Source organism: Chanodichthys erythropterus, chromosome 21, assembly GCF_024489055.1.
Source record: "Chanodichthys erythropterus isolate Z2021 chromosome 21, ASM2448905v1, whole genome shotgun sequence".
NCBI lineage: Eukaryota > Metazoa > Chordata > Actinopteri > Cypriniformes > Xenocyprididae > Chanodichthys > Chanodichthys erythropterus.
In genome coordinates this window covers 18,957,301-19,029,389 of record NC_090241.1, presented here as the reverse complement: position 1 = coordinate 19,029,389, position 72,089 = coordinate 18,957,301, and the positions used below count along the sequence as shown (strand labels likewise).

At 37.5% G+C, this 72,089-nt stretch overlaps 1 protein-coding gene across 1 annotated transcript; it reads right to left on the bottom strand.

The window, feature by feature from the left end:
* Positions 1 to 20,570: 20,570 nt before the first annotated feature.
* On the bottom strand, positions 20,571 to 55,576 carry tprg1 (tumor protein p63 regulated 1). Its single transcript, XM_067372760.1, has 6 exons — positions 55,443 to 55,576; positions 54,554 to 54,823; positions 53,442 to 53,533; positions 50,185 to 50,361; positions 23,517 to 23,670; positions 20,571 to 21,469 (listed from the first exon to the last, which is right to left on the bottom strand). Exons 2-6 carry the CDS (start codon positions 54,815 to 54,817, stop codon positions 21,275 to 21,277), a joined length of 882 nt encoding a protein of 293 aa, XP_067228861.1. The 5' UTR covers positions 54,818 to 54,823; positions 55,443 to 55,576; the 3' UTR covers positions 20,571 to 21,274.
* Positions 55,577 to 72,089: the final 16,513 nt, after the last annotated feature.

The window sequence follows — 72,089 nt, the reverse complement described above, 5'->3', positions numbered from 1 at the left end:
AGGAAATTTTCTGAAATGTTGCGCTTTCTTGCGCTTGAAGGATAATATGGCCCTCCTATGAGGTGTCAATCACAGAAACGGCCCCCCGACAATTTGAGTTTGAGACCCCTGCCTTAATGGTATATAGATAGATTCAGAGTTCAGGGTGATAAACACGTCAGCAGCTGGATTTACACCAGTCTGGGTCACCATGTACTGTATCTGTCTCATGGTTATCCTTGCCTTGATCTAATGTGCTAACTACACTTACTCATTATTATATTTGTTATTATTTGTTTGTTTGTGTATTGTACTTGATGTTAACTAAACACGAACACACAACATATTTAATTATATTATCTGGCTTAACATAAATCTGTTTTTGGTTATAATGTTAGGTATAATAAATCATTTTAGGTTTCTAATTGCTGTACATAGGATTCTCAAATGACATGAGCATAACACTACTGTAAATACAAATGGTGGAGATCAAAGAGCAGGAAATGATACGAAAGTTGATTCATTTAGTGTCCTAGTTCTTGCAAAGTCAGGCAGGTTGAATGTTCTTTTTAAGTCACCATTATGGTGGTTATGTTCTCTTTGGGTCGGCTCTTTAAATGTATTTTATTTTATTAAAAGTATTAAAATAAAATATCCTATCAGTGTAATGGTGTTACAAGATATTAGAATTATGTGTTTTCAAATGATGAACAGTAATATAAAATGGGTTTCTTTTAGATCATAAGCTAATGCACATTTGGCAGCTATGATTTTATTACTAAAACTTGTATTATAAATTTCATACTGTGAAACAAAACTATTAATGAGGTCAAAACAAAGCAACTGCTTAATTTATTCACGTTGCAGTATGCACTCTGAGTCAGCATAGTATCAGCTTAAGCTACACCAACATAAAAAAGTGAACATTTTCTTTTGTTTTATCACTTTTAATTGTCAGTGTAATTCAGAAATTAAGGTAAACAATTTATTTTTATTTGTTTTTTCAGTTTGACGAAGTTTATTTAATACATTTTTAAGGTAACTGGTTACCTCACTTTTTTAAAGTAAACTCAACCAGTGTGTTTATTTAAAACAGATGAGCTGCAAAACAGGTTTGCCTGGCTTCTTCCCGACTCTTCTTTAATGGCTGTGCACCCACAGGGCAAATTTAGCTGACTGGAGAAAAACCTACCACAGAAGACAGAAAATCATCAAACTTTCCACTGTATAATGACAGCAAGGACCTTTGGGAAAATAAATGTTTATGATGAAGATATATACACATACAGCAAATAAATGCATTTTGTTATGTCAAATTTGACATTACATTGTCAAATTCAAAATCATCTTAACTTGCTTTTAAAATGAAAGAAAGTTATTTGTCAATGAACCAATACTAAATATAATGAGTAAATCACACATTTTTCTAAAGTGACATTAAAATGTTATTGTATTAGTTTCTTATTCCTATAAGACAAATGATGACTAAAACACCCATACTCTATATACACAATATAGCCATGATTAAAACATGAGTAATGTACAATGTGTTTTATTCTTTCTATGCTCCATTTAGCTTTCTCCATTAAAAACTGTGTCAACTAGGAGTCAGAGGATGTGTCATCATTACCAGCACCCCAGTTGCACTCTTAGTCATGAAGTGCATGCAGTTTGCATATTGTGTCTCTTACAATAGATAAAAAACAAGACATTAATCAACAAAAGGTCACATGACATTTACCAGAGCCTGGAATCTGCACATGCTGTACTGTGTTGTTCTTCCTGGTCTTGATTATGTGTTAAAAAAAACAAAAACAAAAAACGGTCTCTAACAGTCTTTTGGTTAATAAAATTGTATTTTTCATCTTGTTTGGTCTTGTGGTAGCATACCTTTTTTTTTGGGGGGGGGGGGGAATTGCAATTGTGTGATATACAGTCACAGCTGGGAGATAAAAAGTCACAACTATGAGAAATAAATTTGCATGCAATATAAAGTCACAATTACCTTTTTTATCTTACAAGCCAACTCAGCACTTTTAATATTATTTTTTTTTTTTTATAAGTATATAAAAACATAAAAAGTCTTCAAAATCAAACACTGCAGTGGTATTTAAGATTTTTTATTGATCATTTTTATTCATCAATTGTGCCATTAAGTCACAGATTTTTTTTAAATTGTATTTCATGGCCCATATCAAAGCTCCAGATGCGAATCTACTTAAACAAGGCACCCCAGTCTCTCAGCACCACCCAGGTTATTAATGTAAATTATGAAACTACAGTCCATCATTTCAATCTGCAATGTGTCAAGCCATGCGAGTCTCGCCCGAGAGAATTCAACTCACTTCTCCTCCTATCCGTTCCTCCCCCCTGTCGTTCTGCGCAGAAAAAATATTTACCGTGTATCCCAAATACATCCAGTGCGCAAGAGGGAGGAGGGTCCAGAGTGGCTCATGTCTGACCGAGGGTTAGCACCCAGTGGACATCTGGTGAAACTGTAACCCCCCAGCTGTCGCTCTCATCTACTCACTCGAATTTATCTCCCACCGCACGGACATCTGCGAGTGGCATGCCAACCATTTCAAGGAGGACATATTTGCATGATTTGCAAGGGGTTGTCGGGGACACAGCAGTAGAGAAACAGTAGCAGTGCGAGAGAGAGAGAAAGCAATAGTGAGCAAGTACACAAAACAAGGCCAACAGATATGAGAAATAAAGGAGATATGCTGAAAGATGTGTTGTGATTCTCATTTACATAGATCCCAATCACAAGGCTCTGCTTCAAGAGGTCAGAAAGAGAAAAGCTCCAGGGTACAGGAGGGATGGAGGGAGGGTGGAGAGCTGGGGTGTGGGATATGGTGGCGTGCACTTTGGGCGTTAGCGTTCCTTGAACTCGTGCACCCGCTGACATCTTAACCCGGCTCATAAACTCTCCCACTTGTCAATAGGGGTTTGAGGCTTAAGGGCCACAGGGGCTGAGGGGTGATAGGATGGCCTAGTTCAGGTCAATACGCAGCCCGAATGTAAATACCTGAGCTTAAGCTGGCTCAGGTTTTATGAGTTTATGAGTATTTATTTCTATTTTTTTAATTGAGAATACTCAGACCATGAGGCATGTAAGACTGGTGGAGGAAAATGTTTCTACTGAAGTAAGTGCTTAGCATCATTGCAAAGTAAACACACAACATGACAGAATGATGTGCTTCTTTTTAAGGCTGCCTTGAAATGTGAAAGCGGTTTTTATGTGGCAGCATAAGGCCGGAATAACCGGAAGAACCACTAATTAAAAAGAATAACTGGTTCAATGATGTATACATTACAAATATAATAAATGATTGATTTATAAACAGTGTTGGGGTAACGCATTACAAGTAACTTGAGTTACATAATCAGATTACTTTTTCAAGTAACTAGTAAAGTAACGCATTACTTTTTCAATTTACAACAAAATATCTAAGTTACTTTTTCAACTAAGTATCGCAAGTTACTTTTTTCACATTTATTGACTGACAGCTCTCCTGTCCCCATGTTGAGAGAAATAAAGTGCAGAGGTGTTGTGTGCGCTGTCGAAACATGATGGTGATTGTAGTTCTAGACTAAATGTGAACATGCATTTACTCATCTCACTTGCACAAAAACATTGAATATTGATCAAAAATGAATAAAATCTGTGAGATGCAATCTCAGAATTTATGCAAACCTGTATTATAATAATTAACTATATTACATTCCACAAATATACTTTATGTATTTAATCTCACTTTATTAACCAATGTCTTTTCTGTTGACCTTCAATGACCTAATTTAACCATACTAATAAGCAAAAATTACTTTAGATTAGATTTAGAAAGAAGAGTGTTGAACTTCCTTCTCCTGTATCCTATTCTTCTTTAATCCAGAATGGCAGCACAGCTGAAAGGCTAGTTTGAGCTGCGCCCTCTACTGTGCAGGCGTAAACATGCATTTCCTTCAGCCGGAGGCTTATTCATTTCACTTTTTGGGCCCTATCTTGCACCCAGCGCAATTGACTTTGTACACCGACGCATGTGTCATTCCTATTTTGCACCCGCGCAAAGCGTGCTTTTCCCTCCACAGAAGCACGTCGCTAAACTAGTGAATGAACTTGCGCTCCCTGGGCGGTTCAGCGCAAAAAAGGAGGCGTGTTCCGGCGCAAACAATCCCTGGTGCTATTTTGCTGTTCCATTAAACAATTGCGCCACTGACCAGAAAAAAACCTAGTCTAAAGTCAGTGGCGCGTTGCGCGTTGTTCATTGTGCTATTTTAAGGGCGCATGCTTGACCATAATGTATAGCGTGCACAACGCGCATACACTTTGCTCATGTAATCTACACAGATGCAACAGTTATTTTTGCAAATCATATGTTAAACTAAAAAAATATTAACACATGAGATGACGGAAATCATTGTGGTGTGCCACGAAGATGTGAAAAAACCTGTTTAACCGACGCTATTTTGGGTGGGTTTCTCCCATTCCCATACAACACATCTTCTCTGTCTTTCACTGCTCTTACAAGAACATCAGTCTCCTCGGCTGTGAACCGCTCCTGGCGTGCGCCTGGTAAATACGCCATAATTATAGCAATCCATAATGGAACTTGCGCACCTGCTTTTAAAGGGAACGTTGGATGACGCTCTGATTGGTTTATTTCACGTTACGCCCAAACCACACCTATGAATAATGAAGCTACTTCAGACCAACCCATTTTAGATTTGCGCCGGGCGCAAGAGCCATTTATCCCGCTGGGAAAATAGCAACAGCGCCGAGACCCGCCCACAAAGTTACTTGCGCTTCGCGCTTTGACACTTGCGTTTCAGATCGTTAAAATAGGGCCCTTTGTGTGAAAGGGCCTTTACATTTGGCAAAAATGCAACTTTTTTTGTTGTTATTACAAAACAAACAAGCAAGCCCAGCCCAGGTGAGAAAAAGTAATGCAAAAGTAATGTAACATAAAATGTAACATTATTTTCATAAAAAGTAACTAAGTAGCACAATTAGTTACTTTTTATGGAGTAACGCAATATTGTAATTCATTACTTTTTAGTTTTCATTAGTTTTGGGTGGATTCGCACCACATGACATTTTATAACATGAACTTGCCTTGTCATAAAAAGGCCAAAAGATCTGATATTTTTCCACACAGACGCAATCGTGAATCTTTTCTAAAATATAATTTCCTGTTTTTTTTTTATTTTACAATACAATGTATTTTTTTCTCCATTGTCACATTACATGAATTTTATTTTGGTGGACACTATTTATAATAATAATAATAATTTGCCTGAGAAATGTTAAAATACTATGCCAAACTGCTTAAGATTTTTTTATTTATCTTTTTTTTTTAAGAATGTAATTCTTTAAATTGGTCTTTGTATCATTATGATATTAGGACATTGAGTGAGTGTCACTGATTCAACTGCTTGTTTGGTTTTCAGTGACTACAAACTTGCCACAATGCATTGCACTGGATTCCATTCCATTGCATTGGATAAAGGCATGCATTGCCCCCTGTTGGCAAGCAATCACATATATGAAATTTAAACATGTGGCATGCTGACTTCAAGTGGGATAAAAACAGATGATGAATTGCAGACATGTCAAACAAACATGCAGGTGCATTGCATGACAGAACAAGAGGTAATTAAATATCTGATATGTTCAACTCTACAATTCGAACACTATATTTACCACATAGAACTTCAGCAAAATTGTAAGAGATTGTGGTGGAATGCAATTGCATTGCAGCCTGTTCGCTAGCTGTGGTATCCTAAACACTCAAACCAGCTAGGCACGTAGGGGTTTTTTTGCGGGTGCATTTTTGGGGCTTCGGTTACAGTGGGGGGCATAAAGATTGAGATTGCTTGGAGTCACAGGAGGGATGGAGTGTGCACTAACGCACCTCCAGGGCTTAGGGTGGGCCCCAGAGCAGCGTCTGCTCTTTCTCTTACGGATCTTCTCCCATAAAGCGCCTGTCAGCAGGCCTCGCACTGGCCCCCTGCAATCTCAGTAGCTGTGCGGCCTATAGCAACAGCTTCGATACAGAGCAAATGTCACTAAGGACTATAAAACTGTATTAATCTGCCAGGAAATGACTGTTTGGAGGTTATTTAGAATTTTTGTGCAATAAGTTATGCAAAAAAATGCCACATCTATGATTCATTTAAAGGTCATAAGCATTTAAAAACTTAGCTTTTTTTTCAGGGCTAAAGGAAACATACATAGAACGACATTCTTTCCTTTGGGGAGCTTGAGAGAAAATAAATATGTGGGTATTTTCATGAGAAAAATGACAGAAGAAAACCCTTGTTTGTCATCTTGTAAATGTAGTGACTAATGTCTTTCTGGATCAAAGATCTTTATCGTATCATGGTGTGTTGTTTTTCTTTCCTCTTTTCCTCTTCTTGCTAAGATAACAGGTTGCGCAAGTGGTTATCATTCACGGGATGGGCCGTCTCCTCATGGGTATTGATTACAACTTGATTTCTGTGAAATCCCATGGGCTCTAGTTTAATCCCACACTGTAAAAATGATGTTTTGAATTCCTAAATAAAACAATTATATTACTGGAAAATGTTTTACAAGTAGTAAAAAAATATTTCAGAAATTCTACTTTTCATGTTTAATTCAATGTGTTACTTGCTGTGTCTTTGTAAATATTTGTAAAAGTCACTAGCAATTTCAGTGCAGTTATAATTTAATTGACAGAAAATGTCCTGAAAAGGTAAAGTGAATAAATATAGAAAACAAATCAACAAAGGTGTAGCCACTTTATATTACATAACACTATGTAATAAATAATGTGTACGTTACATTTATCATTTTATTGATCTTTAATGATGTATTTGATCAAAAGCATTTTTATGAGACAAAAAACAGACCTTTTTTTCATTTATCAATAAAAAATTATATATATATATATATATATATATATATATATATATATATATATATATATATATATATATATATATATATATATATATATATATATATATTACATATATTTATTTATTTTTTTCTTTTGGATATGCTAGGGTTTGTTAACCCAAAAATTTAAATTCTGTTAATTTCTTTATCTTCATGCTATTTCAAACTATATGACTTTCTTTATTTTGTGGAACACAAAAACTGAATTTGTGAATAATATTGTGGTCGTTCTTTTTCATGTAACTACAATAAATGGGAACGGAATATTTCAACTTTCAAAAATTATGCAAAAAACACAATGAAGTACTCCGCCTGACTCGTGGGCTTCATTACAAGTCTGCTGAAGAAGTCATATAGTTTTGTCTGATGAGCAGACTCAAATTTTAGTCATTATTCACTGAAAATCTCCCTCTTCGATTGGCTATGCCCAAATTATTGAGTTAGTGAGTTTAACTTGAGAAACATATCAGTAAATTGTGAACTAGATCATCGGATTCCTTAAAAAATATTTATATATCAAAATAATTATTTTCAGACACCGATACTGGTTTCTCACATGAAACTACTGTATGGCTTTAGAAGTCTTGAATGTAGAGTTAAAAATATTACATTCAGGTATTATTTACCAATTTAAAGATTTGAAAATGTTTTGACATTTTGGACCTTGACGGCCCCAGTTCTTGTTCTTGTTCTGTTTTTTCATTATACTGAAAAAAAAGGATAATTTATTAATATACTATTAAAAAAAATTAAAAAAAAAAACTTTTGTGTTTCACAGAAGAAAGACAGTCATACAGGTTTATAATTATATGGTTGTGTATATAATACATATAATATTTCCATATATTTGGGGCAATTTTTCCTTAAATATGTAGATCTTGAACCATTAACATTTTTTTTAACACTTAATAGAATGTTAACTAACTGTGATCTTTGCATGTCAAGAGGTTATACGTCTTCAAAAGAAAAATCCAAAAGAAAAAAAATGGTATGTAATCATAAATCAAATTTTAACATTTAGAGATTAATGAAAATAATTCATGGCTGTAAACAAAATGACAGGGGCTATTATTTTGCAGTGATGACGCCAAACCAGCAACTCAGCAATGGTGTCCTGACATTTTTGCCATAGCTATTGTTTTCCATGATCTGAATCCAGGGCGTGCTCCTCTCTCCCCTCTACATTCTGCATAGCTGAGAGGGCTAGCAAAGTTGAGTCTTTTCCAAGTGTCCCATTCCCCTCTACGTTTGAAACCACACTCCAGACACAACACTGACAGCTGAGGCAGAAACAGGGGGGTGAGGACGAGATAAATAAAAACAAAGTATCCCTATCTGCGTCGCCTGCCCCGGTACATGCTAACACACAGCTGTATGGCTGACAGATGGAAAGAGTAGAAAGCGAAAAGGAAAAGGTGGCTGGGGTCATTAGGCATAATAAATGCCACTGGACGGTATAGTTGGCAACCCGAATTCCGCAAACAGGTGCCTCGTGTTTACTGAACAAACAAGCAATACTCTGAGACACTGAGACGAAGTAGCACTAGTCTGACCTGAGGCACTGCATCTCAGAGCACTTAACACTGTGACTTGAAATTCACCACGAAATCAAAATGCACAATTCTTATTTTTTTATGGAATATTGCAGTATTTCTTATGAATTAATTATTAATTAAATTTTAATTAATGTGCCTTTGTAATCTTTCATCAAAATAACTTCCCCTCCGTTATGTAGCAACTTCTCTTCTCTGATGACGTCTTTACTGGTGGGAGGGCGGGACAACATGAGATCACAGCAATAGAGTACCTCAGGGATGACGCATTTTTGTAGGCAAAACCCGGAAGCAAGTCAGCATTTTAGGGCTTCCGGTTCCAACGCCGTAATCTATGGGTTTTTATAATGGGTTTTTGCTAAATCGCCTGAAGTAAGGTCTGTGGTTAACAAAGCTTCTAAATATTTTCACCTTTTGATCTATGACATAAAACACACCTGTTATAACCCGCTTGTGATTTTTTTAACTTTTACTGTGTCTTAAAATCGGCGGTTGCTAACAAATTGCTAAAAGGGACTACTTCCTTTGGCGGGGACTTTAGACGTCATCATTAAAAACGGGACATTTGGACAGCATTTCTCATGAAAAAAGTGTGTAAGTATTCATAAACAGCACAGATCATAACGTTGTTTTTTAAATACAGTTTGAAGAAGCTTGGTGGTGACGACGCTGATCCGTGACCATGGTGTGCTGTAGTCCGTTTATAGCTTACTGTTAGCCTTTTATATCTGACGACTTTATTTAGGCTTCAAAATGTATAAATGTTGTGTTAACTTGTAAAGATTATCTTGATAGACAAAATGTGTAAGTGTCATAACCCTTTGTTAAACACAGAGATTATTTTCTGCGATTTTCCAAAAGTCTATGGGAAAAATGCATAGGCTTTCAACCGAGGGAACCCGCTAACTTTCGGGTTGACCTACAAAAACGCGTCATCCCTGAGGTACTCTATAGCAAACCACAATGATCCAATGAATTCCCAGTGGACAAAATCAAGTCACACCCTACATTTTTGTCTTTAAATATACGTAGCTGTTTCATGTTGATTTTAAATCTTACAACAGAAACTGGCTTCCATACAGAAATGAGTGGTTATTCTGTTTTCTGTGAGCATGCAGAACTTTACATACAGCACAATTAATGATGGATATATAAGTTCTTCTCTAGAGCCGCAGATGTGACCTGAGTAAGTGTTTGTTAGAAGCTGCAGGCAATGTGCAACGTCAGGCTTGCGATTGACTGTTTGTATAGTATTACTCGCTCCAGGCATGCTGTGTTGCGGTGGTGTTAGACGGGTCATGTGGGGTCATGGGTGTCTTGAAAGTTTCAACTCTTCTCCACCCTCGGCCTCTTTGCCAATCAAATTCCACTCAAGGGCAATGGGGAGTCTTTTTTCATATCACAACAAAACCTAAAGCGGCTGTCTAGAGGACACGATTTACCTTTCCGCTGACGCTTGACCTATTAGAAGACACAAAACCCTCCAAGTCAATACATATGCCATACAAACACACTGTCTCTCATCTTAAATGATATATACAAACTATTATTCAAAGGTTTGCGGCCAGTAGGATTTAAAGGAATTCATACTTATTGAGCAATGACACATTAAATTGATCAAAAGTGAAACTATAAGGCTTTTTTTATTTTCAAATAAATGCTGTTCTTTTGAACTCTCGATTCATCAAAGAACTTTTAATGCGTTCTTGATCAATACAAGTATTAATTATCACAGTTTCCACTAAAATATTATGCAGCACAACTGTTTTGAACATTGATAACATTAAGCACCAAATCAGCAGAATAGATTTTGGGAGGAAGACTGAAGACTGGAGTAATTATGCTGAAAATTTAGCTTTTAAAATTACAGTTTATTAAAATAGCAAACAGTTTTAATTGTAGTAATATTTCATAATATTACGGTTTTACCGTAGTTTTCATCAAATAAACACAACCTTGGTGAGCAAATGAGAACATTTTTTTAATGTTTTTGAAAAAAATCTCTTATGCTCACCAAGGCTGCATTTATTTAATCCAAAATGCAGTACAACCGAGGGCGTAGTTTTGATATGAACATAGTGGGGGTTGAAGTGTGAAGTGTTTTAGCGGGACATGCTCCCTTATGAGATTTATACTTTTGTTTATTTTTGCAAAATGGTCTTTTGTGGTATCATCCTCACATTATATATTGGGGGAGGTGTGGGGAAGGGGGGTTACCTCACCCCCATCACTCTCACAAACTACACCCCTGAGAACAACAGTAATATTGTAAATATAAACTCAAGGCAGATAGTAAAATACAGCACTTCTATGTCAACTTTTACCCATTTACTAAACATGGAAAAAAACAAAAGGATGTCAGTTTGTCAGAGGCTGTGATTTAGTTTAAAAAAAATGATGGGAAAAAAAAAAAAAAAATTCTATAGCCATGGGCAACGTCTTACCTTTTCACAGAAGAATGCAGCTTGAACCTCTCTCATTATGAAACTTCATGATGATTAACTGAGAACTCTGTGTGCTACATGTTACCCACAAAGTACCCCACACCTAAGCACAGGAATTACTGCGGATGTTTATACATCCAGTAATATTCAAATACATATAGGGATACTACTTTTTCATGTGTCATACTGATATGGCTCTTGATAAGGTTATATAATGACTGTTAAGGACTACATTGATGGCCTTAAGCTAGAACATGTATAATAACTTATTTGTCAAATGTCTTTAAAAGACATAAAAGTTCAAAGATGCGTAGTCTCGTTTACAGTTTAGCTTAGAGGAACAAAATAACAATCCAAAAGGTGTTAATATATATACAGTTGCAAGAAAAAGTATGTGAACCACTTGCAGAATCTGTGAAGATGTGAATAATTTTAACAAAATAAAGGAGATAATACAAAATGCATGTTGTTTTTTATTTAGTACTCTCCAAGATATTTTACATAAAAGATGTTTACATATAATCCACTAGACAAAAAAATAGCTGAATCTATTAACCCTTTGATGCACAACATGGGTCAAAAATGACCCGGCTGAGTTTTTATTTTCTATATCTTTGCAAAAAATTATTTTAATCATTCAGTATTCCAGGTATTCCTCAATTAACTTGTTTTTGATCATCACAAATCCTCATTTTAATTTTTTCTTTCTTACTTTTTTAATAAAAATCATTTTTGTATCACTACCCTTCTAATGCGCAACTTGGGTCAAAAATGACCCGTATTCATTTCCTGTGTAATTTCAATCATGGTTGAGTGTTTCTTTGCTGAATCTTTGAAAGAAATGTATTTTATCATTAATTTATTCCAGGTATTCCTTAAATATCTTGTTTTTGATTGACAAAAATCATTATGTTCATTTTTTCTTTCTTACTTTATAAACAAACACAGTTTTTGTCTGTCTACATCAATTTTACACACATGGGTCAAAAATGACCCGTATTCATTTCCTATGTAATTTCAGTCATGACTGAGTGTTTCTTCGCTGAATCTTTGAAAGAAATTTATTTTATCATTTATTTATTTCAGGTATTACTTAAATATCTTGTTTTTGATTTTCTACAAATAATTATGTTTATTTTTCTTTCTTACTTTATAAACAAACACAGTTTCTACATCAATTTTACACACATGGGTCAAAAATAACCCATATAGAAATCTTTAAGATTTGCAAATTTTTGCAAGTAGGAACATATTTACTGCAGACAACTGTTCATCTGCATATTTCACACATTTCACATCTTAACAAGGCTACTTTTGTATATTTGATGGATGTAAATCTTATTATATTTAATATATTAGGCTATATATTTCATAATTTTTAATTTTTTGTCATAAATCAATGCAATTGGTCATCCTTTATGTCTGTCAGCGTTCCTGAAATGTAACAGTTTTGGACAAATACAACATGAGTCAAAAGTGACCCGAATTAGTTATTTTCTATATCGCATATATTACAATAAATAAATTTTATCATTCATTATTCCATCTATTACTCAATAACCAAATCCTTATTTTAATTTTTCCTTTCTTTTTGAATTAATTTTTTTGAATGTGTGTGTCATTACCTTTCTAAAGGCCAACGTATACTTCACTTTTTATGTGTACGTGAGGGTCAGCATACAGATTTTTGTAACTTTTTATAATTTCCGCCGGATTTCTGTAACTGTGTATGTGCAACCCTACACATTTAAATTGCGTTTGACTGTTCGCAAAGTACACTTTCAGCTTTTTTTACAGTGATGTCATCATCCACCTCAGTTCTGTTGAGGACCAGCCATTAACACTCTAGATAAAGAAATTCAAAATCACTGTTGATCGATACACTTATTATATATTTTCACTGTTGGACAGAAACCTTGTTCAAAACTGTTACTTTTCAGGAACACTGATAGATGTAAAAGGTGACCAGTAGCATTGGTTTATGACAAAAAATACAAATTATGAAATATAATATACAGCCTATTATATGACATATAATATGTCTTTCATCCATCAAATATACAAAAACAGCCATGTTGAGACATGAAATGTGTGGCGGATGAACAGTTGTCTGCAGTAAATATGTTCCTTCTTGCGAAAATTTGCAAAGGTTTCTATATGGGTAATTTTTGACCCATGTGTGTAAAATTGATGTAGAAATACAAAACATGTGTTTGTTTATGAAAAAAAAAAGAAAAAATAAACACGATTTGTTAAAATCAAAAACAAGATATTTAAGGAATACCTGGAATAAATAAATGACAAAATACATTTCTTTCAAAGATTCAGCGAAGAAACACTCAGTCATGACTGAAATTACATAGGAAATGAATACGGGTCATTTTTGACCCATGTGTGTAAAATTGATGTAGACAGACAAAAACTGTGTTTGTTTATAAAGTAAGAAAGAAAAAATGAACATAATGATTTTTGTCAATCAAAAACAAGATATTTAAGGAATACCTGGAATAAATTAATGATAAAATACATTTCTTTCAAAGATTCAGCAAAGAAACACTCAACCATGATTGAAATTACATAGGAAATGAATACGGGTCATTTTTGACCCATGTTGCGCATTAGAAGGGGTTTTCATAGCTTGTGCATCAAAGGGTTAAAATAACCCCATTCATAAGTATGTGAACCATTGATTCTTAATACTGTGTGTGTTTACCTGGATGATCTACGACTGTTTGTTTGTTTTGTGATGGTTCTTCGTGAGTCTCTTGTTCGTTCTGAGCAGTTAATCTGAGCTCTGTTCTTCAGAAAAATTCTCCAGGTCCTGCAGATTCTTCCGTTTTCCACCATCTTTTGCATATTTGAACCCTTTACAGCAGTGACTGAATGATTTTGAGATCCGTCTTTCCACACTGAGGACAACTGAGGGACTCAAACACAACTATTAAAAAAGGTTCAAACATTCACTGATGCTCCAGAAGAAAGCACGATGCATTGAGAATCGGGGGGTATATATATATATAAAATATACAGAATTTAAGAAATCTAAATCACACTATTTCATGCATTTAGAACATTTTCCCAAATCAGCCTAGATTATGCAACAGGCTAGATTAATATTTGGACAATTTAAATAGTTTCTTGTAGGTGGCACATGCACCCCTCTTGTTTATTGGTTTATTTTTTTTTAACAAAAGACAACTGAAAAAGAGCAATTATCATTCAGCCTCCATGGAAACACTGCTCTACAACACACAACACCGCAATCACAGGGATGACATAAATGTGCTTACAAAATGCAAGAAGAAAAAGAGAAAGCAGACCACAAAGAGCTCAATTGACGTAAGTCAAACTTTGAAAATGGCACTTATGAAAAGCGATATGATATACGATACTGGTCTGTCTTCTTTATTTCACCATTCCCAAGTGGAATCAACCAAGTGAAGTGAAGGTGATATATCTTGCCACCATGACAACAATAATAACAAGGTTTATTGCTAATATGGACACTCCCATCAAAAAGAGCAATGTTATTTATCTTTCACTTATCCTCTTGTGAAATCCAACTCACTTACACATAACAGTGTCATCACTCTGTTTTATTCTGTCTCTTTTTAAATGGTCTTAGTTTATTTGGCATATGATCCAAGGTTTACTCCATGGATCTTTTACGAGCAGAGGTGGAGATACCATGGATGAGAAGCCATTGCCTGAGGAGACAGCAGTGCCTGATCCTGGATTGCGATACACGTCCCCAAAATTAGTAGGAAAAGCATTAACCCTTTAAAGATTAAAATATAAACGTTCATGTTGAGATCTCTGCATTATTACATTAGAAAAGGTTGGTATCATGTACAACACTAACAGTGTAGTGAAGAAGCAAGCCATAAGCTTGTAGTGTTGTAAATGGATATTGTGGGAGGTTGATGAATGGAAAGAATGCACATATTCGCTGAGCTTCTGGTTTGGGATCTGGTAGCAGTGTACACTGTGCCATTGTACAGCCTACAGAAATGTAATCAGATAAACAAGAGATTAACACGTAACATCTGCCAGACCAGAGCTATGGTGTACATTCTTTAAGTCTGCATTCTCCACATGTACCGGTCATGGGTGCAGATCCCACTTTACAGAGGGCGCTGCAGAAAGGTAGTAAACAATGAAAATCATATCTATGATTTTATTGTATAAAGAAATTATTCCATTTATTCAAAAAATGTTGTGCATTTTGCATGTTCTCTTGCATCTTGCAGCGACTTCTCTTCTCTTCTCTTCTCTTCTCTTCTCTTCTCTTCTCTTCTCTTCTCTTCTCTTCTCTTCTCTTCTCTTCTCTTCTCTTCTCTTCTCTTCTCTTCGATGACAACCTATCACTCTCATGAGTCACAGCCAGTGTTGGGTCAGTTACTCTAAAAAAGCAATTATTTACTAGTTACTAATTACATATTCAATAGTGTAATTAGATTACTGTACAAATTACTCTCTCCAAAAAGTATTTAATTACTTATTACTTAATTACTTTCTTAGTCCTATATCAACCTTGATGAGTTAAAGGGTTAGTTCACCCAAAAATGAAAATTCTGTCATGTATTACTTACCCTCATGCCATACCTTCCATACCTGTAAGACCTTCATTAATCTTCGGAACACAAATTAAGATATAGGAAGCAATGACATTTCCTCTCTTAAGATCCATAAAGGTACTAAAAACATATTTAAATCGATTCATGATGAGTACAGTGGTTCAATATTAATATTATAAAGCGACAAAAATATTTTTGGAGCGCCAAAAAACAAAATAACGACTTATTTAGTGATGGCCGATTTCAAAACAATGCTTCAGGAAGCATCGGAGCACAATCAGTGTATCGAATCTGCTGTTCGGAGCGCCAAAGTCACGTGATTTCAGCCGTTGGCAGTTTAACACGCGATTCAAATCATGATTCGCCATCACTAAATATGTCGTTATAAATATGTCGTTATTTTGGCGCACCAAAAATATTCTCGTCGCTTTATATTATTAATACTGAACCACTGTACTCATCATGAATCGATTTAAATATGTTTTTAGTACCTTTATGGATCTTGAGAGAGGAAGTGTCCATTGCTCCCTATGGAGGCCTCACGGAGCCATCGGATTTCAACTAAAATATCTTAATTTGTGTTCCGAAGATTAACGAAGGTCTTACGGGTGTAGAACGGCATGAGGGTGAGTAATAAATGACAGAATTTTCATTTTTGGGGGAATTAACCCTTTAGTAAATGATAAAAAGATAGACATGAGACGGTTCTTTTAATTCTTTCAAATAAATAATATAAAACTACATAAATTATTCTGGTCACACTTAGGGTCCAATTCTCACTATTAACTTACTATTAACTATGACTTTTGCCTTAAACTCCTAATTACTGCTTATTAATACTTAGTAAAGTAGTTGTTAAGTTTAAGTATTGGGTAGGATTTAGGTAAAGATGTAAAATAAGGTCTTGCAGAATAAGGCATTAATATGTGCTTTTTACGTACTAATAAACAGCCAATATCCCATTATTATTCATGCTAATAACCGACTAGTTAATAGTGAGAATTGGACACTAAACTAATGTGTTACCATTACTCTTATTAACTCACCAAAGTACTTAAAGTGAGAAGGATACATGAAAACATTTACTTTAAATTTTGATGGTAAATCCACTATTGTATTATTTATAATTGATCTACAGTCTATACATCATATTTAGTTCAATTACTTCAGAAGTAACTGTAATTAAATTACAGAAAAAATGAGTAATTTACTTTTTCAAGGGAAAAGTAATTAAATTACAGTAACTAATTACTTAGTTACTAATTACACCCAACACTGGAAACACAATCCAATCAATTCCCGGTCGACAAAATTAAGTCCCATCCTATATTTTTTCTTGTTTGAGAAGCTGTTTTACTTTAATATACGTCACAATAGAGAAGAAAAGACTGTTGCAACTTCCTTTTCATGCTGACTTTAAGGAAAGACACCACAGCTGAATAATAAAAAAATTATATCACCATACTTCCCCAGATAATTAATCACAGTACTGACATAAGCTCTCTCACCACCACCACGCAATGATCACAATTACAGTCAGAGTTCTGATCACCCATAATATCACTCATAAGCATACCTCATCAACCACCAAATAAAAGCACACAATTCAGTTCAGTTAGTAGTCATTACTGCGGTCTCCTGCTCTTCCATACCTTCTCTCCAGCGAACTTGCCTGTTATTCTCCCTCGTGTTTCTCCAAGTGTGTTGTTCACTTCTGCTATACTCACCTGCATCCCATACTCACCAAAATACTGAGGTGCATGTGTGCTCCAATGGTTTACTCTCCAGCCTGCATCTGTAAGAGAAAGACTTTCATTAATATCATTCTATCACCCATTACATGCAATAACCAGAATTTACTCACCCGTTTGTTTCTGCATCCACTGTGTGACCAATAAAGTGTTTTTGGATTAACTATCCTGAAAAGTTTTCTGAAATTTAGTTTAAATATGCAAACAAGACATTGTCTCAGTAAATATGCACTGATTTGCATGCATTTCAAGAGATCTGTTACAACCATTTTCAAAATTCTTGCTGACATAATGGAGTTAAAGGTTTTTACAAAGGGGATTGTGGAAATCTCTTTTTATCACTCCAGGTAACAAGGTATTATTGAAGCAAAATTGTCAAAGAAGTCTATAAAGTGACCAGTGCATGAAAAACAATGGTACTTGTACTACTAAAAGTAGCTGAATACAAATTTTGTCTGCATAAAATAATAATCATTATAAAACTGCATAACTAAATATCTGTGTGACTATATTAGGCAGCAAGCAATATTTTGTCCTCAAAGTTGATGTGTTAGAAGCAGGAAAAAAGAGGCAAGCGTAAGGATTAGAGCGAGTTTGACAAGGGCCAAATTGTGATGGCTAGACGACTAGGTCAGAGCATCTCCAAAACTGCAACTCTTGTGGGGTGTTCTCGGTCTGCAGTGTTCAGTATCTATCAAAAGTGGTCCAAGGAAGGAACAGCGGTGAACCGGCGAAAGGGTCATGGGTGGCCAAGGCTCATTGATGCACGTGGGAAGCGAAGGCTGGCCCGTGTGGTCCGATTCAACAGACGAGCTACTGTAGCTCAAATTGCTCAAGAAGTTAATTCTGATTCTGATAGAAAGGTGTCAGAATACACAGTGCATCGCAGTTTGTTGCGTATGGGGCTGCATAGCCACAGACCAGTCAGGGTGCCCATGCTGACCCCTGTCCACTGCCGAAAGTGCCAACAGTGGGCACTTGAGTATCAGAACTGGACCACGGAGCAATTGAAGAAGGTCTGATGAATCATGTTTTCTTTAACATCACATGGATGGCCGTGTGTGTGTGCGTCGCTTTCCTAGGGAACACAGGATTCACTATGGGAAGAAGGCAAGCTGACGGAGGCAGTGTGATGCTTTGGGCAATGTTCTGCTGGAAAACCTTGGGTCCTGCCATCCATGTGGATGTTTCTTTGACACGTACCACCTACCCAAGCATTGTTGCAGACCATGTACACCCTTTCATGGAAACGGTATTCTCTGGTGGCTGTGGCTTCTTTCAGCAGGATAATGCACCCTGCCACAAAGCAAAAATGGTTCAGGAATGTTTTGAGGAGCACAACATGTTTGAGGTGTTGACTTGGCCTTCAAATTCCCCAGATCCCAATCCACTCGAGCATCTGTGGGATGTGCTGAACAAACAAGTCCGATCTATGGAGGCCCCACCTCACAACAGGACTTAAAGGATCTGCTGCTAACTTCTTGGTGCCAGATACCACAGCACACATTCAGGGGTCTAGTGAAGCCCATGCCTCGATGGGTCAGGGCTGTTTTGGCAGCAAAAGGGGGACCAACATATTAGGAAGGTGGTCATAATGTTATGCCTGATCGGTGTATATTCATTCATTCAGTTGACCACTTCCCAAACCATTCTTTCAGTTCTCAAAACGAAGAAAGGTTTAACACATTTAACCAATTTTCACACACATTCCAATTCTCATTCATAAAACACAATCACAATATAATTAACTCAAGAATCACAATGTGAACTCAAATATCACACATTTTTCCATGAATAAACATAATGTAGCAAAACTGATGACACCCCAATCAGAATTTCAGGATAATATAAATAGGAGCACATGTGATTCTGTGCTTTAAGCATCTTAACACTGGAGAGAGCTGAAAGAATCATCTAGGGTAAGGATAGATAAAGAATATATCTAGGGTGTTTATTTTCTACTTACACAGAGTATAATTATAGTACACAATAAAAGTACTTTGGATAAGGGAAGTTTCACTTTGTACAGTAAACTCTGTAGCACATGTTGTACACCCTTTAAACTTGTGATTGTCAAATTTATTTGTAGCCAATTTTTTTTTTTTTTTTTTACATGTTGCCTACTGTATTTTTGCAGAACTGAGAAATGACTGCCTAAGGGAGGTAGAAAAAGTATTTTGTCAGAAGACCAAGAAACAGCTATAGTAATGAAATTTGGCCAAAGGTGCAGAGGATGCTGAATTTAATTTCTACTCTTCTACAGTATTGTGTTGTATACCAAGTTCATATTCATTTCTTTGGTATTCAAACTTTTGTAGTGCCTTTCATCTACTCTAAGTTTACTTAGTGTAATAAAAATAATTATTTTCCTAAAACTCATTGTTGCACTTTTTCATTTATGTTGTATACTGTAATAGACTTTGAGCTGCAAAAGCATTGCTGAATCCCAAGTGTTTTTTGTTATAGTGTTATGAATTGATCTCACTAGTGTTCTCTAGCCAGGAAAGTCTGTGTATTTGTTAGGTTTTGCGTGTGATCTGAGGTCAAAGTTTGATTCTGACAAAAGAGAATTTGTTTTTGACTGAATATTTGATTTTGAAATGGAAGTTTAAGGTTTGTACAAATTTGTACAAAGTTTGTAGTTACGAGATTGTTTATAGTTGTGAGAAATGTTGAACTGTTTCATGAACTGTTAGTAATTGAGAAAAACTGTAATCCACATACAGTGACTCTTCCACACCATGTTAACTAAGGTGGCCACACTGGTACCAGTTTTAAGGAGAACAATTTGCATTTGTAAAATATACATGATTTATACTCGTTTGGGGGCACTGGCCCCACCTTAGAAATGCCCCATATATCAAAACAGTGCAAACTAGTCAGATAAATGAAGCACAGCTAAGGCACACTTTTGTTTAAATTACATCTAATTGCAGTTAATGAAAACTGTTATACTGTTTCAGCACAAATGAAGCATGTTTCTGTTACGCAGTCTAAGCGTTGGTGTAGGCGGATGACCGGATGATGAAGACGAATGCAAAATAAACGTTAAGAATATGAAAGTAAACCATAGCCAAACTCAGGACACGCATTAATGACAACCAACAAACAGAACTGAAAACACAGGAACTAAATACTCAGCCAGACAAGGTTAAATAATGACAAACATCTGAATAGAATGACTAATCATGTAAGTAATCATGACAACTCATAAGTAGCCAGAGACTAGACAAAGGAAACTAATGAATACAAACTAAAAATCCATGAAAATAAAACGAAGAGCAAAAATAATTGAAAATCTGTGACAGTTTCTGTATTACCATTTATTATATAAAGGCTTTACAGTTTGTTTGACATTCTGTTGTAGAAACATACCAAGACCACTGAGTGAATGTTCTAATTACACAATCAGGGAAAATCCAGTACTGCATTCTGCTGCAATAATAAAACCCTAAACCATCAATCAAAAATTAATTATTTACTTGTATGCATCAATTGGCCTTTAGGAAGCATTGTGATGAGGTAGGATATCAGCAAAAGAAAGAGAGAAAGAAAGAAAGAAAGAAAGAAAGAAAGAAAGAAAGAAAGAAAGAAAGAAAGAAAGAAAGAAAGAAAGAAAGAAAGAAAGAAAGAAAGAAAGAAAGAAAGAAAGAAAGAAAGAAAGAAAGAAAGAAAGAAAAGGCACATTACAAGGGTTCTGGAGAGAAATAACATACAAAATATATTTCTACACAGGAAGTCGTAGGAGGAGGTACAACATACTTTGTATGCTATGACACAACCCAAAGGAAATGCTTGATTGACATTGTTATTTAAAAAGATTTTGGATCTAATATAACTAGATGAAACTGAAAGGTTTGATGAACATTAACAGTAGAGATAAATGTATTTTTAGGAATATAAATGACACATTCTTCTTGATTTAAAATATACTAAATTATCCCAAAATAAGTATAAATTACATGCTTAGCTGGCGCATGAGAATTACTTAGTGCAAACAATTATTGGAAGACTCAACGTGCCCTCAGAAACCGATGTTGCCTCGTGCTAAGCAGTAGCCCAGCTTGTTTTGGTTGCCTATGACAGACATCAGACCCACGTATGCTTCGATTAGAATGGGTTGATTCAGCACAAGAACCCCGTTAGCTTTCCCAGGTATAGGATTCTTGCTGTGGGCTTTCTGCGCTGCCAAAGTCAGCTCCTCCTTGAAGTTTTGAATCTAAATTATGAAGAAAAATTTGAAGAAGTAATTTATTCAGTATAAAACACACAGCAAAAACATCTTTTAAATGCTTATTTAACTCAACTCATGTTTGTCAGATTGGCGGGTTCTGCTTGTCAAAACATTCATGTTTATGTTTTCACTTTTTTTATCAACTGTTCTTCATTTTCGTTGAACCTGCTGTTCACCTCAGTAGGCGGGGTGGAATGTGAGGAATGGGAATGTGGCTGTGGGATTAGACACCCCCGTAGTCCAAATGACTGGTTATGCGATCTGTGAGGTCACCTGCATAAGACCCTTCGCTCACACCTTGAACTACACACATACTTAAGGGCAGCAGATTGTCCTGGGCCTCCCACAGCCACACTGAGTGAACCAGGGACCAAAACAAATCTAATTTTAAAAATTTTGAAACGCAGGTTTTTTTAAAGTGATCTTTCTATGCAGACTTGGGCTTAATTTCTTGTTTATTGTCTTAAATCAGGGTTTCTGTTTATAAAAATTAAGGACTTTTTCTAAACCTTAAATCGTCCACGGGCCCCTAACTCCAAAAAGATGATCATGACATAATAAGAGCTACTTCAGATAGTTCGCAATGACAAAAAAAAAAAAAAAAAAAAAAAAAAAAGAATATCAGTTTATCTCCATATCCCTTGCAAAAAAAGAAGAGCTTAATTGTATTGAATGTGCACCTCAAATCTTAAGAGCACTTTTTTATCCTTGCCTATAAAGTAATTAAATTTTAAATTATTATCATTTGAAATCATTATGTTTTAGTAATGTTTTGTCATGTTTTAAAGAAAAGCACTTATTTTGATATGTTGGATAACATACTTCACATGTAAAGTAACTGTAGTGTGTTTGGAGCGTGTATCAAACTGCCAAAGTCACGCCCCCCAGTGGTGAACCACTGAAATTTCAAAACGTTTCGAAACACTTATGACATAACCAGCCTTGTTTACTGAAATCATGTGACTCTGGCAGTTTGATACACGCTCCGAACCACTGATTTCAAGCAAAAGATTCGTAAAGCTTCGAAGCTTCATGAAGCAGTGTTTTGAAATCGCCCATCACTAGATATTGTTGAATAAAGTCGTTATTTAGTTTTTTTGGCACACAATAAGTATTCTCGTCGCTTCATAACATTAAGGTTGAACCACTGTAGTCACATGAACTGTTTTAAATACGTCTTTAGCTTTCTGGGCATCTGAAAGTGTTCATTATCTTGCTGTCAATGGAGGCCTCACTGGGCCATCAGATTTTTATCAAAAATATCTTAATTTGTGTTCTGAAGATGAACAACATGAGGGTGAGTAATTAATGACAGAATTTTCATTTTAGGGTGAATGTATACTAAATGTATAATGTTTTAAATGTTTTAAATGTATACTAAAGTGTACTTTTTCGCAAGGTATAGACAGACATAAACAAAAGAGGTTACTTTTATATACATACAAAAATGAACTAACAAAAAAAAAAAGAAAATAGTCATATACACCTAGGATGGCTTGAGGGTGAGTAAATCATAGAATAATTTTCATTTATGGGTGGACTATCCCTTTAACATGTCCAGGTGGAACTAGCGAGCCTTTCGTACATTAATACTTATAGTCAGTAACTTAGTCAATTTATTTATGCAGGAAATTTCCACTGAACCCATTTGTTTTCGAATGACCCAAGTTTGAGAAATGTTGCCTTAAGTAACCTTGCCTCAAGCATCAAGTTGTTATTCACTGAAATCTTTATCATGTAGTGAAATAAATATTGCACCATTAATGTTAACTAAACACGTCATTTCTTCCTAAGTCGACTTCCAAGAAATTGTGCATTCGTACTCCACCTCTGCAACTCCTCTGGCAGCTTCTGTTATACTCACAGTAACAGCATTTGAGAGTGGATAAGTAGGCTCATTTAATGGTTGGGTTGTTGTTGTTACTAAGTCTGATAGTTTGACTAAAAAAGGAGAACTTATAGAAATGTGTCAGAGGTAAGGAATGAGACCTGACTGTGATAAACGTATTCCGTGTGTTGCATTAGTACTCACCTCACACAGGCGACCCAGCTGCTCACTGGCACCCTTGACAGGGTGATAGGTAAATGTAGAGAAAGGATAGTCAATAGCAAAAGGATTCCAACGGGACATGAAAGATGGTTCTCTGAGTTTATCCCAAAACACCCGCACACCCTCACCTTCTCTCCTGAAAAACACACACATATCGTAATGCTTGTATGCTGGAAAACAATGTCAGATAAACGATATCATTGCTTGGGAAATCTACATTTACACTAAACTCTACAGTGGGCTTTAATAGGAAATGCTATAAGAGTTCACAGAAAAAATAAAAATACTAAATAAATAAAACAAAATAGAATAAATAAATAGTATATATTTTTCTATTTCTATTTATTTATTCTATTTTTCAAATTCTATGCATTTATTCTATTTTTATATATTTCTATTTATTCTATTGTTTCTATTTATTTATTTTATTTTTCCTATTTCTATTTATTTATTTTATAGTTTCCATTTCTATTTATTTATTCATTCATTCTATTTATTTATTCTATTTTTTTCTATATTTTTAAAATAATTAGTTGCATGAGTTTGCTTAAGCATGCACAAAATGCACTCAACTGTACAAAAACAGGAACAAGTGGCACATGTCTTTTGTCGCTACATCTGTAAGCCCTTACTACTAACAAGTGCATTAACCACTCAGTGATTCACAATTTCATGCTTTCAATTAGGTCAGCTTGACCCCAGACCCCCCAGCTTCCCTCCCTGCCAAAACTGTCACCATTTCTCTTCCTTTATGCACAGGCCAATGTAATGTTTGCTAAGCTTAGAGGCAATTCCCTCCACTCATCAGATTTTCTTTCATCGCTCCTGCTTTTCTCTTTTGCCATTTTAAGTAAATAGGTTTTAATGAAAAGCCTAGAGGGGATGTCTTTATTTTCCAGGCTGATGAAACCTCAGAAGACAAGAGAGCGCCTGGCAGCAAAAACAGGGCTTTAAAACCTCCAAACATTCGCTCTTTGAAATGTGTTGGCACCCTTCCATATTTTACAAGCATCTTTCACAATAGACTATGTACCATTTCTCCATCAGTCATGGTATGAAAGGCTGTGATTTCTACAACTGTCCATGCAGTCACACTAAGAGACATTCTTCATTTAACACCAATTTGTAAGTATTGCATCATATAGTGGTTCAACAAAATAAATTAAGCAATAAATAGTTTTCCCTGTTAATTTGAGTTTTTGTCCTGCTTGTTGATTGTTTGGTTTCTATTTCTGTGTCAGTGCTACAGGTAGCCCCACCCACAGTGAAATATCATTGGTTTAAAATCACATTCCTCGTAAATGTATATTAAACGCTGAATATGTTCTGATTGGCTGTTACTGTGCCACAATACACAGCGTTTTTACCAGAAATCTGATGCATCATGCATGGTTACAATTTTCTGAACGAGGAAGTATATAAAAAAAAAGATTTCACAGTTTTTTACTTGTTTACAGAATGATTAGTAACCAGACAGATCTGCGAAATCTAAGAAGTTCATGAAAGCTAGCTTTTAATGGAATGAGCTTGGTATAAATTCAACTTCAGGAACTTTCTATCCTAGACAAGAGTTTTTGAAATGGAAGTGAAAGAAGTTATGCTTCACTAGTGACATTTGATAAACGAGTGGCCTGAGAAAAACACTTCTTGTGTGTCTCGCTGAGACTGATATGCCCTTCAGCACAACACCATGGCATACGTAACCAGTGACCTAGCGGTCCTTCTTCACTCAGACAGACTGGGCTCCAGGTAAAGTCAAGCATCTACTGTAATCACTACAATGTTTAGCCGCAGGAAGTCTTTTTTGTTTTTCTGAGCTGATAGATGGATACATCCTTTTGTCTACATTCACTCTGCCCTCCACTTGAATGAAATATTTCAAAATTATGACACATAGTTCTTGCACTCTGAAAAAAAATTTCATCTAAATAACTGTTCAATATATTGAATAGTATTGCTTAATTCATCTAAAAAACAAAAACAAAAAAAACCATTATGGTCTAAATCAGGAAGAAATAGCTCTTTAAAAAGGTAACAATTGCAGGTTATGATTTTTATGCAGTTTATGCAGTCATAATCATATGATTTTAAGATATTACATGATAATCTATGTCAGTGGTTCCCAAACCGGTCCTGGAGGACCCCCAGCACATTTTGTATATCTCCCTATTTCTAACACACATTTCAGGGCTGCGTCCGAAAACTGGAAAATGCTGCCTTCCGAGGAGACATTTCAAGGTAAGAAGGCATCAAGGCACGTCCGAATCCAATGTTAGCTTCACTTCCTGTTAGGGCTGGGCGATGTATCGAATGCTTTTGTCACGCGCATTTCTTCAGTAAAGCCGGTTCCCTGATTACCGCTAAATCGGCATCACCTGCTTTCAAATGAAGCGGCATTTAATAGACAGAACCGTAGTTCACTGATAAGACACGCAATATCGCGCTCAATATCGACGGCGATACATATCGATATTGAACGCGATATTGCGTGTCTTATCAGTGAACTACGGTTCTGTTTATTAAATGCCGCTTCATTTGAAAGCAGGTGATGGCGATTTAGCGGTAATCAGGGAACCGGCTTTACTGAAGAAATGCGCGTGACAAAAGCATTCGATACATCGCCCAGCCCTACTTCCTGTCTCATGAGATACCTTCCTCAGATTGATTTTTGAAGGAAGCATAGATGTATCCTTAGCTGCCTTTGATATCCCACAATCCTGTGCTTTCCATTCTGTGACAGTTGAGCTAGAAAAATAAAGATGGCGTCCGAAAGTTGCGTTTGCTGCTCAGTTTGTGTATAAATGTAAGATTTTGATCAACATATTTCAATTTTGATATCATTTCTATCGAGAAATTACTACTGTAGTAATTAAATATTTGTTTAGTTCTCACCAAAGCTCGCGCTATATTGCTGTAGATCATTAAACTGTTACGCTGCCTCAGAAGTCTGTCCGAAATCAATTTCGTGAGGTACCTTCATGCATAAACGCTGCCGTACAAGTCATTCTCTTATAAGATAGCGAGGCAGCAAGACAGCTACCTAGGTTTTCGGACGCAGCCCAGGTCTTGCTGTCTCTACTAATGAGCACATGAGTTGAATCAGGTGTGATATATGAGGGAGACGTACAAAATGTGCAGGGCTGGGGGTCCTCCAGGACCAGTTTGGGAACCACTGATCTATGTCACACATATACTATTAAGGGAGGATACATGAGAAGGAAATGTAATACAACTTAATTTACTTACAGCATGCATTCTAGACATTTTTAAATCAATTATTATTCTCAAATATTATAATAATTTTCATTATGCTTTTGCCAAAAATTTTTACCTTTTACCTTTTTGCTTTATTCAAAATGTTATATTCTGAGGACACTGTATGTCATATGTCAATGCATTTAACTTTTTAATGTTTAAAGTAGTAATGATGTTTACATTTTTACACTAAGTGCAAATAGCGTCCCTTGTTGGCAAACGCTATTTACACTAGCCACCAACCCACCAATGTCTGGTTGGGCCACTCAAATTTAAAAAAAGACAAAGTGGTATTTAATGTCTTCAGTGGTGCAGCAGTAGCGAGTAAGGCTTGCAAACCTGACTTTTAATGTGATCCACGGTTTGTTCGAATCCGCCTTTTGCTGAGCTCGCATTTATTTTCAATAAAATTAAAATAATGTTCTAAAAGTGGAAATAAACTGCGAACGAGTGTTTAATAATATTAAAAGTGTTTATTGGGTAGGGTTAGGGGAAGGTGTAGGGAGGGTTTTTATTCTCCCAATAAGGCAGCATCCATTTAAAGGTGCCGTAGAACGGCTTTTTAAAAGATGTAATATAAGCCTAAGGTGTCCCCTGAATGTGTCTGTGAAGTTTCAGCTCAAAATACCCCATAGATTTAAAAAAAAAAAAAATTTAACTGCCTATTTTGGGGCATCATTAAATAGGAGGCAATTTAGGTTGCGGCCCCTTTAAATGCTCACGCTCTCCACCCGCGGAGCTTGCGCTTGCTTTGAACAGCATAAACAAAGTTTACACAGCTAATATAACAATCAAAATGGATCTTTACAAAGTGTTCGTCATGCAGCATGTCTAATCGCGTAAGTATAGTATTTATTTGGATGTTTACATTTGATTCTGAATGAGTGTTGATGGTGCTCCGTGGCTAAAGCTAACATTACACACTGTTGGAGAGATTTATAAAGAATGAAGTTGTGTTTATGAATTATACAGTCTGCAAGTGTTTAAAAAATGAAAATAACGAAAGTCTTGTCTCCGTGAATACAGTAAGAAACAATTATAACTTTAACCACATTTAACACTAGAACCGCCGGAGGTCGCTGTATACCTAAAACCGCCATGCGGGTCAATTTTACCCATGCACATTACACCTGTTTTTATACGGCTAAAGAACATATTATTTCATTGTATTATGTCGCTGTGTTCACAAAGAAGTGTCTAGAGTTATGAAATGATTATGTCTTGTCATCAACTATATTTTTGTCCTGTTGTTTTATGTTCAAGGCTTTTTTTATGCAGGCTACTAATCACTTTTCATAACGGTCAAGCTAAACAAGTCTGCACTGACGACGAGAATTAGAAGGAAGTAAATACATATTTGGGTGGTGTAATATTATAATTAATCATAATCATATATTAAGATAACCCATAAATTTAAATGACTAAAATAGCCTATAGAAAATAATGAACAATAATAATTTACCACACTGCATCGGATGTATGATGCGATGACAAATTCAAGCACGCAGCTTCACCTTTATTATTTATATCCAAAGTTTATTGATGCTCACTCTCTGTAACTAACAATCCTGTCCTGAAGAACAGTCAGTCTAATTTTTCTGAGGTTCTGGATCGCTGTCAGATGAGCCATCAGAGTCGACCCAGGAAGCGTCACTGAACTCGTGACCCCGTGGCGGTTCTAGTGTTAAGAGTACATTAGCAACATGCTAACGAAACATTTAGAAAGACAATTTACAAATATCACTAAAAATATCATGGTGTCATGGATCATGTCAGTTTTATTGCTCCATCTGCCATTTGTCACTATTGTTCTTGCTTGCTTACCTAGTCTGATGATTCAACTGTGCACATCCAGACGTCCTGCCCTTGTCTAATACTTGAACATGGGCTGGCATATGCAAATATTGGGGCGTACACCTCAACTGTTACGTAACAGTCGGTGTTATGTTGAGATTCGCCTGTTTGTCGGAGGTCTTTTAAACAAATGAGATTTATATAAGGAGGAGGAAACAATGGTGTTTGAGACTCACTGTATGTCATTTCCATGTACTGAACTCTTGTTATTCAACTATGCCAAGATCAATTCAATTTTTGATTCTAGGGCACCTTAAATAATTTTAATAAATATAATCATTTACACTCTATGATATTATTGCATCCTGTTAATGTACAAAAATACTGAGGTGCAAATAGTATTTGCCAGTATAAAGTATAGATAGCATCTAATTACCATTTACTCTTATTGCAAAGAACTGATACTTTTACATGGTGTAAAAAATCTGTCGCCAGGCTATTTTCACTAAGTGTAAATAGCATCTATTGCTATTTGCACTTAGTGTAAATAGATGCTGCCATATTTTTATTATTTGAACATTCATGGATAACAGTATGCGGGTTTGAAACAACATGAGGGCAAGCGAATAATGACGCAATTTTCATTTTATTTCATTATTGACTGATAATAGGAATACTTTTGGTTTGTGTCATAACTGATCACAACATGCCAGTTTGAAAGAAAATTGCATATAAGAGCTGCAGTGGAAGATTTTAAGGAAAATATAGATGAAAAAATGAAAAGCTAACAGGTATGGAATGAAATGAGAGTGGGTAAAATAATTGATGAAAAAAAAAAAAAAGAGCATTTGAGCACATGACCCTTTGTTTTCAGTGTACACAGAGGTGTCACTGCTTGGAATCTTTACATAAATATATAAACCCTTTTATGAATTCAGATGCATATCTTCAACACAAGAGAATCAATCCAAACATGTGCACAGTTGCTTAAAACGTGCACGTTGCATTTCCAGGTGTGTCATATTTTGGCAAAAACCAACAGACTACAGAACACACCTTAAGCAGGAGCAGTTCCTGCCAAACACACATACCTTAAAGCTACAGCGAAAGAACGACTCTTTAGATAGAAAAAACATAACTACAGGGCAAGGCTGTGTCTCCAGCTCTCCCGATGCTGCCTATGTTTACACTAACACTCTCAGACCTTGACAATGGCTGCTGAGGTCTCGCAGGCTACACCCTGCTGAATAAACCGTTGTGTTGAGAGAAAAAGAGAGGAAAGGTGATTATGGGATGGCACAAAGCCCGACTCAAAAAAAAAAAAAGGCTGAAAATTAGACTGTTTGTTGAGTATGTAAGGTTTTTTTTTTTTATGTTTGCTTAAAAGCGTAAAGTGTGCTTTATGTGTACATGAGCAAGTACACACACATACATCGTTTGTGCAAAAGCAGTTGTGTATTTTACTGTGTGTGTGTGTGTGTGAGTTGATCCAGATGATTCCAGAGGTAAGCTATCAGTACGCGAGGGCCAGTTGAGACAGGCAGAGGGCTGGGCTGCAGCAGCCAGCGGGCTGGGACATTCAATGTTTATGGTACAGGCTTGAGCTTTCACTGATCATTGCCACTCACTCTCTTACACACACATATGCACAGACTATTTCATTCCATCACTCTACATGATTGAGAAAGATTGAGAAGGGGAGGGAAAGGAAGGGATGAAAAGAAAAGGTGAAAAAGAGAAGGTGAAAAATGGATGCTAAGATCCGTCATGCATGACGCACAAGCTTCCCTTAAACGCGTTACACACAGGAGTGCATTCCTAGAAATAAAGTCACAGTAAATTTGATGTTTCCTGCTGGCCATAAAATTGGAAAAATGGCCAGCAGGAAACACTACATTTAGCGTACAGTACACTACATGTACTGTACTTGCAAGAATGTTTCTCAAACATAAAGATGAAAAAGAGTGATTTTTAAAAATGTCAATTACAACAAACAAACAAACAAACAAAACAAAAAAATATTGTTTCATAGTGCATAATGTTCAAACAAAGAAAATAATAAACATAGATTTGTTGTAAAATATCTCATTTTTGTAAAAAGGGTAAAATAAAATTTATTTCTAAAATAAATATTTATTTATTTTTAATATTTACACAAAAGCAACTGTCACTCATTTTAATGTCAGTAGTATGAGTCCCTCCCCCAGAGGCAGATTTCACAATTAAATGCCTTAAAGGATTAGTTTACTTCAGAATAAAAATTTCTTGATAATTCACTCACCCCCACGTCATACAATATGTTTATGTCTTTCTTTTTTCAGTCGAAATAAAAATGAAGGTTTTTGAAGAAAACATTCCAGGATTTTTCTCCATATAGTGGACTTAAGAGTTTTAAGGTCCAAATTGAAGTTTCAATGCAGCTTCAAAGGGCTCTACATGATCCCAGCCAGGGAATAAGGGTCTTATCTAGAGAAACGATTAGTCATTTTCTAAAAAAAAATAAAATTGATGTAATTTTTAACCACCCTTCTTGCCCTTCTTTGGGATGCACCACGCATCGTGTTGTAAAGGTCACACGTAGGTGAAAGTACCGATGCAGTATCTCCAAAACCAATCCAGTGTCTACAAAGTCAAATGCCCTTTACAAACAAAGGTAAAACAATGATGTCGGACAATTTTGAAGTTGGAGGAGAAAATGAGTTGGAGTTTTTCGTGACCTTTCCAACATGATTACGTAATGCGTGGTGCAAAGCAGTGCAAGATGAGCATTTGTGGTTAAAAAGTATATAAATTATTAATTTTTAAGAAAATGAAGATCGTTTCGCTAGATAAGACCCTTGTTCCTTGGCTAGGATCGTGTAGAGCCCTTTGAAGCTGTATTTATACTGCAATTTGGACCTTCAACCCATTGTACCCCAGTGAAGTCCACTATATGGAGAAAAATCCTGTAATGTTTTTTCCTCAAAAACCTTAATTTCTTTTCGACTGAAGAAAGAAAAACATCAGGATATAAACAAATAAAACAACACAAATATTACAAAATTTGACATTAAAAAGTGTAAAAGTCACTCGTTTTTCGAAAGAAACACTGTCCAACAACAACGTGCAGGTGTAGTTACAGGGGGAATTTGCATCTCTCGTGCCTCCCTTGATCACATAGAAATAAAGCAGAACCCCTAAAGCGTGCGGTGGGTTTAGTGGGGAGTAATTGAGAATGAATGGTGGAAAGTCACGTAAGAGGAGGCAGTGCCTCCATCGCGCTATGATTGGACATGATCGGTTATGGTTGGACATGATTGGTTCGTGCGATAAATCTCCCCTCGTTTTCATGTGCGTTCTCGTCAAATCGGCCTGAATAAAGACAATGATGGCGTTAATGGGTAAGTAAATGAGTAAGTAAGTAAACAACTGTCACTTAGATATCACTGCTTTATGTAATTTCAAAATCAAACTCGAAATGGACTGAAAACATGATGACTGCGGGGGTTTTTAGTGAGCAATCAGTGTGGTGAAACTGAAGACTGATTTTTGTGTCTGTAATCACAGACCAGTGTGTACAAGCTTGATGACTGCTGAAAATAAATTGACTATTACAAAGGAGTTACAAAAATTAGTTCACAATTTTTTTTTTATATATTTTTTAATTCTGAAGTGAACCAATCATTTAAAAAACTGCTTTTGTGTGAAAATATCATCTCATGTTATAAACTGACTGCCTGTCTATTACTTTCAGCATGTTTACATGTTTTTCGTTGTTTTGGAGTCTGACAAAAAAAAAAAAAAGCAGTTTATTTAGAGATTTTAGACACTTAAGCATCAGTTGTGATTCATTATATGCCACTACGCATTGATTTTTAAGGAATCTACAAATGGTGGTGGATGTAAATCTCTGATAGTGACTCAGTGACATCAGGGTCATTATATGATTGGCTTACCATATAATTGTTCGAAACATTGGAGAAATTTTCTAATGCCATTTCATCTTTCAATGATAGAATAGATTACTGAAATAGAGAAACACCAAAAAGAACCTTTATAGAAAAATGCTTCATCCCTCATCATATCAGTGCCACTGAATAAACAACGAGTTACACTGAAATCACAAATGTAGCTTAAATAAGGAGCAACCTCACTGACAAGAACATGGCAGTCAATGGTAAATCATTTATCATAACCTCAAATGACACAAGAAAAAAATAAAATTATTCAAATAGCACTGTTGGTTTAATTTAGGATTAATGACTTTAATTTTTGAAAAATTTCCAGATTGAAATGTCACTGCAATTGTAGAATGACTCAAAAATAAACATAGCAAGAAACACACACTCAAATGTATTCTTAGTTAATCTTTGGTGCAGTGTCTTTAAATTCCTGTAGCGGTTGACTGCACTTATGTATGGCTGAGGACTGGTAAGTCAACACACTAGATGAATATCAGAGGTCTGCTACAGCTGTCAGGGCAAGAGGCTCGCAGAGTGCCAGAGCCAACAAACAAATCCCCAGATTGCTCAATAGATCCTACAATTGAGCAGCACGGCCACTCACTGTGGTGGGCCATCCAACAGCCAGTCTTTTACTTGACAAGACAGAAAAACAGAATTCATGCATAAATTTCAGAGCAAGAGAACAAGGGTGAGAGGAAGAAATACAAGGTGGGGCCTTATTCCAGTGACTAATTTCCTTCAGGAGGTGAAAATCCAGGAAAGTGCACGCCAAGAAATTATGCCTCATAATGCTTCTGTTTAATATAGGCAATATTTATTGCAATCTAGCATAAATCAGCACTCTCCATATAAAAGCACTATGCTTCCTGACAATGACAAATTAGCAAATTAGAGTCTCTCAGGTCCAAACAGTGCTGACACATTATTCTACATGAGGACAGTGGACACAGTCAATACAGTGAATGACCTGACAAGCACTAGCATGCTGACACATAGTTAAGAAATGGTTAACAAATCCCTATGTAAACTTCAGATAATCCTTCCCAGGAAGTCAATCACAATGAATGCTGCAATACAGTTCTGTTGTTTGTGCAGTTTTTACCCCACCCAGAGCACTTAATGGAAACTGCTCAGATTGATTGCAATTGCAAGGACTAGGAAATCTGCAAAAATAAAAAGCTTTTATTTATAAATTATATCGGCAATGTTGTTCTCAAATCAGGTAATGTGTGCTAGGTGGTTTTGGTTACAGTGCAGTCGTAGGAGGATATGTACTGAATGTGGATGCTGTGCACAGCTGGTCTAAATGTGTGAAATTGCCCTCTCTGCTGTTCAAACTGCAAAATGATTCATAACGAAAGGATTAGTTCACTTCTGAATGAAAATTTCCTGATAATTTACTCACCCTAATCCAAGATGTTCATGTCTTTCTTTCTTCAGTCGAAAAGACATTAAGGTTTTTGATGAAAACATTCCAGGATTATTCTCCTTATAGTGGACTTCAGTGGCCTCCGGACGGTTGAAGGTCAAAATTAGTTTCAGTGCAGCTTCAAAGGGCTTTATACGATACTAGACGATGAATAAGGGTCCTATCTAGCAAAACTAAAAAAATACAACTGTATATGCTTTATAAACACATATGATCGCCTTGAAAGTGGGGGGAGGGGGGAGCAATTCAGTATTTTATTTAATTTTGAAGTTATATACATATTATAACTTCATATGCATGTAAACTACCATTCAAAAGAAAACAAAGACATTAATAATTTTATTCAGCAAGGATGCATTGAAGGGGTTATGAACATATTTTCCTTGAAAAATTCCTTGTTAGTCCAAAAACAGCTTTTCTTGTAAGCAAGCCCAGATAACGACTCGTTGTGGAATTTGCCTGTTGAAAGAACTCCTCTGAAGAAGAAATTAATGCCTACTTTATCATTGCAATGTTAGCCCTGCACACTGGGTTGTTAGTGATGTAAGGAGAGAGAAAAGAGCGATACAGAACTAAAAATAACATTACCTTTCAAAGGATCCTAATGCTAGGAATAGGGTAATTTATTTTCAACAATGTGAATGTCTCAGTTGAGCATTATTTATTTGTATTCAGTACTTTTTACTGTAGATTCTTTGGTAAATTAGTCACAATTTCGATGCAGGCTTTGCTAACAGACTTTTACGACATGGACTTGACAGTAATGCAACAACATGTAAGTAACTGTGTTAATTCTAATGCCTGATCTTTGATCAGTGATTTCTGATATGTAATGATTCATGTAAAGTCAGATGGTCTTTGTCTATTTGTCAGTAAATCAAACCAGTGACTAAATGGTCAACTTCACATCGTTTCTCTTAGTAGGATGAAAATAATTGTTATTTAAACTGTGATTAGGGAATAATCTGTGAATATATCAAGTTCCCGAGGGCAGTGAAGAAGAAAACACAGCGGAATTTGTTATGGAATTGCTCACCACAGTTCTACAGCTACCTCCGGATATGGATATAAAGATTGAAAGAGCACACAGGGCCCTCGCAGCCAAACCAAAAGACTATACCGCACCTCCGAGATCAATAATAGTGAGATTCCTAGACTATGCGGTTAAGGACGCAATTTTAAGGCAAGCCTGGTCACAAAAGGAGGTCCTGTATAACACAAAACGGATCTACTTTAATAATGATTACTCGCCTGAGTTGCAGAGGAAAAGAGCACAGGTGCGAGATGTAATGAAACAGCTCAAGATGAAGAAAGTGCGAGCGCAGTGCATCTATCCAGCGCAGATAAGGATCTACTTGGAGACGGGAGTAAAAACTTTTCCTACCCTGATGGATGCTGCACAACCGCTGCGGGACCTGGGAATCAAAGTTCGAGTGGATGAATGGGACCGACAAGTAAGAGAAATATCGAGGGCTAGATGGTCAGAGCAAGGCAAAGGTGGACAAGGAGTGAGCACAGCGTTGTCCGACGCGGATCTTCAAGCATTTCTACAGAAGGAATGATCAGTTTAAAAATATGTAAACAGTACATTTAAACTGGATTTTTCTGCTTCAGAATGTGAGTAAACTCTGGTTAAAGTATAGAAGAGAGTGACACTGTTGAGATTCATACGTTTAAGAATTTTTTTTTTTTTTTTTTGCCCCTCTCTTATTTATTTTCGGGATAATAAGTGTTTTTCCTAAATTGACGGATACCTGTTGGTAATTTTGAGTGGAAATCACTCTTGGAGGTGGCCGTGTTTTAATAACATAATGGCTGGACGCACCCGGTGCACTTTTGGTACCCCAGGGAGTCAGCGTCACATGTTCATGTATATAGTTCATGTTTTTGTTTTTGTATATGTTAAATATCTGCCACTGACAGCTTTCTTTTTCTTTTTTTTTTTTTTTTTTTTATTATAATTTTTTTTTATTATATTATCATCACTGGAACATGTTGGTTACTAACACATATAACATCAAACAATGCACAATTTAATTTGTGTCAGTTATAATGTAAAAGGTCTGAGCAGCCCAATTAAAAGAAAGAAAATATTTAATCAGCTTAAAAAAATGCAATGCTCTATTGCATTGCTTCAAGAGACCCACCTGTCTGATGGGGAACATTTAAAACTGAAAAGGGAATGGGTGGACCAAATTTATAGTTCCTCATACAAGGGGAAGAGGAGAGGTGTTGCAATCATGTTTGCCAAGTCAGTATTTTTTAATGCGGAACAAGTATACAAGGATAAAGAAGGGAGATACATCATGGTAGTTGGAACAATTTCAGGCAAAAAAATTACGATTCTTAATCTCTATGCACCTAACGAAGACTATCCACAATTTTTCAAGAATGTTTTCTCTCTGTTGGCACAGAAGGGGGAAGGAATGTATTTAATCGGTGGGGACTTTAACTGTGTATTAGATAATCATGTGGATAGGTTACCAGCAGATAGGGGACCACAGTCAAAAAAAGTAAAAGCTCTTTTAGGAATAATGAGAGAATTGGGTTTAACATATTTGGCGACACTTGCATCCAAAAGAGAAGGATTTTACTTTCATGTCACATGTACACGGCAGTTACTCTAGAATAGACCTTTTTTGTACATCTAGAGCAGATTTACACAGTATTACAGAATGTCATATAGATCCCATAACCATATCCGATCATGCTCCAGTTAGGTTAAAACTTCAGTTAGGACAAGGTAAACAATTTAAATACTGGCGATTAAATGTATCAGTGATAAATGACTGTAAGGCCAAAGAAGAAATAAGACAACAATTGACTGAATACTTTGATATTAATGACAATGGACTGGTCACTCCATCTATTTTGTGGGAGGGAGCCAAAGCAGTGATGAGAGGTAAAATAATAGAGATAACATCCAGGAATAAAAAATTGAGATTAGCTAAACAAAATGAGATAGAAGATGAAATCAGAAAATTAGAAACAGAACATAAGCAAACAGGTAAAATCAAAACTCTAGAATGTTTAAAACAGGAAAGAAAGAAATTGGATGATTTGCTCACATATAAAGCAGAAGGGGCACTCAGATTTGTAAGTAGAAAATATTATGAGATGAGTAATAAAGCAAGCAGGCTCCTAGCCTTCCAATTACGTAAGGCTCAAGCAAGCAGGGTAGTTCCAAAAATTAAACACCCGGATATGTTAATAATGCTAACACAACCAAATGATATAGTTAATGCATTTGAAGATAATTATAAAAAATTATATGAAGGCCAGAAATTAATAAATAAGGAAGAAAAAGTTAAAAGTTTTCTGCGACCAATTGAATTAAATAAATTAACAGAAGAAGAAGCAAAGGAAATGATATCCCCTATCACAGAAGAAGAAATAAGATTATTATAGAGATTATTGCAAAATTAAAAAATAATAAATCACCTGGGGTAGATGGATTTCCCGGGGAATTTTATAAGGCATTTGTGAATGAATTGGCTCCTAATCTATAAGGTGTTTAATTATGTATTACAAAACGAAGACCCCCCGCACTCATGGTCTGATGCAATTATCACTGTAATTCATAAAACTGGAAAAGACCCTACACAATGTATGTCTTATAGACCAATAAGTATGCTTTGTCAGGATATGAAAATTTTAACTTCAATACTAGCAAACAGAATTCAAAAACATTAAAAAATTGGTTAAACCAGATCAGACTGGATTTATTAATGGACGGTATGGCACAAATAATACAAGAAAAGCTTTAAATCTACAGCAAATTGGAAAAAACAGTAAAACACCCTCAATGCTTCTCAGCTTAGATGCCGAGAAAGCGTTTGACAGAGTGGATTGGGTGTTTCTGGAGCAGACTCTTAATTATATGGGATTTCATGACATTTTTGTTAAATGGGTAAAGACTTTTTACAAAAATCCTAAGTCAAGAGTTCGAGTTAATGGTCATTGCTCAGAGTTTTTTAATTTAGGTAGGGGAACTCGTCAGGGAGATGCAATGTCTCCAGTCTTATTTGCTCTTAGCATTGAGCCACTAGCGGAGTTAATAAGGAGCAACCCCAGAATACAGGGGATAATAGATAAAGGAGGAATAATCCATAAGATATCGCTATACGCAGATGATGTATTAATATTTATTGAAAACCCCCTTTCATCAATCCCAGCCCTTTTGGAGTGCCTTAGAGACTATGGCTCAGTTTCCGGATACAAGGTAAATTCTGAGAAATCTGAGGCAATGATGATTTCAGGATATTGGCCCACTCAGTTAGATAATGAGGTATCTTTTCGATGGTCTAGTCAGGGCTTCAGATATTAGGGTGTCATTCTTACACCTATGGCATCACGTTTATATCTAGCTAACTATACACGGCTTTTTGAGATGATAAAAAAGGACTTGGCGGGATGGGCAGTACTACCTCTCTCCATGTTTGGCAGGATAGAAACAGTGAAAATGAATATATTACCGAGACTTCTGTTCCTATTTCAATCCCTACCAGTTTGGGTTCCGCTTTCAGCATTTAACAAACTGGAAAAAATTATTTCAAAATTTATTTGGCAAAACAAGAGACCAAGAATAAGACTTAAAATAATTATGTCAAATAAAGATAGAGGGGGTTTGAACCTTCCTAATCTTAGATATTATTATTGGGCTGCTCAGCTGAGAGCTATGGCTGCTTGGCTTGGTATTGATAAGGAGGCAGAATGGGTTAATATTGAACAGAATTCACTTCCTGGAGTTTCTCTGACAGTTCTGCCATTTATGGATTTGCAGACGCAGAAAAAAGTGAACATAACAAATGTATGGATACAGCATACTGTTAAAGTTTGGTCCACCATACAAAAGAAGTTTAGAGGAATAATAGCCTTATCACGTGTAATACCTATTAAAGGTAACCCAGGTTTTCTTCATTCTATATTACAACATTATATCACAAATTATAAACATTGGGACATAATCAAAAGAACTCCAACAAATGGTGAAAAATATTTTATTAATATTATTGAACATGGTTTACCTACTAAAAATCATATTGCACATATTTATAGGAAGTTAATGCAGGACCAATCTGATGACACATCTCATATCAAAAGAAATTGGGAATTGGAGTTAAATACAGTAATAGAGGATGAGATGTGGATAAATATGCGCGCTGGCTGTCATAAAGGTATAAGTAGTCAAATGTGGAAGGAGTCTGATTGGAAAATGAAGATGAGATTTTTCAGAGCCCCATTGGTGGTTGCCAAATTTGACAGTACATCGCCATTATCACAGTGTTGGAGAGAATGTGGAATGGTGGGGGACTATGTGCATATATTCTGGGAATGTCCCAAAGTATTATTGTATTGGCAGGGGGTTAAAAGGGAAATTAGTAAAATGTTAGGAAGAGATATACCAATGCTCCCAGTTTTTTTTTGTTTTGTTTGATGGTTTCCCCTTGGATCAGTTCAGTAAATCCCAGTTATTTGCATTACATATATTATTAATGGCAGCCAGGAAGATAATAACTGTAAACTGGATGAAGGTGCACGAACCTACTGTGACAGAGTGGACACAAAGACTGAAACAGATATACACATTTGAGAAAATGACTGCGGACTTGCAGGTAAAATCTGACTTTTTTCAACAGAAGTGGGCACTTATTGAAACGTATTTGCTCGAAGGAAATCGTTCTAGCATATATTAATGTATGAACCATGCAGGTAATATACTGAAGGTTATTTATTAAATTGCTGTCAGTTTTTTTTTTTTTTTTTTTTTTAAATGATTATTATTTATTTTTTATCCCTTAATGTTTGTTTATTTATTTATGTATTTGTCAAGTATTGAGTTGTATTCTGTTTTGTTTTTTTTAAAAACAAAAGTTTTTTGTGATTAGGGGCCAGATTTACAAACCGATCGCGCCAGCACAAACCTTCTTTTAGTATAAAAAAAAAAACTTTACTAAAGACATGCAGTGAAAAAATTAGAGCTGAAAAGGCATGGACATTTTGCGGCTGACCTTATTGCATATGCATTTGAAGGAGTTTCCCTTTCAGATGCACAATTTATGGGAGGAAAGTATTTAAATGAATCACGCAACACGAGTTACTAAGGTTTGCGCTGGTCAATTTACTGGTATTTGCGCCATTATTTAATATGTCTTAAACCAGATGCTAATATGCGCTGTTCTTGGTAGACTGCATTGGTCATTATGGAAATGATCTGGCTGCGTCTGTGTTCTTTAATTTGTGCGGTGTCAGTAGATCACACACAGAGCTTTCCACTCCCATTTGCACTTTTTTGAAACTGCACTCTCACGTTTAGTAAATCTGGCCCTAAATTATATATAGAAAGCAATCAAAGAATGCTCCCTTTACAATCGCTGGAGCTGTCAATGAAACCGCACAAGTTTATCAGTGGCTGAGTTCTGAGTTCGCGCCAAAACTCCCATTATATTCAACTAATCTATTATTTACATTTACTATTATTTACATTATGTTTGCACTGTTCGTTATGATGAAAGCATTCATTAGTGTGCAGAAATTGAGCTGCAACGAGATGACTTCTTTTATGCCCTCAACAACATGTCTGTGATCGTCTACAATGTTCATCACTGCAGCCTTTCATGCCACAATCTAAATATAATGCAATAGATCTAAATGTATTGCTATAATCAACACTTTTTACGACTAATTAACCTTGAGAGCTGTAATAGTAAAACTGAGCTAAAAGTTTTTGAGAGAGTTCCACATAGAGAGTAATACTTAGCTATTTGTAAATAGCTATTACAAATGGCAATTGCAAAGATGTTAGCCAATCCCAGCAGTGGGCATTTACATTGAAGTCTCACAGCAGACACGCTCCTTAAAACAGAGCGTTAAAATCTGAGGGCTAAAATCAGGGTAGGAAAAATGCATTTTATTTCTAAATTATGAAAATTTTTGATGTAAAAAACAAAAAACAAAAACACAAATCACACTAACATTATAAGTGCACCCCAGGAAACATCATAAAACAATGCAGTTCATGATCCCTTTAAATTGATCAAAAGTAACAGCACAGACATTTATAATGTTACAAAAGACATTATCTAATTAAGATTATTAAAGGTATTATTAAAATATATTATTTAAAATAAATGCTGTTCTTTTGAACTTTCTATGCATTAAATAATCCTAATTAAAAATGATCATGGCTTTCACAAAAGTATGTGAAGAAATGTTTATTAAACGTCAAGAAATCTTCCTTGATCATCAAATTAGCATGTTAGAAAGACTTAACAAATCATGTGACACTGAAGACTGGAGTAATGGCTGCTGAAAATTCAGCTTTGCCATTACAGGAATAAGTTACATTTTAAAATATATTAACATAGAAAACTAGTTGTTCTCTATGTCTTCTCTGTGGCAATATATGGTTATGGCTTTGCCTATCCAAGTTTTGTAATGACAATCTTCCATGCTTAATTGCATATTTCGTTCTCTGTATGTTTACATTTGACAGAAAGCTGAAATATTGCCTCCAAGTCTGACACATTTCGATGTTTTATAAACATCCTCTTTACACTCGAAATGCTGAATATATTTTTATAGAAACATTCCATAAAAAGGTTCAAAAAAAGCTTGTCAGCACGAGCTACAAACGAGGACACATGAGTGATGTGCAGGGTAGATGGGTAATTACCTTGTCTAGACAGTCTGGGTGAAAAGCACTTTTTGAAAACATTGCACACTTCATCCAGCCACAGTGAATGAACTCTCTTTTTTGTACCACAATGGGGCTAAGACTCATTCAAAACCACCATAAACCATTCTCCCTGCAGTTAAGGGAAGTTATCAGTGGCCTTCAGACATCTGGAGTAAACTCTTACTATAACCCATGATATTGTGTGATAACTTGGCCATGGAGGAACCAAAATGGATATTCATATTGAGATCTGTTCTGCTAAAACAGTATGCAGTACATGAAACTGCTACTAGACTACATGACAATAAAGGTCATCTAAATGTGAAAACAGGTGGACATAAATATACAATATTAGAAGATATACACTACCATTTAAAATATTTAAAAAATGATTAATACTTTTATTCAGCAAGGATACATTGATTAAATTGATCAAAAGTGAAAGTAAAACCATTTGTAATGTTACAAAAAAAAAAAAATTATTTTGAACTTTCTATTAATCAAAGAATCCTGAAAACTTTATCACAGTTTACACTAATAATGAAAAAACTTATAAAGCACCAAATAAGCATTTAGCACTGAAGACTGGAGTAATGATGCTGAAAATTCAGCTTTGCCATCCCAAGAACAAAAAAAAAAAAAAAACATTTTAAAATATGTTAAAATATAAAACAGCTGATAAACTAATGAACAAATAATTCTCCAGTGTCAACATCTGATGGCTCAACGCACAAACACGTTTGCACAAAAAGTCACACACTAAAGGTGTGTTTGGTCCGATTACAACAGGCTCTGGTGCTATTGCTCTGTTAGTGCAGTAAAAGTGTGAACGCTGCCATTCGTTGCAGATCTTTGCTTGCGTGAGTCATGGGGGAATTTTTGGTGTTGCTTTGACTACTTTACACATTTTATAAGCTCTTCACAGGTTCTCAGTAAGTACGCAATAACAACTAGCACTTTTAGCCTGGCACACAGCATTGTTTTGGATTTTCATTCCGTTTCAAAATATATATAAGGCATAAAAGCCTTTTTCTTTTTTTGTATCTTTAGGTGCAGTCTTAACCCTTTAACGCGTACGATCACACCGGTGTGATCAGTCTTGGCTGGCCCCAGGAGCGTACGATCACACCTGTGTGATTAGAATGTTCAGCTCATCACGCGATCAACTGCCAAATTCAAATGTGCGTGCGCGCTTTAACTGGCGCTAAACCAGAGACGGACGCGCGCAGCGCTTTTAATATATCACATATATGCAGTGTTTTCAACCAAATGATGTTTATTTTAGGTTTCAGAAATTTAAATAGACATGAGTACTAACAAAACAATATATTTAGAGTTTGTAAAATACACAATGATGTCTATAGAAGCGGAAATAACAACCCTTTCCATTATAATTAGACGACACGTTTTATTCATATCAGAAACACATTGTGAAAGTAACTTTAAAGCTTACTCTATTCTTCCCCAGTTCACCGACTCACTTACTTTCATGTATTTCGGGAGAAGTGGATGAATTCACGGGTTGTAAATCCAACAGATCCGATTCTCTGTGCGGCGCAAACTAACATGGCGGCGCCCATCACGCATATGGCTCAACTAACGCGATCGTTATAAAGGTGTTTAAGCAGCAAAACACATCCACTTGCACATATTTGGCAATCGGAATATTAGATATTTCATGCTATAGTTAACAAATTTGTGAATATTTTGAATAAAAAAGGAAAAATTAAATAAAAGCAGATCATCATTCATACAGTGCTGCAGTGTGTCACGTAACAAGCAATGACGCGTCACCATGGAAACCATAAAGCGATACGTTCTAAATAACGGTCGCCTTAAAAAACTCACGCTGGGGGGTCAGCCAGAATATTTGAAACTTACGTGCGAAAGGGTTAAAAATGACAGTGTGAACGCTAAGAGAACCAACATTAAATACATGTTCTTTGACCAAAATAACCGAACTCCAAGTGTGAACACACCCTAACCTAAGTTCCCTTTCAGTTGGTCACGTTCGACGTACGTCAGTAGTGACCGACGAATTGGGATATCGCTAGAGAGCCCTATCAGCTTCGAGTGAACTAAAACAAGCCAATGGAATAGGCGTGCGATATTTGCATAATGCGCACCGCCTCTGACAGGTGTATATAAATAGGAAGCAAATGCAATCGCACTCTGTCTTTCGCTTCGGAGCCAACAGTTGGTGTTCAGTTTCAGACTTCACAAGAGTAAAACTAAACAGCCTTGGAGATTCAGCATCTGTTTGTGTTGGCGTTAAAGCACAACAGCGAGGTCGCGAGCTTCCCAGGGAGCCTGAGCTTAAACTCTCAACTGCTGTTTTAACAGCAACTGAATTCCCATATAAAACGCAGTCTTGTCTGTTGCGATTTGGGCCGGTTCCTCCCGATGTGTTCGGGTAGTGGTGTACCGAACACATCGCGTCACTCCCTGTGTGCTTCAGCACAAGAGAGCTGACTCTTCCTCTTCTAAAAGAGCTTCACAGACAGACACTGCGTCTTTTTCAAGACGTCATTCTGTTTGTGCGTTTCTGGAGGCGGTCGTTTCCTATCCTCACTGACGGCCACAATCACTTTCTCTCATGTCTGCTTAGCGTGCTGAGACCGTGTTTGTGGGTGGTTCATATTCTCTTATGAGAATATGCCCACGTCGGCGCGTTGTTTGTCTCACCTTTCTCGTAAGGGCTCGAGCGCTCAGCGCGCTGTGTGCCGTCGAGCTGCCGGCTTATAGCGCGCGTTGCCATGGCAACCCAGCGCGTTGTCTGGCGCTCTAGATGCACGGTCGAGACTCGAACGCCTTTAATGAATTCACTTATTCCCCAATGTAGTTTATTTTTCTGAATCAGAGGATCAGATGTCGAATCAGAGGATCAGATGTCGACTGCTACATTGGAGAGAGTATTGTTGGGCTCTGAACATGAAGATGATGCTGAGCGTCCCACAGTCGTGATGTGCTCATGCTGAATCAGATTCAAACATGACAACCATGCTTTCCCGGGCCCCTGGGGGCGTTGTGCGACGCGTACACGGCTTGCCCCGCCCCCTGTCTTTAGCCCGGACGTGTATGGAAAAACTTTGTTTGAAAAACAGTTTGTAGCCTCTTTGGTGTCAAATAGGGCACGCCAAAGGGGCCATAATCTGCATTTTCTCTCTCTCACTACCCTTTATGGTGGGGTGGCAGTGCTACAGGCACACCACCTCTGCCCTGCATGGGTCTTGGCCCCTGGCAAGTCCGTGGTAGGCCAAAGCACTCATTGCATGTGGGTAGTTCTGAGTCAGGGTTGAGCTACGCATGATGCAGGTCATAGCGCAGGCCCCTGGCCAGACAATGTCCACTGTGGTGGTCCGGAAACACCCCTGGCTAGTCTTGCTGGGATGTGTCGTCGTCAAAGTACACTTTCTCGATGCGCTCATCTCACAAGCTGGCCTAAAACCCAGCCCGCTCCCCCGGCAGCCAACCCAGTTGGTTAGCGGGAGGCGGTCCTGGGGAAGTACTTGAAGTAAACAGTTCTTTCCCCGGAGGAGGGCCGGGTGGAGAATTCTGGTCTGTTCCACCACTGGCTCTCCGGAGTCCAGCGGTACCCACAAATAGAACAGTTATCTGATCCTCCAGGTCCCAAGAGGGTGTGGCTGGTAGTGTGCAAGGCCCCGCCTTGCCACTCTCAGCCCTCTCTCACTTCACCAGCAGGTTCCAGTGTGGTGGTTCAGGCCGCACTTCATGTGCCGTCTCCCATTCACACTGCTACCTCGCAGAGTCTGACCACACTCCGGGCCGCCCCCATGCCGTCCGAGTCGGTCACCGTACTCTGCCTCGCTGCCCCACCCCCGGTGCGTCTGTGGTGCCTTTGGTCCCACTGGCTCGGTGTCTGGAAGCGTGGATAGTGCTCCCCAGCCCGTCCAGCTGGCTCGTTCGTACCATCAGTCTCGGCTATGCGATTCAGTTCGCCCAGCGTCACCCGGTTTTCAGGGGTGTCCACTACATTCAGGTGTCACTGGACAACGCACCTGTTCTCCGGGCGGAGATTGCTGTCCTCCTGGCAAAGGATGCAATCGAGCCGGTCCCTCCAGCCGATATGAAGTTGGGGTTTTACAGCCCCTACTTCATTGTACCAAAAAGGGAGGTGGGCTATGGCCAATCCTGGATCTGCGCGCCTTGAGCTGGTACCTTCACAAGTTGCCGTTCAAGATGCTCACGCAGAGGCGCATTTTCGAATGCGTCCGTCCCCAGGATTGGTTTGCAGCGATCGACCTGAAGGACGCGTACTTTCATGTCTCGATTCTGCCGTGCCACAGACCCTTCCTACGGTTTGCGTTCGAGGGTCGAGCGTATAAGTACAAAGTCCTACCCTTCGGGCTGGCCCTGTCACCCCGCATCTTCACTAAGGTTGCGGAGGCGGCCATTGTTCTCCTCTGGAACAAGGCGTTCGTATTCTCAACTATCTCGACGACTGGTTGATCCTGGCCAGCTCGCGAGAGCAGTTGTGCGAACACAGGGACATGGTTCTAGCTCGCCTCAGCCGGTTGGGTCTTCGGGTCAACTGGGACAAGAGCAAACTCGCCCCCGGGCAGAGGATCTCTTATCTCGGTCTCGAGCTAGACTCAGTTGCCCGGACTGCATGCCTCACCGAGGAGCGCGTCCCGTCGGTGTTGACCTGCCTGAGTACACTATTCCCTGACCGGCGGCACGCTCGGCACGGATGCCCTGGCACACAGCTGGCCCCGGGGTCTGCGCAAATATGCGTTTCCCCCAGTGAGCCTTCTCGCACAACTCCTGTGCAAGGTCAGGGAGGACGAGGAGCAGGTCTTGTTAGTGGCTCCGTATTGGCCCACTCAGACCTGGTTTTCAGACCTGATGCTCCTCACGACAGCCCCTCCTTGGCCGATTCCTCTGAGGAAGGACCTCCTGACTCAGAGACGGGGCACCCTATGGCACCCGCGTCCCGACCTGTGGAACTTCCACGTGTGGTCCCTGGACGGGATGCGGAGGTTCTGAGTGATCTCCCGCAAGCGGTCGTAGACACCATCACTTTCACTAGAGCTCCTTCCACGAGGAGCCTCTACGCGCTGAAGTGGAACCTATTCATTGAATGGTGCTCCTCTCGCCGAGAGGACCCCCGATCATGCTCGGTCAGATCCGTGCTTTCCTTCTTGCAAGAGGGCTTGGAGAGAAGGCTGTCTCCCTCCACCCTCAAGGTGTATGTTGCCGCTATCGCTGCACATCACTATGCAGTTGAGGGTAAGTCCCTGGGGAAGCACGATCTGATCGTCAGGTTCCTGAGGGGAGCGAGGAGACTGAATCCTTCTCGTCCTTCCTCCATACCCTCTTGGGATCTGACCCTGGTCTACATCTCTCCGGGTCATCCCTTCGAGCCTCTGCAGTCAGTCGAGTTAAAAGTACTGTCTCTCAAGACCATCCTCCTGGTTGCATTGGCTTCGCTTTAGAGGGTAGGGGATCTGCACGCATTTTCGGTCGACGAATTGTGCCTAGAGTTCAGGCCCGGTGACTCTCAAGTCATCCTGAGACCCCGGCCCGGATATGTGCCCAAGGTTCCTACCACTCCCTTCAGAGTTCAGATAGTGAACCTGCAAGCGCTGCCCTCGGAGGAGGCAGACCCAGCCCTAGCTTTGCTCTGTCCCGTCCGCGCTCTGTTACGGAGGCCAACAGAAGGGAAAGACTGTCCCCAAGCAGAGGATTGCCCACTGGATAGTGGATGCCATCGCTTTGGCATACAAATCCCAAGGCGTGCCTTGTCCGCTTGGGTTGAGAGCCCACTCCACCAGAGGAGTGGCCTCTTCCTGGGCGTTGGCTCATGGCGCCTCGCTGACATATTTGTAGAGCTGCGGGCTGGGCGACACCTAACACGTTCGCTAGATTCTATAGCCTACGTGTAGAGCCAGTATCTTCCCGTGTACTCGCTTCCACTAGCCGGTAGACGCGTTGAACCCTGCTCTAAGTGTTGGCTTGCAATGCCATTCCCGCCCCTGGGCCGGATACATGCATCTATTGACTCCAGTCATGTTCCCCGATTGGCGAACCCTGTCGAGTTCCTCCGCCTCCCCCTTGGGCTCGGACATTGCGGAGTGTCTGATGCCAGGCCTACATCCGTCACTGACATTGTCTGTTGGCTGGGTTGTCCACGGTTTAAAACTCCCTACGGGTGAGTCCGTGTCTTTCCCTTAGCAGAGCCAGCTCTGCTGTCACCTGTCAGATGAGTCTCCCCCTACCCAGGTGGATCCATCCCATCTAACAGGTGACTGAACATAACAGATTGAAGGACTGAAGGCTGGAGTGATTAAAGTTAGTTAGACAAAAGAAATGTAGATGACAGCCTGGATATCAATATGATATCAATATGAATAATATTTAGCATGAGTTTAAGAGTAAGAAGCTTGAGCATGAGTTTAAGAGTAAGAAAAGACTAAATAATGAGGGAGATGGAAAGAAATTATTAAGCAAAAATGCAAGGAGAAGGAAAAAGAAAGAGTGGTTTTAAAGCTTGCCTTTCTCCTCCAGCACTCTAGGGTGGTTTTCAGTGGCGTTTTATTTATAATTGAATGTAATGTGGGGAGATAAAGTCAGCCCAATACGGCCTGCCTCTCCTAAGCACTTCACGCCACATTACGTTTTATTCATCAAATTAGTTTTACTTGGGTTGGTGTCCCCTGAGCCAGCTTTAAAAGGTTTGGATGAAAGGACTACATTAATTTCTACCACTAATCGGTTACACAAGAGCTGTACTGACAGCTCTCCCCTCCCGGTGTTATAAAGTCCTCCTTACATCCCATTTCCATTCACATAATCCCTCCACAGAAAAATTAAGAGAAGAAAAGAGGCTCTGGCCTCCTTCCCCTCTGATACCATTTGTTAAATCCTGCTGCATTGTGGGTATTATCACCCTGTAAAAACTGCTAATACGGTTAGGAAAAATGACTCATGGTCTCAGATTTTTCCTCATTTGTCTGTTTAAGGCTTTATGCGGTACATTGAGGATGGAGAAAAGTACAGAAATGAATGAGAGTCAAAAGCCATTGGCTAAAATATTCACAAAGTGCTTTAATGTGAGAATATTACAGGTTGCTGATCCCAGTTGGAACACCTGGGCACTTCAGTGGCAACTCAAAGTTATGAGTCTTATGACAAAAATATGTTACTGACATAAATTCAATAATTTATTATTCAGATAGGAATTAATTTTGATGTGAAATTATTCACATATATATAATATTATTATATTATATTATATTATAATTCAGAAGTTTAGGGTCAGTAAGATTTTACACTATCACTTATATATATATATATAACAGTCATTTTAAATTGTAATAACATTTTGCAATATTTATGTTTTTATTGTATTTTTATTTTTATTTTATACTGTATAATGAGCATAAGAGACTTAACATTAAAGTCTTACTGACCCTAAACTTGAATTCAAACTTGAATTCAACTTCGCCATCACAGGAATAAATTACATTTTAATATTTTTTATAATTATATTATATTTTTATATAATTATAAAAAAAAAATATTAAAATGTAATTTATTCCTGTGATGGCGAAGTTGAATTTTTAGCAGCCATATTCCAGACTTCAGTGTCACATGATCTTTCAGAAATCTGTCTAATATATCAATTTGGTGATCAAGAAACATTTTTTAATTAATGTTCAAAATGGTTGTACAGCTTAACATTTCATTAAAACGTGATACATTTTTAAAATTCTTTAATTAACAGAAAGTAAAAGATCAGCATTTATTTGATTTTTATTTATATAATTTTTGTTTAAATGATGCAAAAGTCAATTTAATGCATCCTTGCTGAATAAAAGTATTAATTTCTTTCAAAAACAACAACAACAACAAATCTTACTGACCCCAAATTTTTGAATAGTAGTGTGTCTTCTATTGATATACCGTATCATTTCAATAACCAACTATTTTATATCCATATATGCATATTATATCCAGCTAGCTATTATTAAGACCACCATGCAGTTAAGGTAACACTGGCTTCTCCCTGTGTTTACTTGTGGTTATCACATCCACAATGTCCTTATTGAAGCAGAACATCAGTCCATCTCTCATTCTCGACAAGCCCTGCCAGGTTGTCATCTACACAAGGAGCACTTCTCTTTGTGCTGTATCTCTCACCAGATTTTTCTCTTATCATGCAATTAAGCATGACATGCAAAAGGTGGGGAGGAATTTACAACTGATTAACAGAACTGGCAATAAGCCAGTGTTAAATATGTTTCTTAGAAAAAGATCTTCTGATGGTTCTTGAATGTACAAGGCTTCATTACACATGACAACAGGTGGCAAAATAACAATCAGTGGAGCAAAGAGAATTTTTTGTGCTTGTATTTTTGGTTCTGACTGTCACAGTTGATCAGAAACTATGAAAATCAGAAGTAGGGGTAAAAGTTGAGGAACTGCTGGCAAATGAAGAACATTCATAGACTTTTTGTTGCATTGTTGAGATATGACCTTTTTAACAGTGAATGAACTGATACTGATGAGGGAAAGGGTGTTACTTACTTCAGGAGGGAATGTGGTGGAAAGCAGAAGGCACCCTGGCTGATGCGGTCAATGATGTTGAGTGGAATCTTCTGGATCTGCTCACAGTTAAGCATGACAAAGTCATACTTGCAGACGAGGAGGTTGTTCTCTGTGATGAGCACCAGACGCTCCTTCTCATTGTTCCAATGATCAATCCTAGAAAGGAAAAGGGAGAGAGCATTAAAAATATGGTATTACTTGTAAAGATGCACAATATTAAAATTCTGGCCAATGTCAGAGCCAAAGCCTTGTGGACAATCTCGTTCCCCTCTCTCATAGCTACCTGTCACTACTTCACTTTAATAAAAGGCAAAAAAAAAAAAAAAAAAAAAAAGTGATATGATTTTTATGTTATGGCCAAAAACTGATAAATGACCAATAATATAATATAATATAATATAATATAATATAATATAATATAATATAATATAATATAATATAATATAATATAATATAATATAATATAATATAATATAATATAATATAATATAATATAATATAATATAATATAATATAATATATATGTGTCTAAATAAATTAAAATGAAAGAAATTCAACTGTCTTAAATGCTATTAATTAATTGCATTGCAACATTATAATGTACAGTTTAAAAAATTATTTTTATTTTGAAATTTGAGGATTAACAATGTTATTATAATGATAAAGGTAATCTGAATCTACAAATATTGGAAATGAGCATATACCACTACTTAATATCTCAACTGGTATGACATAGATATTGTGCATCCCTAATAACTTGGGTGTTGGAGTGTTTGCCATACTCAACTACATAGCATTTGTCAGTTTGTCACATAAGAATGCTTTTCTGCTATTGATTACTTTGACAACACTGAGATGATGTGCTACTGCTCTGCTGCTTCACACTGAAATATGTCTCAATGGTGTGTTTGTGGCAGTCTGGCAGGAACTTCAGAGTGCTAATCGTTTACAGCATCTTTAATTAACATGAGTTTAATTCTCTAGAAAATGTTAGCATGGGTCCCCTACCGGGCCCGACTGCAGACCTCTGCAGTGCTGCATACAGTACATCAATGTAACTACACCAGCATGGCCTACATTCCCATAAATCTGTCGCTCACAATCCTTCCACAGCTTTGATCAAGCACAGAAGGATTCTATAACAAGTTCTTGGACATATGTTAATTTAGAGTTTGACAGATTAATTTGGCACATGTAGATGAATGAATCTTGTCACAGTATTGTTTCTATTTCAGTTATTCTAAATGGCAACAGCTGGCTTTTTCAATGTCGGGTATGATGATACCCTTGTGAAGGACCCCTTGCATAAAATGTAACGACAGATTTTTGTATTTCCATACATAAAGAAGACCCACTTATACTGTTTAAAATAGTTGCCAAAAATTGGCTTTTATATTGTCCCTGCATTAAAGTCAAGAATTAAAATGTTATGTATTAAACTGACAATGTATCTTTTATTCTACCCAATGTAAGAGTACAGTTTTTCATTTTGTTTTTGTTTTGTTTTTAATAAAAAAAATATGCAAATTTGATTATATGCTTTTATTCCATACTGTTAAAATCTATTATGGCAATAGAATGCATCTTGTCTTTCAAATATTCCCTTGTTTTGCCCCGGACCCCAATTTGAAAACTCCTGGATTACAGCACTATTTGAAACCATTAATACTGTTCTTAGATTTAAACATTACATTTTAAGCTGTAGTAGATCATTTTTAACGTACAGCCTATACAGCAAGAAAAAGTGACCAATAACTATTTTATTCCTCCACACAAAAATGTCTATAAGCATGTGGGTCTCAATTATTTAGGGCTACATATTCTAAAAGCTTCAAAATATCTGCAATTGCCTTTGACATACTTCTTAAAATATGTATGGCTACATTTTTAGATCCCAGATGTTATGCCAAAACAAAGATATGTGCTTGGAAAATGCATAACTGATGCATAAGCCACTTTTTTTTTTATAGGAACTAGTTTTTTTTTTTTTTTTCCGTCAAAATAACAAAGCTCATTTCTTTTGTCAGTGCTTTCGCTTCAATTGGCCAGTAAAAAGTGCATGTATGGAGAGCTCCTGCCCATGAGACAGAAACAGCAAGAGGTTGTGCGTGTTCTCCATTTCTTAAAACTTTCTCTCAGCAAGGAATTGTGAAATTTACTCAGTGATGACAAGGTAAAACAGACAAGACTTGTATCAAGATGTATATACTACTATGTGCATGTATTCTCTTTTACTTACAACATCAGATCTGGGGTGCATTTCCCAAAAGCATCATTAACCAACTTTGGTAGAAAGTTCCATTGAACTCTATTCATAACGATGGAACTTGCAACCATGGTTGGCTTTGGGAAACGAACCCCTGGACAGTGACAGGAAACAACACATGAGAATCTTACTAAAATACAGGGCCTTTATGCACCTTGGTATCTTATTAAGGCAATTTTTACTTGTTTAGGAACTTCTGACTAGGCAAATGGAATAATTAAAATTTTTACATGGTACTGTACATTTTTGTAAAAGCTTATTTTACATTTATTTTAAATTATGCACATGATGTGGGGGTATGCACAGGGCAAGATAATGCATTTAATGTTATGAATCCTTTGATAATGAACACAAGTGGAATACTAGACTATTTAAAGCTAATTTAAGGCAACTAACCTATATATTATACCTTTCAAATGTCTTTGACAGCACAAAAGCCAAGGAGCAGCTAAAACTATTTCCTACAGTGTCTTCCATAAGAAATTTATAGCAGTCAAAAAGCATGAATTCCATGGACTTCATCTTTTGTTCAAGCCTAAGCTCAAACCACAGAGCTGCTCAGGCATTGCTGGAAATAAGTCTGTGTGCGTGCACACACTTCTGGGTACCAGTCAAGAGCATGGGAAATATAATATATATTATTAATTATCAAAGAGCAAGACCTTTAAACTGTTTCCTGAAGCCTGCTCAGAAATAGATAGAAGTTGACATCTGACAACGCATTTATCAAAATATATTTTAGCAGCCCCATTCTGCTGCGTTGCTTTTTTCATTTTATTTCCTGTACATTTTACTTATTTACAGAACACAGAGTGAGATAATGGATTGCGGCCTGGATTAAGCACCATGTGATGAAAGAACTAAATGAGATTCTTTTTACTCCACATGAATGTTGCACATTAGCAGAGCAGACAATGAATGGTTATTTCAAAAGTGCTTTTAAATTAGGGTATAAAGAGAAAACACTTACTCAGTCATAAGCCAAACACTCTGAACAGGACCATCTTCTGTGGGATCCACCAGAGATTTAACATCTTCAATGCCTTGGTCCAATGTTCCAGGCTAAAATGTGACACAGCAAAACAATTCAAATTCATCAAGTCATATTACAACCAGTGGCATCTGTACATTAGGTGGGGCTCTAGTTGAAATATTTTCTTCCGCAAACTAAACTTGTTCTGAGACAGATGACAAAACTCTTTTTGTCTGTGATTTTGAAGCCATATAACTATTCACATTTTTTCATTAAATCATTGGAGAAGTGGAGAATGTCACACCCTTTTTTTTGAAGTTCATATAACAAAAATTCTTCAAAAAGGTGTGTTTTACGCTGACCAAATATTAGCATTTCATAATGTTTTTGTGCAAAATGTGTCCAAATACAAGAAATGTTGAAATGGATTAAAACTGTTTTAAAAAGTAAGCCTCGATCTGATTTCCAATAAAAATTAATTAATGTATGCCAGATTATATGTTCCTACAAATTACCTACAGGTGACAATCATTGGTGAGTCAGTTTGATTTAAATGTAATGATTTGATTCAAACTATTAATTGGTGTTGTGAGACACCAGGAACACAGAGCCAAAGATGCCACTGATTACAATATCAGAAATAATAGACATAAAAATGTTTTTTTTTTTTTTGTTTTGTTTTTTTTCAGAGAAAGTGGGAACCATGGTTTTGAGGAATGAGCGATCCCATTTCACATGACAAAACAAATTATGGTCTTTGAGCTGACCAACAGATACTATTTGCTAATCAAATTACCTTAGGTAGACTGAGGAAATAGAAAACAGGAAGACAGATTGCAATGAGTCAGTAGTACTGGACGAGTGAAGAGTATTAGAACTATAATTGTTTGAATAAGTGATTGAGGATATTGGTATTAAAAAAGGTGTTGTCTGCAGCCTTCTACTGTACTGCAGAGCAACCATGGTTTGTTTGCACCACACCTCTCAACATACAAAAGAAGTGTAGATTATGTGTCAGAAAAATTACAAACACAGTAGAACAGAGACTTTAGTGAGAAAAAAGAGAGACCAGTTTAAAAAAAAAAAGGTATAACAAGTATAGACATTACCCTGAGGACAAAAAATCTCTTGACTTTAAACTGTTCTGCGGATGATTTCCATTTAGCTTTGACCGCTGAAGTACGTGCAGAGGGGGTTGTTTCTGCCTTGGCCTCTGCAGGAGGTGCGCTGGGTGCACTGGGTGTACTGGGGTTGTCTGTTTCACTCATGGTTTCACTGGGAGGTTGTTGAGGATGCATGTCCGGTTCCGGAGACTTTTGAGTTTGCTGTTCCAAGTCCACAGACTTGAATGTTTCCTCGTCTTTCTCTGACATAGTGACCTAAAAACATGAGGTTGTTTGAAAAGCAATAAAAAAAAACACCCATAAAGCATAAACGATAGATAAGGAATTTATAAGTTTAAGAAACAAAACGTGTCGTAAACGAAAAAGACTCAGACTGCATATGAAACATGCAGTTCTATCAAAATAGTTCGATTCCCTAACAATGAATCTTTTGAGTCGGCTCATTTTAGTGAATAAGCAATAGTGCCTGATATCCAAACACTTATGAATCAGTTTGACTCACTCACTGATGAATCACTTTCGTCATGTCTGAAGTAAAATGAACCATACTGTGCGATGTTGTCATGATGTTAAAAACCCATTAAAAGTCTTAACACAAATCTTTTGCAAGAACTGTATTAGCTACTTTTATTTCCGATTTGTTATCTGTTCTGTTGAAATTATCATCAGACTCTATAAATGCTATAAATGCCGTAAACGTTTATTTTGTCGTCCACACTAGTATTAAAAGGATCGTTTATGGAATATTGAAACCAGTAATTGTTATAATTTCCATCTCTATTCTGTGATAACAAAAAGTAATCGAAATATATGACACTGCTTAAGTTACTATTATAGATTTATCATGAAATGCGGGCAAGAAATGTTATCTTACCGATGTTGCAAGAATTAAATCAACCTGCTATGTTTCTACAAGACGGTTGGACTGCGCGTCAGCTGCACCAGAAACTATTTCCTACTTCCGTGATGACCTGAAGACATGGGCGTTGAACAGAAAACGAAACCTCCCTACAACCACAGCAGCATGTAGGTGCATAGATTCCAACCACAAGTAGGCTAACAGGATTTTTATGTAGAACCAATTAGTTCATAAATCTCTTCATCTCAATATCTAATTCTGGACACCTTAAATAAACAGACTGTGGGAACACAGTCTTTTACTTTCCCATCTTTGACATCAATAATTCAACCAAGCCACCCACATTTCTCCAGATACACAATAAGACATAACTGGCAACTGTATTTTTCTCGACAGCATTTAGGATTTCACACTTATGCTTAATCTTCTGGCAGAGAGGGGCATGGATAGCCTACAATTTGTCCCGCATGCTTTTCACACACACTGGCCTCAGACACATTGTACAGTTTACTCTTGTTTTATGCTTATGTTCCACCTTAGACATGTCCTCCCAAAAATACCAATTCAAGCAGCCGATCGAATCCATCAAATATTCAGTCAAACAATTATTTGAGTGGGATGTTTGGGGTTTGCATTCTTGAGCATTTGAGCCTCCCATAATGCATCAAAAGGCTTCACCATTCAGGTGTCATTTTCCATTCCTGCTAATCGCTTTTGACGTGACACGCTTCATGGCCACACGCCGCTCTTTAGCTGGCCTGTTAGAGAAAGCTATTCAACTTGCTTGATGGGAATTAAAAAAAATGAAATCTGTGCAGTAACAATTCCCTTTCAAAAGCATATTAACTGTGTGCATGTGTGAGAGAGACACTTTGTAATGATTTTTTTTTCACTCCCCCGCATGATACAATAAGATTCTATTTTCAAAAGCATCATCTAAGTAAATACACTCAGCAGCCACCACAGATCAGCTTTAGCATTCAGCTCAAGTCTAAATTGCTTTGTCACAAACTCTTATTAGCTTGCAAACTAAATATTGTGTCAGTAATTATCTTATTACTTTAATATAATAGAACATGACTCTTCTGAGGCAGATGGCTTTCTAGGAAGAAGACTAACAGAGCATTCTTTTAAAGGTACCCAAGAATGCTTTTTCACAAGATGTAATATAAGTCTAGGGTGTCTCCTGAATGTGTCTGTGAAGTTTCAGCTCAAAATACCCCATAGATTTTTTTTAATTAATTTTTTTAACTGCCTATTTTGGGGCATCATACACTGATTTTGGCAGCGCCGCCCCTTTAAATGGCGTGCTCCCTGCCACACGAGCTCTCGACTATATTACAGTGCATTCACACAGCTAATATAACCCTCAAATGGATCTTTACAAGATGTTCGTCATGCATGCTGTATGCATGCTTCGAATTATGTGAGTAAAGTATTTATTTTGATGTTTACGTTTGATTCTGTATGAGTTTGAGGCTATGCTCTGTGGCTAATGGCTAATTCTACACTGTTGTTGTATATTTCCCAGTAATAAACTTCACTACTGCCAAGTAATCTGCTCACACGTTTATTTACATACTTCACATACACTTTCTCATACACTTCTTCATGTGAACTCATCCTCGTGTCTTCTATGTAGCTGATAGACTATAGTGCCATCTACTGTTAATGCCTGTATCTCAATATACCACAACTGTTGGAGAGATTTATAAAGAATTAAGTTGTGTTTATGCATTATACAGACTGCACGTTTAAAAATGAAAATAGCAACGGCTCTCTTGTCTCCGTGAATACAGTAAGAAACGATGGTAACTTTAACCACATTTAACAGTACATTAGCAACATGCTAATGAAACATTTAGAAAGACAATTTACAAATATCACTAAAAATATCATGCTATCATGGATCATGTCAGTTATTGTTGCTCCATCTGCCATTTTTCGCTGTTGTTCTTGCTGGCTTACCTTGTCTGTGCACAGATCCAGACGTTAATACTGCCTTTCCTTGTCTAATGCCTTGAACATGGGCTGGCATATATGCAAATATTGGGGGCGTACATATTAATGATCCCAACTGTTACGTAACAGTCGGTGTTATGTTGAGATCTGCGTGTTTTCCGGAAGTCTTTTAAACAAATTAGATTTATATAAGAAGGAGGAAGCAATGGGGTTTGAAACTCAAAGTATGTCTTTTCCATGTACTGAACTAAATCAAAACACTGCTTCAGGAAGATTCGAAGCATAATGAATCAGTGTATGGAATCATGATTCAGATCGTGTGTCAAACTGCCAACAGCTGAAATCACGTGACTGTGGCGCTCTGAACAGCAGATTTGATACACTGATTCATTTATGCTCTGAAGCCTCATGGAGCCATCGGATTTCAACTAAAATATCTTAATTTGTGTTCTGAAGATTAACGAAGGTCTTACAGGTGTGGAACGGCATGAGGGTAAGTAATAAATGACAGAGTTTTCATTTTTGGGTGAACTAACCCTTTAAGTTTCCTTCGCTACGTTTCACATAGGCTGCAGGTATGAAATTCGGTAGACACATGTAACAGCCCAAATGTGGCACGGAAAAATGACTTTGCTATATTTCTCCTATATTTACACACTTAAATGTCACCCACTGTTCACTGTTTTCCTAAGGCCTTCGGGTGGCAGTGGCCCTGGGTGCGAGGGCCCTTTCATCGCTGTTTGCAGCTTTAATTCTTGTTGTATTCCTATAACACAGTTCTTATGGGTCACTGAGAACTAGGGTATTCACATCTATCCCTGCTTTGTCATATTATGTTATTTAAACCCTGATGTTTGGGAACGTATAATGTCTGTATTTTGTGTATCCATAATGTGCATCCTCCATATGCGTAATGTTGAACCGGATAAGATTTGATGACCCATAAAGCAATGAAATTTCCCCAGGAGCTAGGAATAAAATAACTTTATTAACCATGGAGAAATATTATAAATTATGCTTATTTGGTGAAGTAAATGACAGCGGCTTAAACAGCACGCAAGAGGGAACTTGAGGAAACGTGACATCTCATTCTGGATTGTCAGACATTGTAAAGTCAGCTTAAAAGAAATGAACAGGCTCAGTGCAGCTGAATAATAATCTCTAACAAATACACTGGACCATGTTTTACCATCTGCTCAGCACAGTTGGTAATTTTCCTATATACACCTATACTTCCTATATATTGCAGCATCATTATCTACATCAAGGCTGTTTGTATAGACAAATGAAGCTGTGGATATTCAGAGCAGAAAACAAGAAAACCTCATATGCCTCTTTACCTGTCAAAAAAATACATTCGCATGATTGCATGACCCCTTTATGTACCCTTTAGATACTGCGGAATCATTTATATGTGTGCACACTGCACGTGTGTTTTGAGTTGTGTTCACCATCCACAACTGCTGTTTTGGCAAAAGCAAATCTTTGCAAAAGCCATGTGTTCACTTGCTGCTCAAATGCCTCATTGCACAGCTTAAGCATGTGGCGATCTTCTGTCTTCCCTGTACGGGCGGAGACGCTGTAATTCAATTATACGACTGCATGTTTATCTTTGTTGGGCCAAATGCCAGTGAAGCTTAAATGAAGTTCAGGACAGTGCGCCTGATCAGCAGATGCTGTACAACCTTAAATGCCCCGGGGCATCCACAGCTGTGTTTACTGAGCAAGAATGAGCTGAACTGAGTGTGGTGGGAATGTACGTTGTTTGCATTTGTGCGACTGTACTTATTGTTTGATATGAAGTTTATAAGCTTGCATGAGTGTGTACAGGGTTTCTGAGGCAGAGTGACCTTTGCCACTGGTTATGTTGTGCAAGGGTGTAAAGACATGGTCATGAGGCCTCATTAACTTTGCAGTTGATCACTCAGTTGGATGATATCCAGCAATGACACCATGCGCAATGCAATAATCAGTCCCTCTTTAGTCATATGTCACATTTTTTTCCTCTCTGATGCAGCTCTACCGTAACCTCTGCTCTGCCTATTCTTATGATTTAGGAGGTGCTGTTTTATTTATGACATTCTTCTGGGTTCCCAATTGCGAGTGAATTCCAACATGATTCAGCATTAACTGCCTCCACAGGATTGTGTGCTTTTAGTGAAAGTACATTAGTAAAGTTACAAAGTTCTTTATAGGAAACAAAAATTTTATAGATATATATATATATATATATATATATATATATATATTGTGTGTGTGTGTGTATATAAAATGTAAGCAATAAGGTACGAGAGGCTGTGCTGTATCGTGAATAAGTCACGGCTGAAGGGCATCGTTGGGCACAAACTGAAGCGGAGTGCCTGAAACCCTTTCAGCCGTGACTTATTCACGATACAGCACTAGCCTCAAGTACCTTATTGCTTTTATAAAACTTTTACCACACAATACAAATATTAAAGCCAAGAATATGCAACAATGCAACTTTCATAAAGTAAACTCTTACTAAAAGCCTTCCTTCTGCTGGAAGAAAATATTCCCTGACCGTGAACAGCAATAGAAGTTACATTATTACGCCATTAGATGGCAGCAAAAACTGTCTTTATGAGTGTGTCACTCAGTAGCAAAGACTTTTATATTGAAAAGACTGAATTGTTGTGAACACGGAACAAGACGCAACTGACAAATGCTGTCAAGCGCTGTCAGTCACGGGAAAACCCCTTAACTGTTAAAAAGACAAGATAATACATTGACCATTTAAACAGATTTTTTTATTATGAACATAGGACTGACCTGAAGGACAATGCTGAATCTGAATGCAGGTAATAATATCACTCGATCTCTTTCTCACAATACTCTTCTACATAATACAGTAAGCTCCAATGAACAATATCAATTGAGGACATACAGTTTACGTTGCCAAGAGTGGTTGCTAAGGGTGTTGTGTAGTGATACACAGAACTGTTGGGTGTTTTATTCAAGGTAAAACACGGCTATGACCGCTTCACCCAATGGTTCATGATTAAGGACAGGAACTAACTGTTATATATACTATACAAACAAAAAATAATATGTATATAACTAACTTTGTAAACACTATTTTTACAGACGCTATGTGGATATATGGAATGGAGTATATAGGGGATCAAGCATGATTTCTGAATAATTTTGTCTAACTCAGTTATGTCTAACTCAACTATGCTAGTACTCTGACCCATATCATCACTGCTCCCAGGGTTCTGACCGTGTGTAACCTGCCTCTTCAGCACCTTGGCCTTGCCCTGATATGTCTGGAGGGTATGGTTTCATGCTCATCCATGTGTATTCCACTTGAATGTATCACATCAACACTAGAGCAGAACACAAGCAAGGGGCAGACAAGCTACCATGCACAGCGGTACAGTATCCCTGTACATGGAAAGCTAGAACATTTGACCAGAAAGTCTAGAGAGACCTCTTCCAAATGACTGCTGACAGCTACCTCTCCTGAAAGCAGCTCCTCAGAGTCAGCCAGTATGTCCAGGAAGGTAAACAATGTTGCACAAGCTGATGTAATGCCACTTAGTCTGCTGCATTGTGACAGAATGTGACAAATGATTGCAAAGGAACAACAAATCTTTCCAATGTGAATCATTGGTGACATTTTATAAATAATGGACAGCAATTAATCATCATTTTTATTTATTAATTTAGGTTATGTAATTTATTTCACATTCTATTGTTCTTGGTAATTGTTCATTGTTGCTTGCTCAGTCTTACTTTAAAAGACAAGTGATATTCAGTGATGTTATCAATTTAACTGCGCTGAACTATCGGAGGAGAAAAAATTTGAACTGAATTGAGTTGGATAATGATACTAACTTCAACACTGTTATTGAACTAAACTGAATCAACACAGACACTATTGCATTCTGCAGAGCTGCTCACTGAACTTGTTTTATTATTAATGAACTTTGCAACATTGAGACAGATATTGAATTGAATTGAAACAACACTGAACTAAATCAAGCTGAATAATGACACTATCTTCTGTAGAGCTGCTTTACAGCTGAAATGGAATTCATATCCTAATTGATGAATTTTACAGCTACAACAATGTTATTTTTTATATTCTTTTGTATAAAGTGCTAAATAAATAAATGTGACTTGAATTGAAGTCATATTCATTCAGAATACAGTACATTAAAATGTTAATTTATGCAACTTGAAATGTTATATAAATGTTAAATATATTAGTATATATAGAAATTAGCATTAACCCAGATTAATAAATGCTGTAAAATTATAGTTTATGATACCTAATGCAATAACTAAATTTAAAGAATCAAATGTTATTGTAAAGTGTTGTAGAATCATTAAATTGCTGTTCTTTAAATTTAATAGTTATATATTATTTAATTATATATTTATATTTTTAATAGAGAGGATATGAATTCATGTAAATATTACACGTCAGAACTGAACCTCCTTGGGAGGCATCAAGCTGTTAAAAGAACCCTCTGTTACTATTTATAGTATACCATTAAAGAATAGAAAACCCTGACATACTTTTCCTCTCTCAGCAGATAGAGACTGAAAACATGAATGGTGAATAACACCCAGACTTCAAGGTTTTTATTATTTATTGTTGTCTAAACGCTGACCTCTAGCCAAAACCCCAGTAAGCCAGCGCTCATCAAAGACAAAATATGTGTAGTGTCAGAAAACTGCAGCTGGTCTCAATTCTAACACAAATTAGAAACAGATCTGAGAGTCGTTCCTGCATTGGGCACAGGGTGGCAGTGTTCTCTCAAGTTTGATTCGTACACCATCCAGACACTGGGGAGGGAGCGCTGGAGCTGCCTCTGAGAGACGTACAGTACTGCTACTAATATATTGTTGACTCTCATTGACCTGAATGGATCAGGCCTCTGCTGAGATGATCTGGTCTGATTACTATTAGAAGTTTGGAATGGACTCTGCTGTGGGGGACACGGGTCAAGTAAATCTATCCACGATATCTTTACATTCCTAATGAAAATCCCTCATGATGATTAATCCCTGCCCTTAAAAATATCCGATGATGAAAATAAGCTTTGATGAGGCAGAAAAATTACAAAGAATATCTCATCCTCCAAATGCTGATCTGTCATGAACTGATTTAATATCATAGGCCTGTTTTGACCTTAGAGGCTGTGCACCTTGTGCTGAACATCAGGCAGCTTCTGTCCCAAAAAAGTCCACAAGAAAATGAAGCTATGTTGCATGGCACATCTGATTTGTTTGAAGCACAGCATTGCTGTAACCCTGGTCTGTTTTGAGGTCACCTCTGGGTGACGGGGTGACATTTTGACCCTTTTCAAGAAGTCCAAAAACTTTGATCAGATCTGCTCTAATCCGTCTTAAGGTTTTGCATTTCTGCCTCATTTCACTCTGGCTGCCTTCTTATTGCACTAGCCCACATAGTATCTCTCCACTTCACTTGACTTTTTTGGCCTGAAGTAAACTAACAAGCCAAAAAAAAATCCTTCTTGCTAGTCAGGTGGCGTAAACTGGTGACATTGAGGAGCAGAGTAATTAACAACAGTGTTTTTGGAGGGATTTTGAAGGAAGTTTCTTTTTTAAATGACTTCTCTTTTTTTTCACGGGTGATCTGCTGTGAGATGTGTATTTCCCCTGAGGTATCTGAGTGTACTGACCCTCTTTCTATGTCCAGATGGTCCCATACACCTCTGCACTTGTCTTGCTGTTAAACTCTGTAAATGTGTGCACACAACCCTCTGGGCAGCGGTGGCAAACTACAAACATACCTGCACCTGCTCTTTGTGGAGCACGTGAACGACATACATATAACCAGTTCTCAATGCTCGCTGCTTCGTCTGAGGTGATCTGTGCATAAATAATGGTGAAAAGAACAATGTTCTCCTTTATTGAATACAAATATTCATTTCCCCAAAACATCAGGAAGTTGACACAGACACATGTAAATGTAAATGCTCAGCAGTCCAAGAAATTCTCCAAATGGTTCGAATAAGGCTAATTCGGCATCTCTGGAGTTAACGGCAGATGCTTGTGTTGTAGGCCGCACAATGCCTATAGGATTACAGTACATTTTCAGCCTGATTGCCCACTTGTATTCCGCTCTACTGGGCCTGGGCTCCTTATGTGTTTGAAGCGCTGGAGTATGTAACTGTGTGGGGTTGCAGTGTGCTGGATGACTGGATAGGCTGCGGTAGCGCAATGCATAACAAAGTCATCCTCTCACCTAGTAGGCCTATATACACCGATCAGGCATAACATTATGAGCACTGACATGTGAAGTGAATAACACTGATTATCGCTTCATCACAGCACCTGTTAGTGGGTGGGATATATTAGGCAGCAAGTGAACATTTTGTCCTCAAAGTTGATGTGTTAGAAGCAGGAAAAATGGCCAAGCGTAAGGATTAGAGCGAGTTTGACAAGGGTCAAATTGTGATGGCTAGACGACTGTGTCAGAGCATCTCCAAAACTGCAACTCTTGTGGGGTGTTCTCGGTCTGCAGTGATCAGTATCTATCAAAAGTGGTCCAAGGAAGGAACAGTGGTGAACTGACGACAGGGTCATGGGTGGCCAAGGCTCATTGATGCACGTGGGGAGCGAAGGCTGGCCCGTGTGGTCCGATCCAACAGATGAGCTACTGTAGCTCAAATTGCTCAGGAGGTTAATGATGGTTCTGATAGAAAGGTGTCAGAATACACAGTACATCGCAGTTTGTTGCGTATGGGGCTGCATAGCCGCAGACCAGTCAGGGTGCCCATGCTGACCCCTGTCCATCGCCGAAAGTGCCAGCAGTGGATAATGGAAGAAGGTGGCCTGGTCTGATGAATCACGTTTTCTTTTACATCATGTGGATGGCCACGTGCGTGTGAACCACTTACCTGGGGAATGCATGGCACCAGGATGTACTATGGGAAGAAGGCAAGCCGGCAGAGGCAGTGTGATGCTTTGGGTAATGTTCTGCTGGGGAACCTTGGGTCCTGCCATTGATGTGGATGTTACTTTGACATGTACTGTACCACCTACCTAAGCATTGTTGCAAACCATGTACACCCTCTCATGGAAACGGTGTTCCCTGGTGGCTGTGGCCACTTTCAGCAAGATAATGTGCCCTTCACAAAGCAAAAATGGTTCAGGAATGTTTTGAGGAGCACAACAACGAGTTTGAGGTGTTGACTTGGCCTCCAAATTCCCCAGATCCAAATCCAATCAAGCATCTGTGGGATGTGCTGAACAAACAAGTCCGATCCATGGAGGCCCCACCTTGCAACTCACAGGACTTAAAGGATCTGCTGCTAACTTCTTGGTGCCAGAAACCACAGCACACCTTTAGGGGTCTAGTGAAGTCCATGCCTCGATGGGTCAGGGCTGTTTTGGCAGCAAAGGGAGACCAACACAATATTAGGAAGGTGGTCATAATGTTATGTCTGATCGGTTTATATTTCTGACAGTGCAGCATACTGCATTTGGGCAACAAAAATTATACGGCATGTCTCCCCGATTCAATCCTGCGTCAACCTTAATCAGTCAGCTAAAAACCTGAAAGCATACATGAGAGGGTCTCCTTCTAAAGCAAAGTGAAAGTAAAACACCTCAGCAGGAAAAGAGCTGAGAGGCTGATGAAACAGGGTCCATTTAGAGGGTTTAACAAACCCTACACGTCCCTCGACCATCAAAGACAATCCACGCAGCTCTCCCCTCACACGCACATGCATGCGCGCTCTACTCTGACATGGCCTCTCATCCCCGCAGGAGGGCATTAAAGTTTGAAACCGGATTAATAGCTAACTCGACTCGCCGGCAAATTGAAAATGTTCGCCTGATACATTCGGCTGATGTCTCGTACAGAAACTCCGCATCTGCGGTTGCCCATTTTTAAGGAGTGTGCGTTAGGCTCTAAAAATAACCTTCCAGTGACCTACTTTTCCTTTAGGATTCATGTGTATTGTTTGCTTGAAATGAACAGAAAGGCGAGAAAAGCTTCAAAATTGTTCAGAGCATTTATTTGCAAAATCAGATTGGGTACCTAAAACTTTTTTTGCTCGTGATGAAGAATCACAGGAGACAGAATGGTTTTATGACAGGTATAAGGAGGGTATCAGCCAGCTAAGGTTGTGTTTGTTGACTGTTGTTGTGTTTCCACATCTTTTTGCCCTCTGGGACCTGATGTGCAGTGAGACGCAGAGCGGGGCAGCAGTAAAAGGGAAGTCGGAGATATAGGCACTGAGGAGATTGCTCTGACATGCTTGTCGGATTCTGTTCTGACCGATGAGGTTACCACGGGCGATGAAAAATGACACCTCCTGCGGTCTCTTCCGTCCTCCACACTCTCTCTCAGTCCTGTTGTTAATAAATGTAACCTGTCAACCTGAGCGACTCAGGATGTGGAGATGAAGAACCTTAAGAAATTAGCAATCAGTCGTGGGCTTATGCAACGTAACCCTGCATTTTAAATGACTCGAGCAAGAAATGATCTTCTTATTTGAGGAATCTCCAAGAAGATGGACTGTTTCCTGCTGTAGTTTTCCTTCTCTCGCTCACTCATGTGATTTGATAGTGAAACCAGTAAATTCAACAGGCAGGTCAGGAAAGTGGGAGGCTTATTGCCCCTCTGGGCCTAGATACTCTGACATGTGCATGTTTACACACAGCCCCAAGGGTAAGTTCCATGCCTCTCAGTAACACAACAGCAGTGTATGCTGGGATTGCAGGTACTGTCTCATGAAACATAAACAATGAATATCTGTGGATATTACGAAATCCATTATCATTAATAAATTGTCCCATTTAATTAAAGGCAAAATGTACATACAGACATGTTTCACACATTTCAGGAATAAGGCCCAGAGGTTGAAACATAAGGCGTTTCTCAAAACCAAGTTCACAAAGTTCGGACTTGCCAAGTTCGACTCAAGAGAACGAACTCCCGTGGACGGGAGAACACAAGTCCAGTGATTCTGCAAATGGCACAGCAGCATACTTGATAACATCGCTCAGCTCGCTCTGGGTTCTCCGGTTATCTCTGTTTGTATATTTAGCCAACAATAAAATGAAATGTGTTATAAAACACCAATCTGCCTTTTTTTTATTTTATTTAAAAAACAAACAAACACATATTAATAGCCTCAGGCAACAAGTGATAACTGCAATGTGTGCATATATTGAACAAAATTAAATATTAAACAACCCCGCCTCTTTTCGTATAGATTTTAAAAATATTAAACATAATACTGTTTTTGTATACTCTGATTATCTTGACTGTAATGAAATGAAATAGGCTATAACATAAAACACAACCCTGTCTCTTTTTGTTAAATGTCAGTTTTAAAGTACACATGAAATCAAAATTGACCTTATTTATTTTGTTAGCTCATTTTGTGGTGAACAATTCATCCGTGCAAGTCAGTCCACACAAAAAAAAATTGTTTGGCTTCGTAATATTTAATCAAAATCTGAAAATGCTCCTCCCCTCTGCAACGGTGCCCCTTCTCTGATGACATCAGTTTGACGGCTTGGGTTGTAAACGCTTACACCACTCCCCCCGAAAAGCGCTATCTTTATAAATAAACCACAAATTTAAGCCTGAAAAACACTTTAAACTACAAATCATGACATAATAACAGTAATATGTTTAAATTATGCAGGTTTTCTCCTTTAATATTGACGCTTGCTGGTTAGTGCAAGATGCATTCTGGGATACCTGGCTGTCTCAAGTCTGTACAAGTCACCTCTCGATGCATCCTCGATAAAAGGGGCGGATCAAGAACACATCCAGGGATTTGAACTGTACTTGGCTAGAACTTTGAATTGGAACAGTACTTGGACAGCGACTGATGACGTTTCACAAGTCCACAAGAACACAAGTACAGACAAGGACACATATTGAGAAATGGCTATATACAAAGCATATCACTGTATCATAGAAGTTTGCATAAACATTCAAGAAATAGTAGCTTTATAGAACAGTTCCACAAATGTGTTTGGCCACTTGGAGTTTACAAGAGGGCTAATACACAATCCAACAACACATGTATATCTGAGTGAAACCACTTCTCGAACAAGAAATAATGTAGGGAGGGATTTGCTGCGATCTCATGTGACAGGTTGTCCCTAGGGGTCTTCAATTTCAGGTTTTTCAGAATCGACTCCATTGAGTGAACATCAAAAAATGGTCAGGAATAATACAAGACTGCATTCGTTATTAAACACTTAATGAATATTTATCAAAACAACACACTTTTAGTGTGACAGTCCAAATTAAAGCTGCAGTGTGTAAATTTTAGTGGCATCTAGTGGTGAGGTTGCAAACTGCAACTAATGCCGCACACCCCTCGCACCCCTCCCTTATGGAGAAGCTACGGTGGCCGTCTGGCCGACACAACACAAAGATGTCGTCGTCTGAGACAGCACAGAAGCTGTGAAGCAATGAGGTTTCTTCTTACTTGTAACAAGAACCAGATGACTACTACTACTACTACTTTGTGCGTATTCAACGTAGTGACGATGCAAGCTGCCTCTAAAAACATGAACGATTAAGAAGAACAACAACATAGTGACTAAACGTGCTCTGTAGAGTGTTTGTCCATTTATGGCTGCTGTAGAAACATGCCAGCGCAAAATGATGACTTGACATGGAGGGGGGACCTGTGGTGTATGAGACAGAAATTACTCATTCTAAAGACAGGAACACACCAAGCCGACGATTGGCCGTCTAGCAGTTTTTGTTCGTTGGCCGACTAAGTTTTCTCAGTGTGTTCCGCAACGTCGGCTGAAGTTGAAGTCTTTTTTTTTTTGGCCGATTCGAAATGTTGTATCGGTGTCGGGGCTCGTCAGTCCATTGGGCCATCTGATCATTCTGATTGGCTGTTCAGATACTGCCACCTGCTGGTTCGGAAAGGCATTTAATTTAACGCAGGCGCAAAACTGACGTGCTACTTGTCCGTCGGCTGTCGAGCGTTGGTTTGGTGTTTCACGCCAACTTTGGACACAGATGCTGCCGACATGAGCCAACCCCGCAGTCTGCTTTCGTCGCCACTAGTGGCTTGGTGTGTTCTGGCCTTAAGGTAATAAAAACAACGGTTCATTATGTAAGGTCTTTATGCACCACTGAAAACATAGGTATATTATATTGCATTTCTGTAGATCCTCCCAAATTCTACACATTGCACCATTAAATTTAATGTTGACAACCTTGAAATGTTGAGTAGCCTATCAACGGCTGTTGCTGATAACTAATTTTACAGAGGTCACAAGAAACAGCAGTGGGTGGATGTTATGCCAGAATGAAATAAACAAAAAAGAAGGTTATGGGCCTATCCAAATACCCACACTTGTGGTTTTGGCCACTTGACAGTGCATTTAAACGACATAAGTGCACAAGACTGTCCCTGTCCCTAAAATACTATATGTATTTTATAAAACATTTGCAAGTGATGCACCACAATAACGTACTGGTTAACTGTGTCCCATTAAGAAAACAAAAGTCTTAAAACACTTACAGTCTTCACGCCCACTTGAACACTTTGGCCAAACTCCGGAAATGCAATGTAAGCAAACAAGTGGTCAAGTCAAGTGCAAGGACTGCAAATGTCAGTACATTGGACAGGCCCAATGTATTTAATAAATTCACCTAATTATAACGGTCAGGTGATAACGCTTGATCACCCATGATCATTACTTATTTATTCGCACAAATCTGGATAGGAGAGTTAAAGATAGTAGAAATAATAAACAGGCCTACAATACAAATAGAAATACATACAATGTACACTTATATGTACATATAATGTATAATAATATATAATGTACACTTAATGATTTATTTATTCTCTGTGAGTTTTTAATGATTTGTGGTTAGTTTAATGGTTATGAACACAAATTAGGTTAACATGGAAAACTTCCCTAAGCACTTTCCCATTTGGGGAATCCTTATCGCCATTTTGAAGTGCATTTAACTTCATTAAGTGTACAGTGGAAGTTGGACAGACCCTTGACTCCTCGATCTTAAACTCTTTTGGAGTCGACTCCCCATCACTAGTTGTTCCGCCCTTACATCAGTAAACACTTCATCAGAGAACATAAGACATGTTGTTACAAGAGGTACAGGAAGTTGTTTTGATTAAAGATAACAAGAGCACAAGATTTTTTTTTTAAAATGGGCACAGATAAATCGCTAAATCTTCTCAATATATACTGCAATATTTCATTAAAATAATTGTTCATTTTGATTTCATGGTGACTTTAGTGTTCGTCTATGCTTGCGTGTTCAGTCTGTGCATTTTTCAGTGACTCTTGCGCCAGTAGGTGGCGACAACTGAACGAAACACACTATGAGTTTCAGAGAACGGTTCATGAGGCTTTGTCTTCGTTTGGAATTATTTTTGTTGGCGTACCAAAAAGATGCGTGTTACATGTAAGTTACTCATTATTATTAACTTATTTTGAACTGTTGTATAAAAGAAACATTTCACTCGCATTTGTACTGCTTATCCTAATTATCATCACAGCTGTGACCTGAAGTGGTGATATTCTTGAAAACAGCACACTTGCTCGTGGGACATTTCTTAAGCATAGCTGTTGTTTAGTTTACTATTTGTTTTTTTTTCCTTCAATGAATATAATTCACAAGACAAGGGATAAAGTCTCAGACACACACGCAAGCTCGTTAATGATTTCAGCAGCCCAACGGCATCTATGGGTAAAACGTTTCACGTTTGAGAGGACTACAAAAAGTGAATTATTTTCATATCACCATTTGTCAAGTCTGCTTGATACAGAAAATACAGTAGCTACATACAACAAACAAAACTATTTTTGAGTTAAGCTCATAGAATCTGTATCCTGAATTTTTGTCAATATGAGTCATCATGATATCAAAGCAAACCCTCAATCAAAGTTTGACTGCAAAACACCAAGAATCTGCTCATGTTGCTATATTTGAAACCATCTGCTGACCAGTTTCTGCCCTTTGGGAAGAGATAAAGGACTGGGAATTTCCTGAAGCGTGATTCATTATTAATTTAAAGATTCCAGATAGTCCCGGGAATTAAATAAGAGCAATCTTACTAAGTTGTAAACACAAATAAAGAGACATTAAAAGTAAAATGGAGAGCCTGATTTCTGTTTAATTATAGCCACAGCAATCAAACGATTAAAGCAGTTTAATTTATGCGATTGTGAGCTGGTCTCCGTTTCCATGGATAACTGGCACTATATTGTACAGACTTAGTTTGATTTAATGAGATATTAATAGAGAAATGACTACACATAAAGGTAGGACATGTATCATATCAAGGCCTAGGATTGTCTGTGGATCTGTAGTAGACACATTCGTAGTACTGGAAAGGTGAACCAATCATTTATATCTTAGGTTCAAATTTCATGGCGTATCATTTCAGCCTTAAATAGGTAATTAATCTTTAATATTACTAGGTCAGTGGCTATTAACCAGTTAATATTGCATAAAGGCTCAGGACAAGTATTGAACCAGACTTAATTCATACCTGTATTCTTATCCAGCAACAAGGATGCTTTGAGGTGCAGCAAATCCATTTCATAAAAGGGTAAAAAAGGAAGCATGTTTCCATAGCAACAGAAAAAATACAGTTTAAATGATGACAAACAGTAGGTCTCTGAACCTCCACCTACGTGTGTACTTGAAAAATACAACCTCTCAGAACCTCTCAACGTGGCAACTTAGTGAATTCTCACAACACTAATGGCTGGCAGCAGTCTTGGCTTAAATAGGTCACGGCAGGGGAATAATTGTATTAAGTCTGCTGCAAATAGACCAGGAATTGAACAGGAAAGAGGGCTTTCTGTATTTACACAAAAATTAAGATGTTTAAAACAATTACAGAAATGATAGAATTGCTGAAAAGCTTCACATAAAAAACAAAACAAAAAATAAAACTTAAGCTCTTAAGAATTTCATGGGGAAAAAGAATATATATATATATATATATATATATATATATATATATATATATATATATATATATATATATATATATATATATATATATATATATAATGACACTTAGCTGTCCCTGTTATAGCCCCGCATGCAAATCTGATTCCAGTGTTGAAGTTTTGGCTATTAAAGCAAAAACAACCATGTGATGCATAACTTTTGCAAAAATGTCCCGAACATCCAGCACTGGCCAGTTGCAAAAAAGACGAGGAGAAAGAGATGAATCAGGGTCATTAAATGATGACAGAAATTTAATTCTTTGGTGAAGCATTCTTTTAACTTACTGTTTTCATTGTATTTTGGCTGGGTGGTGTGTGTGTGTGTGTGTGTGTGTGTGTGTGTGTGTGTGTGTGTGTGTGTGTGTGTGTGTGTGTGTGTGTGTGTGTGTGTGTGTGTGTGTGTGTGTGTGTGTGTGTGTGTGTGTGTTTTATAGATGTCATAGTTTAGCCATCATTTGAAGCCAAGAACAAGTTGTACTCTGGAGAAAGGCCAGAATTGAGCACAGGAACATGAAAAGGGGACAACTGGGAGGAATTATCACTCTGACAATAACAACAGGTATATACTAACCAACAAAACATATGTACACATAAATGTATGGAAAAGAACAATGCACTGGCATAGAAACCGATTAAGAAAAATGAGTCATTTCAGAAAGTACGATTTCATCTTTATTTTTTAAACCTTTAGAGTGTTACTCAACAGCTCACTCC

Excerpts from the sequence above, each read along its gene's own strand:
- tprg1 (XM_067372760.1), bottom strand. The coding sequence starts at position 54,817 with ATGTCAGAGAAAGACGAGGAAACATTCAAGTCTGTGGACTTGGAACAG. Across the intron at positions 53,534-54,553 it reads AGAGATTTTTTGTCCTCAGG|CCTGGAACATTGGACCAAGG; the intron begins GTAATGTCTATA and ends GTCACATTTTAG. Across the intron at positions 50,362-53,441 it reads AGTGTTTGGCTTATGACTGA|GATTGATCATTGGAACAATG; the intron begins GTAAGTGTTTTC and ends TTTCCTTTCTAG.